Here is a 72,089-nt window from a genome sequence, read left to right as displayed (position 1 = left end):
TTTGGGTGTGTGTGTGTCTCTGAGGGGATTGTGGGAGCCTGGGCCCTTCTTTTTCTCTATTTTTGCTTCTTGGCTATGAGGTGAGTTGTTTGCTCCGCCATGTGCTGTGTTCATGAAATGCTGCCCCACCGCAGCTCTGAAAACGTGGGGCCACTGAGTTGTGAACTGAATCCTTTGAAACCATGAATTAAAATGACCCTTCCCTCTCTGTTAGTTTTTTCAGGGATGGGGGTCAAAACTAGGGCCTCATGAATACTACCACTGAGTTACATCCCCATCCCGTAAACCTTTTGTCTTTATAAGTTGACTTTGGTATTTGTTACAGTAATGGAAAGCTGACTAATGGAAATGGAGTAAAACAGGTCCTTGAAGTCATTCCTGGGATTGCTTTCAACAATGCTACACTACATTCTCAAACAACAATATTTTCGCAGGTCTCCTCTTGGGTAATAATCAATTTTTAAAATTTTACTCAAATATCTACTATGTGCAGAGCTCTGTGAGGAAGAGAAAATAGGTAAAGTAAAATCCTGGTAGCCATTGGGTTCCACCTACAGAGTCCATGGTTGCTCTATGAAGATCAAACACTTAGTAAAGTATTTGGTGTTTATGAAAGAAACCATTAATGTCTTCAAATATCTGCTTCAGGTAGAGGTATAGGAAGGGTTCTTTTTGGATCAATTTTCATTTGGTCACATCTTCTTTCCCTTTTTCTTTCAGGTTCATCTTTATTATTATTTTTAATCATCTGAATACTCTCAGGTGTACACACACTATGGAGAGGGAAACATTTTTGGCCAATCATCTGAGTACTAAAATTATTCTCTATCATAACCAACAGTGCTCTAAAATTAGGAAGAAAAAGGGGACACTGTCTAATGGCCCAGTGAGGGAACTGTAGCTGGCAAATCTATACATTGCCTTTTAGCCTAGCTCTTGTTCTAATATCTCTTTCTTCACGAGGATGCTGAAAACATCGAAACATTTGTTTGCAAGAGGAGCTCTTGCTGGGCACTATAATCCTGGTGATTCTGGAGGCTGAGGCAGGAGGATTCCAAGTTCAAAGCCAGCCTCAGCAACTCAGTGAGGCCCTAAGCAACTTAGGGAGACCATGTCGCTCAATAAAATATGAGAAGAGCTAGGGATGGGGTCAGTGGTTAAGTGCCCCTGGGTTTAATCTCTGCTACCAAAAAGAAGAAGAAGAGGAGGAGGAGGAGGAGGAGGAAGAGGAGGAAGAGGAGGAGGAGGAGGAGGATAAGGGGTTCCTTATGGAAATCCACTCTTCCGGGTAATAATGTTTTACTTAAGACTGTTGAAGAGCTAAAGGAGCTTCATGCTGAGCTCTTCCTTCTCTTGCACGCTTAGGCAAGAGGAGTTAGGAGGAGCACCCGGATGAACCCAGCACCCAGCACTGACGCCCTCTCTTCTTCTGCAGTAGGCCATGTATCCTCATGTCAGGGATGAATAAATGCACAGAAAAAAATGATACGTTAATAAGCAAGTACCCGTTGCATTCCTCAAACAAATTTGAAATAAACCCTGGACCTCTTGTGACTAGCACTTATGCCAGAGCAATGATGCTTCGTCAGATCCTAGATGTTCTTACACATGTTACCTTCTGTGTTCTCACAAGAATCCTCTGAGTTACTCAAGTCACATTTTGTTGGTCCCATTCTCCAGGTGAGTAGACAGAGTCTTAATATGTTTGTCACCTGTAGGTGAGTGACAACCAATTAATGGAAGAAAGCCTGCATTTTTTTCCCTTATTTTTCAATTTTCACTGTGCCTCCGAAGTCTAGGAAAACTTAAATCTGGTGAGAATGTGAACTCCCTTAATATAAAGATTTTTGTGGTGATTGGACACCTGGACTTATAGGTATAAGTGGTGAAGTTGTAACTGCGTGACTGGATAGCGGTTGAATTAATTGTTAAAACTACCAGGAATTTGGAAACCTCTGAATATTCTATTCCCAGAAATACGTTATCCTGGGTTAACAAAGATGACCATAAAGAGTTAAAGTGAGAAAGAATTATCTGAAATATTCAACCAAGGATATACAAACAATGTCAGTAGAAGTGGAATTTTTAAATTCCAGAGGGCCCTTGACAACTGACTCATGCAATTGTTTTACACTAATGAAGCATTTTCTTTTTTAATAGTCTCCTTCTGAGGCAAAATTCAGTGGCTGTTGGATTTGACGCCAGTCCACACCAATCAATATCAATCTGCTGCCAAATGTTATTAAATATCTCTTTGATACCTATTTACAACTAAGAAAATAATTTCACTGTCAAGGGATTGTAAATGTGCGAGAGGGACCTCTGACAGCTCACCTCACTCACTGTCTCCGTCCCCGCGTCTGGGTGCTCCAGTCAGGAGACTAAGATGAAGGACATCATTAAGGAACCATATGAAGGCTAGCACAGGGCCTGAGATTAATTAGCTGTGCGTCAATAATCTCATCAATATCCGATTAACAAATGACACATGGCCCAATGAAACATATTGATTCATGCACACTCCTCACTGTTAATAAATTGAAGCTGCTTTGCTAAATGAGAAACCTGACAAAATAATAGGCTGCTAATACTGCCCGGCTATTGTGATCAAAAACATAAAATTAGCCTGAAGTCTACAGTGCTTAATTTAGGAGGACTGTCACTCCACTCATGAAGCTTGTTAATGAATGACAGCAAAAGGCAGAAGAATTTTAGGGAGAACTTATTCGAAAGGGGCCTGGAGAGTTTCCCAAGGGCCAGCATTTGAAAAGTAGAATATGCATGTGCCTGGCCCGAGGTCCCCAAGCTCTCTCTTTATCATGGATGTCTATGCAGAAAGTTTTGTTATGTTTTGTAAGTATATTATCCCAACCATGAGAGTTGTTTTAAATTTTGCCAATCATTACCTAATATCCGTAGGAGATGATGCTGATCGGATCAAAGAATGGTGTCTTTGGTTTTGATTTTGGTTTGGGGTAAGGTCAAAGGTCACGGAGAAGAGAGCAACTGGTTTTAAACAAATCCACAAATCCATGGGTAAGAGCTTGCAGTGGTGTCTGTGTGTGTCTTCATTTAAAAAAAAATTTTTTTTTTTTTTTCAGTTCTGGGGACTGAAAACCCTGGACCTCACTCAGGTTAGAGTAGCTCTCTACCACACAGCTACATCCCCAGCCTGTGTCTGCGCTTCTTGTGTAAATGGTTAGGCCAATAATGACTTTGCCCGCCACCTTGCATCCTCCTCCTGGATGCTCTCCATCTCAGTCACATTCCCAGATTGTCCTTATTTTCTTATTAAATATCTCTTTACCTCTGGACCCTGGCGCTTCTCTCTGGCCCCATTTTCTGAAACAGGCTGTTTCCAAAGCAGGCAGGACCCTGGTGCTGTGCGAAGGTGAAGACCAGGGCAATTATACTTTAGTTTTCTCTTTAGCCCACGACGGAGGTGGTAATAGGGTTGGGCAGGAGGGGGATGAAGTGATAATGGCGAAGATGGGGGCTCGGTACCTGTTGAGGGCCCGCCGAGACCGGTGGTCAGGGAAAGCTAAGAAGCCCGCAGACGGGTGAGGAGACAGGGCTCTGCTTCCTACCGCAGCCCCGGAAACCACCACCCTCCCCAGGGGAGGCTCCTGGACAGCTCTCCAGGAGCCTGGGTGTGGGAGGATCCTCCAGGAGGTGGGCCTGGTTGACAGTACAGCATCACGTATTGCAGGGAATGTTTTCATGGCATATAATCCCGAGGAAAGGCAACAGGGGAAAGGAATTGGGAGCACACTGACTCTTCTGGGTCAGTAGGGCATTGCCACAGAATGCAGCCTGAATTCACGGAAAGCTTATTCCCTGACTCTTCCCATCACGGGATGGAAGAAGAAACAAGAGAGAAAATAAGGGATCACCGGAGAACCAGCCCTTAGGGAATCCGCTGAGCCTTTCAGCTGGAGTCTAGCCTCTCCTGTCATGTCCACCCTCATTTCCTGGAGGCTCACCACCCAGATCCCTAATTGGGAACCTCAGGTGTTTCAACATGAGGAGTCTTTACAGGAAAATCAAAACTGGAGCATGATCCAGGGGCTGGGAGAAAACTTCAGCTGTTGCTCATCTTCACTTTGCTGTTAAATGGCTGGGAGCCAGAAAGACCAGGCGACTGATCCCAGTCCCTTCCACTTCTGTCCCTTGAAGAGTGACACTGGCGAGATGTTCTTTGGAGTTCCTTATGGTGCTGAGATTTATCGAGCGTCCTAAAGCTCTCTGGGCATACCAGTGGGTATCATCAGGTAGAAATGATTTTCAGTATAACAGTTATGGAGACTAAAATCCAATAGGCTTTCCCACATCAAACTGAGCAGAATTCCCTGCCTCCCAGTGACGCTGGTTTTCGGAGCAAGACTCTTTGGTCTCTTCCCCAGGATCCTCTCTTGCCGTGGTGTCCAAAGGGAGTACATGCAGAGTCTTAAGGTGTCTTGATCTTGGTAAGTAGTTTTGACAGATGCTGGGTCATTAAGTTGCATTAACTATAATTAGTGATCAGGGAGGGGGATATCCATCAGTAGTTTCCATTCATATTGTGAGATCTGTTGAAGTCCATTTCCTCAGAGTAGGCCTGTTTGGGAAAAGAATTTCTTTCTTTTCTTTTTTAGGTTTCTAGAATCGAAATTCACCAATTTCTTTATCTGAGATCCACAGAAGAGGGATTACATTGTGTGAAGAAATTCTTAAGGCTTGAAATGCTTCCAGAACACTAAAAATGGGCAGTGCTCATTATGGAATTTCATGACTCAGGGGAGATTTTTCTTGGTGTTGGAGATCCTCTTATTTTTACTCCATCATATTCACCAAACCAATCTTTATTTTGTGACAAGTTTAGTGAAAAAATGTGCCATCGACTATGAATGGGTTATATTATTGAGTCTTTCTACATGCACATGTACTACATGTACTACGCTGATTTTCATAGCAGTTCCCTGTGCTAAAAATGATATGCGACCTTAGATAAAGTTAGGTTCAGAAAGGTTAAGTAAGTTGCCTGATATCACCCAGCCATAACATTGTTGGATCTGAGTTTATCTGGACTGTCCGATGCCAAAGCCTGCTATTTTAACCTACATGGCATTGGTATTCTGCCTTTAATAAATAATGTTCACCTAGAGCCTGGCTGGAACTCACCAATAATTGACATTATCCACAGGTGAGCTGCCAATCTTCCAATCGGCAAGGGATCACATTCTGTCAAGGCCCAACTCTTCACTAGGATCCTACTCTCTGATCTCTAAAGGGACGAGTTAGTGCATAAAAAGAACAACTCGTGGTGCCAATGTTATGTCATCAAATCTACTATCAGGATAAAAATATCTGGGCTCTTGTGCCATTTCTGGCCTTTTAGAAGCCGGGAGGACAAACAAACCAGGACAATCCTTCGCAATGTGTGCTGATCTTTGCAGTGTCCTTGTAGCATCTGCGAGGTGAGCACGGCCCTGTGACTTACCCCACATCCATTCCATCCCTGGATGTGGCTTGTGCAGGGGGTAGCCTAAGCAGCTGCTCTGTTGGCCGGCTCCCCTGTCCCTTGTGCTGGTGAGTCAGATTTCATGCCCAATTAGGATACAGGGGGAAAGCTTCCCTTGTGGAAAGGACACAGCTGCTCTGGAGCAGCAGTTTCAAGACGCTCGGAACCGTCTCATAAATCTGCTTCCTCATCCCCTGTGCAGGCCCCGAGACAGAAGTGAGGAAATCTTTCATGAGTTGCCCTGAGTCTTTGCAATTACTAACACGTGTACACACACACACCTTGTGCTATGTGTACACACCACATAAATATAAATGTATATAGCATACACATTAGTTTATACGGAATGTGCCCGTGTGACTATGTGCCTACCTATGTGTGTTGTATGCATGTGTGTAGAATTCCTGTAGCCATCTGTACTATATCTTCGTGGTTTTCGTTTCATTGCTACATTCACACATGCAGGGAACTCATACACACATACACATACATCCATATCTTAGTCTGTCTATGTGTACCATATAGAGAGGGTATATGCATATTAGTCTATATGTTGAGTTTGTGTGTTCACATGTACATGCATGCACATGTTGGTGTATTTGTGTGAGGTGTGTATTTATAAATACTTGCTGCTCTTATACAATGACCTTAAATGCCTTCCCAAGGCATAATTAAAGAGAGGCTCAAACTGGGGAATATTGTTTTTTTTTTTTTTTTTGCAAAATGCATTTGAGATGTTCGATCTTCATTTTTACCTTTCTGCGAACTTAGAAGTCAACATGTGAAATTTTTCTGATACGTGACAACCCTTGTCCCCTCTGTCATCCTAGGAATTGTGGACAGAGAAGAGTGCTTGGTGCTAAGTCATCCACATTACTCAACTTGAGCCAATTCACCCAACTACCCTTGCTTCAAGAGGCAGGGTCTCAATGTCTCTCAAGGTTCCAAGACACATTTGCTTTCTTCCTCTGTATAATTGTTTCCTGGTTTTATTCTCATTTCGCTTCTCCTCATTCTAGTGAGCATCAACCGCTCGGTGGGTTTGCACTCACTATTTCATCCAGTGGGTCACGGGGTCCTGTCTCTGGAATCCGAGTCCTTGGTTCCTGCCTTCCTGCTCATCTCGCTGGTTAGTCACTCTCCCCCCTTCTTGCCTGGACTTGTAAAACTCCAGGATGGGGTGACCTTTCTCTCTCCTTCCTTCAAAACCTGCTCTGCACTTGCAGACAGCTCACATTTAAGTATCAACCAGCAGGCACCGACTCCCTTGCAGCAGTGGATCCTCAGAGCAGCGTGGAAATGCTATTTCACGTGTGGGAGGAGCTGGCCTCAGAGGAGACTGCTTCCCTGATTCCTGGAGAATTTTCATTCCTCCATCAGGTGCGTTTCTGAAACACAGATCCAACCCACGTGTGGGTGTCTCTCTTCCAGTAGCTCCAGGATAAGCTCTAATGGCCCAGATGGTCTTCAAGACCCTTGGTGATCTCTGCCACAGTCCCCTCCAGGACCCATCCTCCCTACTCCTGCTCCGAGGTGCTGGCCCCGGACCTCCCTTGACATGGTTAGAACGTCCAGAGCCTTTGTGTACAATGACCCTCCTCCCTTGACTCCCACATGAGAAACTCTCGTCTCTAGGAGTCACCTGACAGGACACCACCCCAGGTAGAAGTTGGTGCTGTGTTCCTACCTGTGTTATTGTAGCTCCGTGGTTACATCTGTTGTCTCAGCACATTACGTTTCCATTAAATAATGAAATAATGGCTAAAAATGCATTTTTACCAAATGCTACTATGTATACACATGAGAAATATATGTTCAAAGAATAGAATAGTGAGAATTTTCAGAAAATGATCACAGAATCAAGTGAACAAAGCAGGGGACAAAATAGAACATACAGAAAGAAGCCAACTAATAATATATGTGCACTAATAGACACTGTATGAGAAGGAATTTATATGTACCCACGCTACCAGAGCAGTGGTTAAGTTCAGATGTTGAGATTAATGAGGTGGTTCTGCTAAACTTTTTGCATTTTCTAATTTTTCTTTTGAATAGCTATTACTGTCATGATCAGGAAGATACTATTATCTTTTTCACATGGGTAGTGGTTTGGATGTGGTTTGACTATGTCCCCATGCTGAAATTTAGTCCCCATGGTGAGATAGTAAGAGGGTACACATAACTTGACTATGATGTTAAGAGGTCGGGCCTTTGAGAGGTAATTAGATGAGGTCATTGAGTGGAGCCCTTCTTCTTTGAATATTGGTAGCTTTATAAGAAGACAGACAGACGGACACACACACAATCTTTGCTCCCTCTTTGCCATGTGGTACCTTGTGCCAGTTTGGGACTGTGTGGGCCCTTGAACCTCTATAACTGTGAGCTAATCAAAATTCTTATATTTCTAAAGTTACCCAACCTTGGGTGTTTCATTATAGTAACACAAAATAAATAATATAGCTAGGTTTTTCCTGCTTTGAGGAATCTAACTCTAAATAATATCTAGTTGCTGAATTGAGGATATAAAAAAAAAACAAAACTAAAGGACTAAATGAGGATGTGTGAATCTACACTAGATTTTAAAAACTAGCCTTTTGGTAGAAAAATAAAATACCTTAAAAAACAGTATAAAAGACAATTCAAATGATCTAGAAGAGTAAAAAGGGAGAGGAAAAAAAAAAGTCCTATCTCTCTTCTTATCCTTTATATCCAGATCCTCACTCCTTGTCTCCAAGGTAATTATTTGTACCAAGAGCGAAGAAATAGTCAGTCCCACACAATTCCTAGGTCGCAGGACCTTGCCATCCCACTAGTTAACTTTTCTCTGTGTGATGTGTCTGTTGCAGGTTCATGGTGGCCCTTCCCCCATCTTCTTTCTGGAGCCCAGGCTGAAGGAGAAGCACAGTCAGAAGTCACCTGGCCCTGGCTCCTCAGAGGACCTGGGTGTGAGCACCCCTGACTTGGTTCGAAGGTAGCGCCACATTTACCTTTTAACAGAAGCGTCTATGTAGTCAATACTAAAAAAGCACTGACCTGGGAACTGGGAACGGACTGATTCCCTTTCCTCTTCTCTAGGAACTGGGTGAAGTCCTTAGTCATTGTGCCCTGAGGGACTGTCTCAGATTTTTTTTTTATTCTTTCAGGTTCCAAGTGCTGCTGACACTTCATGAAGTTTGCTCCAACAAACACTGTGTCTCATTTGTCTGTGTTGAGACGGCCACTTCCTTCTTTCAGGTGCTTTTCAGTTTTTACAGTGAGTTCTTACGCTCTGCGGCTGCAGTGGGTCGAATCTCAGTTTTCGATGAAGACACACCCCCATTGACTTCTAGGGGAAGGAAATGGCAAATCCTCAGAGCAACTGCCGTGAGCGAGTGGCTTCCCAAACCAGTCTTGTGTTCCTCAGCATCTCATCTTACAGGCTGCTAAAAAGATTGGTTCCCCAGCTTCATTTATCTTGGCAGACAGGTCGGAAACTAGATTCAGACTGACCTTCAACATGATTGTCCACAGGGGAGAGCCAACACTTTCCATGTGATGCTATTAAAACAACCGTGGGTCTTGCTGTCTAACAAGGTGAGGTGGTGCGGTGTCATGAATAGAAGCACAAATTCTGAAGTCAGACTGTCTGAGGTTAGTGCTTTTTGGTGAAGTGCTGGTATTTGGAAATTAACTTCAGCTCTCTTCTTGAGTTTACATGAGTAGCAAAATGGGAATGGTAATCCTAGCTACCTGATTGAGAAATGACACACATGTACAATGCTAGGTACTGTGACCAGAATATGCTAAGCATTCCAGTATGTGAATTGTCCTTGTTATTTCATGATCATTGTGTTGGTTACTGTCCTAGGGGGAATCCACTTTTGCTATTCCACTAAAGAAAATTAACGAGTAGAACTTGGTGTAATCAGTGTTAGGAAATATTTTCTTGCAATGAAATAAAATATTTTCTTGCAATGAAAACTAGCAAATGACGGAGTGAGTTACCCTTCAAGATGGTGGGCATGATCATTGGACATGATCAGGCATCATCTGAACAGTGACATTCTAGGACATTAAATCTCAAACCAACCAAAAAAAGGTTCTAATCATTTGTTATATGGTTGTTAGTAATATCAATGAACAGTTATCATGTTTCTCAGTGTTTTCTTTTTATGCCATAATTTAGAAATATTTGCACATAATATTATCCAGTTTTCCTCTTGGTTCACTGCTCATATAGCCTACCTAATTTATCTTCTATATCTACCTGGAATTCAAGTTGCAGCTTGAAGGGAGAAACTATCATTCAAACAATAAGGAAGTTGGAAGTTAGATTTGTATTTGTTCTTGATTGAACTAAGTTACACAGCATTGCTTTCACCTGTCCTTCCTGAATGACGCTCACGTTTTTTTGGAGTTTGCTACAAGTAGCAAGATTTAAAGCAATAAGATTAAAGTGAAGTTTAAGAAAATGAACACACCGTATAGATATCTTGACTCTCTGTTGTAATTCCAGTCTTTTTACTCCTATATTCCATATCCTCAGAGTACAGACACATTTTTACAATATAATGTTGCAAATATTGTTTTACGGTCATTCTTTGAGGTTTGCAAATGGGTAGGGTATTTCTAGAAGTAGACAATGGAGACTTTGGGAATAAAAAATACACTTTCTGCATCTTTCTGCCTGCCTATTCTCCCCTACCTCTCTGATCCCATCCTCAATTAGCATATTGTCAAACACAGTAGGCGATCAATAAGTGTTTATCAAATGATTGAATTAAAAAACTGCTTAGTGAATGGAAACTAAAGAAAACAGGCTGATGGGTTATAAAATTCTTCCAGCCACCTGTCATTTAAACCTGTTTGTTCCCTTGTTCCAAGAAAGACTAAGCTCATACCATTTGGTTAATTGTTAGAGAGATCAAAAGTGAATAATTAATGAAAATCCCATTTTCCTACATCGTTAAATTCAAAATAAATTATTCCCTGAGTCATTTGGTTCCATGAGGTAGTTCAATTTTGATAATTGGTTTGTGAACCTGCCCATTTTCCTGCTTCTACAAAATTACTGGCTAAATTCAGTATTCAAAATCATGTAAACTGGATGCATCGGCTGTATATGAATAATGAAAGATAATTTTAAGGCAACAGTTCAGGGGCTTGTGTGCACATGTAGCTCAGTGGTAGAACACTTGCCTGGGATGCACAAGGTCCTGTGTTTGATCTCCAGCACTACGAAGCAAAACCAAAACTAAAACCAAAGAATAACAGCTTAACCACATGCTTCCTACTGAAAATAAGTCTAGAGGTTTACTATATTCCTTTCAAATGATAGCTTGAAGAAATTTTTTAAGTAGGTAAGCTGATTGAAATATCAACTTGCTTCTTTTATAATATTTATTTTAAATTTATTCTTAATTGATGTATTGAAATTGTAGATGCTTATGGTTTTGCTATAGTTTGGATCCAACTGTTCACAAAGACCCAGGTGTTAAAAGCTTTGGTCATCAGCCAAGTGCTATAGGGGGGTGGGCTCTTTAAGAGGTGGAGCCTAGTGGGAGGTCTTCCAGTCCTCATGGACACACCCTACAAAAGGTAAGAGGGATGCCTCCTATTTCTCTTTTTGCCTCCTGGAGGCCATGAGGCGAACAGCTTAGCTCCCCCACGTGTTCCCACCATGATGAGCTGCCTCGCCATCCCTAAGCAGTGGAGCCAACTGATCCTGGACTGGAATCTCCAAATCTGTGAGCTAATATAAACCTTTTCTCTTTAGAGGCTGATTATTTCAGGTATTTGTTACAGTAATGGGACACTGACTAACAGGTGCACAACGTGGTATTTTAAAATGTGCGTACATCATGGGATGGCTAAGTCAAGTTAATTCACATGTGCATTACCTCACGTATTTATTTGAGATGAGAACACTTAAAAATCTGCTCTGTCAGCAATTTTCAAGCATACAGCACATTATTAATTACAGTCACCATGCTGCACAATAAATCTCTTGGACTTATTACTCCTAACTGAAATTTTATATCCTTTGACCCACATCTGCCCAATTTCCCCGCCTCCTCTCACTCCCTTGCTTTTGACCAACACAAATCTACTGGGTAGTAAATTTCCTGCTAATCACAGGTGAGTGTCCATTACAGACACTGTTTCAAGTTTTTATTTGTGCAGTCCTATTTCAGAGCAATCCTATAATAGAAATTATTAAGCTGTGCATGAGTTTTCTCACAGCCACCATCTGAAGGAGAAATGATTAATGTCCTCTTTTGACAGTGTGGGAACTGAGACACCAGGAAGTTCAGCACTTGCCCTAGTCAAGATATTGGGAGACATGGAACTGGAATTTGAACCAAGGTAACCAGACTTCCAAAACCAGTGATCTGGACATGATATAAACAGTGTTAGGAAAGAAAATGGTTTTTTAAAACTCAAAATTAGCCTCTTAAATATGCCATTCTTCATCGTGTTTCTTGTAGGGTAAGCCCTTTACTTTCAGTACACTAAAAAAAGCAGAGAAGATATTTGTAATATTTTTTTCATAGCTAATACAATAATCTTCATGATTTCCACTCTATGAAGTAGCAGAGAAAATTAAAATCAATTCAATTTGGTAAATTTACCAAAACCTTTGCACAACCTCTTGGGTAGCTCAGTTGCTTTGGGATAGCTCAGGCTTCTAGCTACCCTTTCCTTTCTGCTCCTTTGGGATTGGAGAAGTGATGGGAGTTGGTGGAGATGATCTTTGGGGGTTATGAGAACTGGCTTCCATTGTGGTAGATTTTGTCTGATTCTGTTATGAGTATCTTTGAGTTCTCTGATGACTCATAACTTGTGGTCTCCTCTCCCCTTGGTCATGCCTGGTGTCCTCATCTGATGTGGCCCCAGGTCAACCCTCCAGGGACTGTACTGTCTTACTGAGCCATCTCCTATCACCACCACCTCCATTTATTGCTGATCTTTGCATATGGTAGAAAAGAGGGAATAATCAAAACACGATCCCATGAATCACACCGTTTATTTTCATATAAAGAGGATTAATCTTCCTTAGATTCTGAATGCTAAAGAGGAGGAGAATGATGTGACCAAACCTCACAGAGAATGCACTGAATACAGGATGTGTATTAGCCACATAACGGATGATTTCAAAATTACTAAAATCTGATTGCTCAATTGGGATGCAAGAAGGCTTCTTTGGAAAATGAAGTCATATGAGAGTTAGAAGGTCCCTTTATCCAAGCTGAGCAGTGCTCGGAGAAGCTGGCTTGACCACTGCAGCAGAGATCTGTGGAGATGTGTGAGGTCCTTGGATGCTGGAGGATGGTGCCACGGTTGCAGATGAGACTTTGAAGCTCCAAGGCTAACAGGATGCCCCCCTGTTGCAGCGTGAGCTCTGAGAAGTGGTCATCAGAGTACAGCTTCTGACAGCGTACATTCTGGGTCTTCAGAGAAGCAGCCAATACAGCGCAGCCATGCCATGGCCCAAGCTCTCGAACCACGGGTCAAACTCTTGAGTGCATATGTATTTCAGCTGTATCAACCAGTAGCTGAGGTCAGTAACTCTGATGTAACATGCCTGGGGGAGGGGGAGTTGGGAACAGACAGGAAGTCCCACTCTTAAAGCATTGAAACAACACAAAAATACAAACTATGAAACAAAAACAGTACCACGTAGCCAACTGTGTTTGGAGTCTTTTCAAGCTACAGAACACTGATGATAAACTTCGATCATAGAATCACGTTACTATTACAGTAACCATATCTGAAAAGCTTGCAACTAGACTCAGCAATCATGCCCCCAGAGGGCACATGTAAGAATCTGAGGGTTACCTGGAGATGCAGACCACAGGAGGGCTGAGAGAGATCCAGGAATGCTAGATCAGGCTTTCGCCGTGCCTAACTCTGGCTTCTCTATGTTGTCGAGGTCATTCTGGCTAAGCTGATTAATTGTCCCATGGTTCCAAATGGGAAGTAAGATCAACATCCTCCTGATTTCCTATTTTCTCTCACTCTATATAATATGTGCCTCCTGAAGTTTTGGATCGATTACGGCCCAGGGTTTCTCTGTATTTTCAAACTTCTCTTAGAAATGTTACCAATCAGCTGAGGGTTCTTTTGCACAATTTCAATGGAACTCACAAACAGGTAAAATGCAGATCCCTTCGAGTTAGCAGCTCTGAACTCTGAGGGCCTGTGATCTAGGCTCTTCCAGCAACTGGAGTTAGCAGCTCTCCAGCAGCTTCCCTGCTGCCCATCACTCTCTAGAGCTCCTGCCACTCCTGGGCTGCTGGTTGTGCTAGGAACCCTCAGTCCCAGATGCTGCTACTATGTGCCCAGTGTTACCAGCTTTTAGCAACCAACTACAAGATAGAAATCACAACTAGGCAGAAGAACTGTCTGAAAGAGGCTTCATTAGGATCTATGTTGCAGGATAAAGGGGAAAAGTACATGGCTGTTTCCCTGGGGGAGGGGAGGGAGTGGGGGAGTGGGAAAAGCCAGGTTCACGCATACGCAGTTTTTGCTGGCTAACCACAGACTTTCCACCTTCCCTCTTCGTCTTTGGTAGGGGAGGGGCTCCTTGAGGACCACAGTGGAGACAGTTGATGCGGCTGCAGAGGCGTGGAGTCATCCAGAGAGGCTGCAGGAGCAGAGGGAAGCTGCAGGTGCCAAAGCAGGATGTCTCTGGTTGGCCACAGGGCGTGGGATGTAACTGGGTCTGGCCTAGAGGCGTTCTGGGGCAGTCACAGCTGTCAAAGATGGAAGATTAGAAAGTATCTGTGGGGAGATTGGGGCCTTTCTCTTCTGTCTCAGAAAGGGTGAGCTTTTCCCTTAATGTTTGGATCCTGCTGGTTTTCTAAGTCAGAGCCGGCTTCCTTCTGTGCACCCCTGTCTGTGCTAATAGCTTGTTGGACTCACATTGAATGGTAGCAGGAAAGCATTATTCTAAATGCTTACAAACTTTAGCTCATTTAGTTTAATTCACCAAAGCCGCATAACATAATCAGAAGTATTATTATCCTTCCTCTACAGAAAAGGAAACCGAGGCACAAGGACGTTAAGAAAGTTGCCCAAGGTCATACACCAGGACTCAAGCCCCCAGCAGGCTGGTCCTGAGTCCACTTGTAACTCACTATGCCACACAGACTCGCCCATAGAACAATGGCGGATGCAGCCACTGGATCACTGATAAGGAGGCATAAACTTGGAATGTCAAAAATGTTATATCCATTACATGTTCATAAATTTGAAGTAGGCTTACTTGGAAAAATAGGTCTGAAAGGAAAAGAAATCACTCAGAAAAGTCTTGAGTTAAATAAATACTTTAACTGTCAACCATCATTCTGGGCTTCAATTGAAAGAGGAGTAATCTCCATAGGTGTATGTTTGAATAACTTTATTGTAATGTGCAAGCTTGCTGGCATTTTGTAGCAAAGTAATTTATATGTATAAATTATTAATATTTATTTTTTTTTAGTTTTCAGTGGACACAACATCTTTATTTTATTTTATTTTTTTTTTATGTGGTGCTGAGGATCGAACCCAGCGCCCCGTGCATGCCAGGCGAGCGCACTACTGCTTGAGCCCCATCCCCAGCCCATGTATAAATTATTATATAAAAACATATATTTATGTAAAGCAGAGAGCTTGCCTTGCATGTACAGTTTGATTTAAGTAGTCCTAGACGGCCCATATAACTAAATGCTTCCCTCGTGGTGTAAATTCTCTAACTTTACACTTCCCCTACTTTGAGAATTCACTTGGGGGAATTGAGAGCTGATTTTTGGAGAATGTGAGATTGGATGGCAAACCCGTGTGTGATACGATGCAACTGGGGTTTGGGATTGGGACAGCAGCAAAGCAATTAGCACCTGGGGGCTGGGAGCGTGAGCACCAGCCAGTATGAAGTTCGAATCCCACGAAACTGCTGACATTCATTTCTTTTTGCCTGTAAAAGTGTTAACTTCATGTAGTTTAACTTAAAGAAGGGATATGAACATTTTGAAATTTTGATTATGTTAGGCTCAATCTACACGCGCATTCTATCCAGTCCCTTTTCTACTTTGACCCTTTCGTAAAAGTCATGAATGACTTCGGGAAATACTTACTTTTAGCCTTTTAACTTTACCCGTAAATGCAAAGCCTCGGTGTGCCTGCCAGTCCCTAAAAACGTTTTGTTTTAAACCTGCGTTTTGAATTTAGTAGGATGCTTATAGACTATCGAGTGTTGATGGGCCGCGTTTTAAGAACCTGTTTCTTGTCACGAAGGCCATAATTTACCTATTTTGAGACCTGATGTTAAGGAGAGATATGACTGCAATTTTCTCAACAAAAGATGAGAGAAAGCCTTTGTTTATATCTTACTTTTCTGAGGCTGTTGCAAAAAAGAGATGGAATGTGAATTGACTTTGAGAGTGGGGGGAAGTGGTTGTGGCAATGTTATGGCTCTGAAAGCATTTAATGTGAGACTTAGGCTTTGAGAGGGAACCTCAAAGAGCCATGCCTTCCAAGGTTTCCCGGACATTTTGTTTAAAAATAAGATCCAACTATTAGGACGAGGTCTTCTTTTTATGGATTAAATGTTGAAAGAACTAAACAAGCTAACTTTGCAATGTGTGTATTTGAAGGAAAAAAACAGGCCTTCAAAAATGTTTGGGCTTCCACACTGAAATAAGTTGATTTTTTCTTAAGTTATCTGTGACCGGACACCGTATTTTCAGCAAAGGTAAGATGGTGGCCAATTTTCCTTATGTTCCTTCATATAAATTGTTTCCACTCATGTTGGCTTACCCTCAGAGTATTTTAGATTTCAGATACGTTGACCCCAAATATGGGTTACTTAATTTATTCTGTTTTTTTTTTTTAAATCTCCCAGAGTTTAGGTTTTAATAAAACTTTAATCAAAAACAAGGTCATCAGGAAGGTCTCACATATATTTAGCCAGGAATTTATTTTACACCTTATTTAGACCCCAGTCACTCCTGAGTGCTCCACAGGAAATCAGGCAAGAGTATTCTCATCTCCTTGACCAGAAGCATTCATGCTCATTTTCATTTCCAAAGCAAAGAAGGAATGGATCTTTTGGTAAAGTTTTAAACCCAGCATTAATTATGTAGATTTAAAGACTACTTATACTCACCATTAAAACCTGGCTGACCTTACTGGGAGTTGTTTAGCACGGAGAAGAAAGTGCAAGTATAAACCTGGTTTCAGAATGAACCATACATAATACATAGAAAACCGACGTCGGTGATTTAAACAAAATAGTAATAATCTCTGTTGATTATTAGTAGCTAATCCGTAATTGACAATTAATAATTATTTAATATTTATCTTTGTGTTTCTAAGTCCATTGCATGTGTGAACTCATTTGATCTTCCCTCTAACTCTGTGATGAGTGACTATTGTTATTCTTACTTCACTCGGAGCAAAGCTAAGTTACATACGTGAGCTTCCGTCAAGTTCGGCAGAATCAGGATATGAACTCAAGCAGTTTGGAACCACAGTTTGTGTTTTTGACTGTTAAGTAATTTTGGTCTGTTTGAAACAAATGATATTAAAAAAAAAAATCACAGAAAGGGGAGATTTCCCAGCTGTTTCTTTCAAGTCCATTTCTTATTTCTTAGGAGAAGACTGTTGCACCAGTATCTTCTGAATTTTAAGTAGGACGGGAGATGCAAATAGGTTGAGAGGTTCTCACCTTGTTGGATTATGTGAGAGACTCTCAGTAACATTGGCATTTATCTTTTTATTTTATTTTATCTTTTTGGGTTCTGGGGATTGAATCCTATATTAGGCATTTACATATAGTATGTATTTAGCAATGTGGGAAATGATCATCTAACTTAGGTTGTCATTCCTTAAATACATGCTGTTGACTGGGCATCTGATCCTCATTGTTACTTGGTGATTAGCAAACTGGCCCAGCGAGGCCCACCAGCCTAGCCATAGACAACAGACATCCTAGACTTTTAACGATGACCACCTCCAGTCCAGCACATTCTTTAACATCAAGCCAGTGTTTGCAGATTGTGGACAGATATCTAGCTGGAGCAAAAGGAACAGGAGTGTGATAAAAAATATTTATGGGGTCAGAATTTCTACGGATCCAGTGCTGCTAAACCAGAACTTTGTCCATTCACTGATGTTTATGATGTCCCCTGATTTAAGGACTGTACTAGGTCAGAGCTTTCTCAGACTTTAGCAGACAAGAGAACCAAACACCTGCAGGGAGTGTTAGCACTCAGATTGCCTACTCCAGAGTTTTCCACACAGTAGGTCTCTCGTGGGGCCAAGAATGTGCATTTCTCACAAGGAGTGAGGCGGTGCTGATCTTGCTGGTCTGAGAACCACATTTTGAGAACCACTGTACTAGGCAAGCAGTACTGCATAGACATGAAGAAAATGTCATTGCTCAGGTTAAAATGATTTTGTGCTATCCACTGCATACTTTAGCCTGGCTCATTTCTTTTAAAATTGTGTGTCTGTGAAGATGATTGTAATCGTTTGTTTTCTTTTCAATTACGTTGTTCTGACGTTTTCTGAGGTTATACACCTATTATGCATTTAAGAGTTGTATCACACCCTTTCTCTGAATCCTGAGATGCAGCATTTAACTCTCATTACTGTTTTGCTCAGGTTAAAAAGCAAGGCAAGGGATTGTTGAGGCTTCTGATGATTTACAAAGTAGAGATGCAACACTCTTCAAATTAAAAGGAATGTGATCCAAAATCCCATGCATCTTCCGGCTGTCCCTGCCCCCCACCTAACTCTCCCCCTGTAAACGCATGGTTGCTTGAGCATAAAGCCAGGTACAGTAAAATGCTTTCGACTGGGGTATGTAGCAATTATTCTGTGAGTTGCTGAAGTCCTGCCTTACCAGAGGGAAGCCAAGTGATGCAATTCAGCCTCAGGGCCTCTTCAGTAGAGCATCTGTTTTTTTTCTTTTTTTTTTGATACACTTTGCCTATTAATTTTTATCTCCAATATGTTGGAACTGGGAGGAAAAAAAAATTCCCCTCTTTGATGCCTGTCTCTGCTTATTTCTCATGTAGGTATCATTGATGCTTCTACAGACCATGTTTCCAGGGAGCCAAAATTATTCTTTTCCCTCAGATTGTTCTTTTTTCCCTTTAAACGCTCTCTTTGCTTAATTGCATATTTATTCATAGCAGATTATATAATCTCAAAGGTATCATTCAACCTTGTGATTCTACTACATATTCTTTTATTTTACATTTATATATTTATGTGGGCAGCATCCATGATATATTACAAATACACAATTTTTTTTTTCCTTTGGGGGATGGCATTCTTTAGAGAGATACATGCATTTTGACTCGAAGATATCTCTTCTAGACTTTTCTAAATTGTCACTGTCTTCATTCCCAGGAAGATATCGTTAGACATATTGTTTTCAGAGATCCTCAATTGCTTCACTGTCACAGGACTCTGGGGCCACAGAGAAGGAAGCTACTCCTATTTCTATGGAATATATCAAAGATGAAATGGAGACACAGTTGTCGCTATAGAAACCACAGTAGGGACGGAGATACAGTTTCAAAAGGAAAATGTTGCCCGGAACTGAAAGACAGGTAGGATTTTCTAAAACTCTTCAGTCATAAATTAAACTTTGGTGATAGGGAGGAATTTTTTAAGAATAGTTTTGAACCTGCCTAGGGGTAGAAGAAGTAGAACTTTGACACTTTTCTGAGTTGTTTATATTACTTAATTGCCTCAGGGTTTTCAGAAGGGATTATACTGTTAGGTCTTGTTGAAGATGGCATTTTACAAGCCACCAAGATGAGAAAGTACCACTAACACTGCCTTAAAGTGGAAAGCTATTATTTTTGCATTTTGTGTCGGAAAAAAAAATCAGTCAATCATTGGAGTTGTTTTTTTTTTTTTTTTTTTTTTTTTTTTTGAAGGGGAAAAAGATCTTATTCTGAAAGTATTTCATATTGGACCATGTTAGGTCTACCTGTTTTATGATTATTTTAGTTGCATTTCATCTTCTTTCCAATACCATTTTTTTTTTTTTAAAAAGGCCCTGGTGATAAGATTCCGAACCTTAAGTAATCCGTTACATTCCTTTGTTTATTTAATGTCATGCTTTCGGGTTGTTTCAATCTGGTGTCTAGGAGGGTAAATAAGGTAACAACGGCTACTCCCTTTGTCTCCTTAAACTAAATCATGTATGTTTGAACTACTGAGCAGCTTAAGTAAAGGAAGAAAATGAAACCATGAAAGTCAAACACAGAATCCTGTAGCACTTGGAGGGAGCCGGGCTGCTGCTCAGCCCCTTCTATAGGGACTAGGTGTCACTGTCCCCTGTTTTATCAACACAGCGTTGGAAAAACCTAACGGAGTATGACATTAGATAAACAAAGGCACAGAACACCTCGCCCACCATTCAGTGTTCTTATTCTCCCTTTCTCCTCCTTTTTTTTTTTCTATTTATTCAGTGTTAAAAGAGAGGAGGATATAATTTACATACTGTTGATGTGCCCAGAAGAATTTTGACTTCAAACAATTTCCCATGTCTTGTCCTAGAGTAAATAGTTGATTTATGTATTCATTGAAACTAAATGGGCAAAGGAATTATTAATGATTAGTGAGTTATTGTGGAGTATTGCCCTAGGGGAGAGAGAAAGATCAGAGAGCCCCTGTCCCTTCCTTCTACCAGAGCTTCTGATAAAAAACCTCTTGGCATTGTTGACTATTTATAGCCTTTTTTGGGACTATTCATGCATTTTATTACTGAAAGAAATTGGAAATAGCACAATTTGCAATAAATGGAATTTTAGCCTAGTAGAGCCTTGAGCACTGAATTCTGGGGTTAATTTTATTGGCGCTAGCCACATTTCTCACTGGAACCCACTTCTAAGGAGCGCCACGCCTACAATCCAATCTCACCCTGGACTTACTGGAGCTTGGTGTTGTTTCATTGCTTATTACTAACTCTCAATTACAAACCCCACAACAGTAAAATCTGGCTTCCATAAATGCCTCCTGAAGGAATGGAACCAGAATACTGTTTCTAATTTGGGGTACATGCTTCTTTGAACATTTATGGAATTTAAAATGATTTGGTGGATATTGGAAATGAGAAGAGGTCAGAATTATCAGGAAATATGGAAGAAAGTCTCTTGTTAGGGTTTGCAAAGTTGAGACGTCTGATGAATAAGAATAGATTCTTTTGCTTATTTCATCCTTGTGATGAAAAAGCAGCTCTTAATACACGCTAATATACCCCCTAAGAATTGCAGCTGGGAACAGATTGTCAATTTTTTAATGAATATATGATGTGAAAAAAAATCAAATTTATGTGCTGATATAATTCATCCAGTTGCAACTAAACTCAAGTTCTTGTGTTTCCATAAATGTCTGATATTAAAAAAATCAAATTTATGAATTAACGTAAGTCATCCAATTGATATTATAAAATCAAGAAGCAGGATTTTTAAAAAGTGAATTCCTATAGATATCCTCATGCCAATGAGTCTTGTATGAAAGTTAAAGAGGAAAACATTTTGACTGATAAACCGTCTTCAGGAAAACAAGTGAATGAATGAATGGATTAACAGTAAAAGAGCTAGGCCGTTTGCACTTGTAGCACAAAGGGCTGAATCAAATATTTATTTTGGCATGAAGGACATTCAGAAAAACTTGCAGTATCATGCCCTGGTGAGTGTCCTAGCATTCCCATGTGTAGGCATTCCAATTCAAGGTGAAAAATACTTTTTTTCAGTATAATAATAATCTCGTGTTGGCTATAGTCGACCTCAGTTTATAGGACCTTCCATTTCACCAGAAAACCTGATCTATGGTTTTTGAGAAATGAAAGAACAATGAAAACATAAATGAAGATGAATAAATAAATATAGACTCATCTGGTAGGCTCATGTCTGACTCCAATCCCATGCCCGGGGTGGATGGTCCAGGGCTGCTCTTAGAAACACCAAAGGCATCTCCCAACGGGCTTCCCGCCTCTGACCTGAGCCTTTCCTTACAGTGCAGTTTTCTGCTGTTCTTAGTTGCTTGTGTCTCTCCCTTGGGTATCTCTGCAGCTGGGAGGAGGCAGCATTTATCAGATACCGTGGGCATTATGAAGGGATGTAAAGATGCCGTCCTGAGTAACGAGTCTTTTTTTTTTTTTTTTAAAGAGAGAGAGAGAGAGAATTTTTAATATTTATTTTTTAGTTCTCGGCGGACACAACATCTTTGTTTGTATGTGGGGCTGAGGATCGAACCCGGGCCGCACGCATGCCAGGCAAGCGCGCTACCGCTTGAGCCACATCCCCAGCCCCGAGTAACAAGTCTTTTACAAGATTATGGTAGCCTGGCTTGAAAAGTGTTGGACTATGGGTATCTCCAACACCATTTACTAATTTTAGCCATAGCTCTCACCTCTCATTCTGGTTCATAGATTTAAAAAATGGCCTGATCTTTCTTTGACAGTGATTTGGTTCTACCTTGAACTGGAGAAGAGGAGGCACAAATCTTGGCCCTCTATTTTGTCAAACAACTATGATTACAAGATGCTCGAAAAAAAAGAGGGCAACCTTGGTTCTAATTTTCTGAGTTAAGCTAGCACATTAACTCAGCTGATCTTAAGTTCAGTGCCCACAAAACGCTTAAACCAGAGTTAAGAAAGCAAATTAACTCGGTTGATCTTAGTTTAGTGCCTATGAGGCAATCGTAACACATATTCAAATCAAGCATGCATAAAAAATTAGGGGCTGCGTCAACCATAACAGATTACATAAGGAAATCAAAAGTGATGGAGAATGTGAAGGGAAACGCTGTTCTTTCCTCAACATGCTATTAATTAAATTATTATACAAAGTAATGCTTTTTGCATCTCCCATCTTGGTTTGGTTTTCTCTTCAAACAAATGCTGGCTTTAGTACCTTAAGGTGTCTGGAAATTGTTTTCTTTGGAATTCGATTTCTATCTCTGTTAATAGTAATAGAAGAAGAAACAGACAAACATTCTGGGGACATATATGTCTGGTGACTCTAAACTATTTGGGGACAGGGAGCAATAGGTTTTATTTCATTCGTTCTGGCATTGCAGTTGGAAGCATGGCTGTCGGGTTTATCTCCTGAGTTCCTATTTTTGCTTTTCCTCCCCTCCTTCCTACAGTGTTGGGAATGAAACCCTAGATTTCTCTCATGCTGAGCACGTACTCTGCCACTGACTTGTGACTCCAACTCATCTGATTTGCTTCCTGCGAAACAAATGAGAGCACTTTATAAACACATTCACCTCATATAGGTGTGACCGGAAACTACTTGAATAGTCCTAGGCACACAGTGGGCAATCTTTCCATCTGTTCCTTAATGAAAAACTGGAGTGTTTCCTGGGCAACGTGCCTTGGCCTCCAAGAACCCTGTGCGTAATTTCAAATTCTCTAGTAGTATCGTTCAAAAGTAGAAACAGCTATCATTACTTTTAAATATGTATTTTATTTAACCTAATATATCCAGAACATTTCATTTTAACATGTAACCAATTTTAAAAAAATGTTAACAAGATGTTTTACCTAGGAAGCCTTTGAAATTTGGTATTTGTTTTTCACTCTCAGAACATCTCCATTCAGATCAACCCCATTTAAATTGCCACGTGGGGCTAGCGGCTACTGTATTGGTAAGAATAGTGCAAAGGGGAGGGAGAAAAAGGGAGGGGGCATCGGGGTAGGAAAGATGGTAGAATGAGATGGGTATCACTACCCTAAGTACATGTTTGCAGACACGAATGGTGTGACGCTACTTTGTGTGCAACTAGATACGAAAAATTATGCTCTATATGTGTAATATGAATTGTAATGCATTCTGCTGTCATATATGACGAAATTAAAAAGATGAATTAAAAAAAGAATAATCCTGCAAAGTAGGTCCATGCTTGCTACGGACATAGAAATGGTCACCACTCCAAGTTTTTCCACAGTGACTCTTCAAGAACCCTATAGAGATTTGACCACAAAATTGATGATTTTTTTCCCCCGGTGGTTCTCAACTAGAGCTCTTTTGCCTACCAAGAGGCATTTGGTAATATAGGGACTATTTTTTTTTTTTTTTGACAGAGGAGGATTTGCCTGTCATCTAAGGATGCTGCTAAACGTCACACAATGCAACAAATAGGATAGTTCCTATCCACCTGGCAAGGACATCCCATGTGACAAGAGTGCCAATGTTGGGGAACCCTGGTTTATATGAATTGCCTGTTGGATAGTGCATTGTGTGGGACAGGGGCTTTTATAGAGATGTGTCTTATCTTTATTGAAAATCTTTAATGAGCAGCTGCATTCTGTGTTTAGTTATCTTCAGCCCTTTGAGGATCAGAGACTTGAAAAATTTTTATGTCATCCGTATTCGAGATGCATCAGTATTTGAGATGGCCACTTTTTTTTTTTTTGAATGAGAAGCAGATGGTCCAGTTACCCACTGAACTCAGGTGTCACATGAAGAATCAAAAGTTAGAGAATGTGTCAGAGGACTCCGTATGAGACAGAGGACAGCCCCAGAGTTTGGAGAGCCGTGCTGTGGGTGGACAGTCCGAGAGTTTAAGAGCAGTTTACAGGAAGTGACACATTCATTGTTCTGATTTTTCGGGGCTAATAAAAATTTAGCCCACCACGTTTAATCGTGAATATTTCTAATTTCTGCCCTCACTTCCACCTTTATAATTCAAAAGTTCTTTGTGAAGCATTTTGGAAAAAGCAAAGGCAGTAAAAATCCCAGGATACATGTGGGTTGTGCCAGCTCTGGAGCAAGAGTTTGTGTGTGCTGCCTTTGAGCGTGCCTCCCGGGTCTTAATGACGTCAGTGTCACTGGTCCACATGGTATTCATCTCTGTACTCATCAATTGAAGCAAGAAAAAAAAAATCACTTATGCTGAGAACTCATGGGGTGTAATGTCATTATAAGCTGATTAATAAAAATATCATCAGGAAAAGTAAACAAATCCCTTACATGCTAAAGACAGTGTGTTTAAGTTTCTGCTACTGTGTAACAAATTACAACAGGCTTAATGGCCTGTAGGAGCAGGAACTTACTATCTTGTGGTGGCTGTGGATCAGGGGTCAGTGCATAGGTTGGCTGGGTTCTCTGATGAGCATCCGCAGAGTCTGTTGGGGCTGTGTTCTCATTAAGAGTCTCAGGGTCCTCTGTCCAGCTCACCGGCTGTTGGCAGACTCCAGGTCCTCGTGATTGTTGGACTGAGCCCTCAGTCAGCTGCTGCTTCCTGCCATGTGGCCTGCTCTACGCATTTGATGTTTGCCTCTTGATGTCATCAGAAAGCATCTGCTACTACTTCCCATCTCTGACCTTCTCCCTCTCTTTTAACCCAACCTGACTCAGGATCACGTCTTTCTAAATTTGCATAAAACGGACTGATGAAGGTCTAATCACATCTTCAAGTCCCTCTGCCTCATCACTTAACGTAGGTGTAAGAGAAATAGCACGACATAGTCACCGATGGTCTCACGCAGCCAGGGGGAGGGGGTTACCTGAGGGATGTACCCCAACCACTAGGAATCTTGGAGCCACTGGAGGATCCTGCTTACTAACGCTAGAATCACAGTCTTTCTCTGTGTTAGGTGCTTAAATTTCTATATAACACTGAAATTCAATAGTAAAGATTTCATTACATAAAATCTCTTTATTTTTCTTCATTTGCTACTATTTCTTGTCCAAAATTCTTCCCCCACACTTGTATTTATTTATATTGATAACTGAGCTTAATAATCTCTTTGCTCATGTTGAACTGTCCTTTTCTCATGTGTTTACTAACAGTTTGGTGGGTTCTTAGGAGAAACAAAATTATCACATGCCCAGAGGACAGCACCTTGAACTCAGTGCCCCTGTGTACATCAAGGCTAGTATCAAAACAGCGTGGTCACATTTCTTCCCCCACTAGTGGTATCGATTCAATGCAATGAAAAAACTAGGAGTCACGAGAAGACCATAATCATCCAAGAAACGAGGAGTGAACGTAAACCAAAGTGATTTCTGTGTGCACGAAGGGGACAAGTGTGCACGAAGAGGACAAATTATAAGACTTTGGGTTTGGGGGGGTCGCACAATTTGCCAGGGGTCGGTGGGGTGGTGGGTGGAATTGTTTCTGGCTTGGTGAGCCTGACAAAGTTTTTGCTTCGTGGATCTGATATTCTAAGGGTGCATGATATAAGAAATAAGGTAGAAGTGAATAATAATAAGAAATTAAGCTCTGAGAAAACTGATGAGGTAGAAGGAATTTCAAATAAGTGCTACAAGAAAAAGAAAAGGGATGTGTGTGATAGAGAACCTTGGGGGGAAGCTCAGGTTGGGGAGCGAACAACAACCTTGGTGATGGCTGACAACCTGGGTCCCAGCTTGATGAGGAGGAGTCAAGATCAGGAAAGGTAATCCCTGCAGAGGGATCCGCAGGTGGGGCTCTGAGGGAGGAGGAGCTTGCCAGGGTCAAGGATAGGAAGGTGGGGTCCAGGGAGCCAGGAGAAGTCCAGAGATGGGGGTATTAACAGGCAGGCAAAGTGCTCTCCCTAGCAGGCCACTTATGGGGTGCTCAGCTTCTTGGTGCTGAGAAGGAGAAACAGTAGAAACGGAAGCAAGGTAGAGTTTTATGGTTTGGCCAAGATCCTGGGGCTAGGAAGGTTTATCTGCACTCTGTTTCAGGTGTGCAGTGTGTGGGGGTAAAGAGAGTGCTTTAGAGAGACAGTATGACTACCATGACTTCCATTTATAAAAATCATGAGGATCAGTTCCCCTATACTTGTTCAAATGTTTTAACATTGGTGTATTGAGCCGTGATGGAGTCTGCTTGCACCTGAATTGCTTGCATTTCCTTAATACGTATAATTTTTAAAAATTTGTTCTAATTGGTTATACATGACAGTAGAATGCACTTTGATACATCATGCATAGATGGGGTATAATTTCTCATTCTTCTGGTTGTACGTGATGTAGAATCCTACTAGTTGTATAGTTATACATGCACTTAGGGTCATAATGTCTGAGTCATTCTGCTGTCCTTTCTACCCCCATACCCCTCTCCTCCCTTCACTCCCCTCTTCCTAAAGTACCTCTACTCTTCCCTTGCCACCCCCGACCTTATTGTGAATGAGCATTTGCATATCAGAGAAAACAGGGCCTTTGGTTTTGGGGGGATTGGCTTAAACTTAGATTTGTGTTCCTTGTTTGTTTTTCAAGTTCCTTTTTTTCTTCTCTTGCCTCCTTTGGTTTCCAAAGTGCTCATTCTGGATTGTGATATCATTTGTATTAGGTATTAACTGATCTTGGGCTGAAAAGACAAAAAAAAAAAAAAAAAAAAAAAAAAAAAGAAAGAAAGAAAGAAAGAAAAATAAAGCAAAGTATGTGTGAAAATATTGCTTTCATTTATTCTTACATCAGCCACATGCAGCAATACTCACAAGTTCTGATGAAAAAGGCTGATACTGTGTCAGAGTCAGTTGGCTCGCCCTAATTCCACTCGATGCCCAACTTGGAACATAATATATCATGCACCATTGTTAGGGAGAAACAGAGGGAGGCACAAGATGTGATTATGAGCCACGAAATTGCAAAGATACAATAGATCTCACTTAAGAATTCAAGTCCTATAGTTTGTTTTTTTTTTTAATTTGTTCTTAGGAAAGAAAAAAGATGCTTAAAGTGGCCAAAATAAGAGAAAAATCATTGTTGCTGTTTTGGTTGTTAACATAGTCATTATATTGTGACTCCAATAATGTTACATGTATTTATTGTTTGATTTAGCTCAGGTTAGTGACCTTGGCCCTCATTTCATACATCTGTCGCAAGCCTGACACATTTCCAACACTAGCTTGTGTCACTTTGCATCTGTTTTGGTTTTTTTTTTTGTTTGTAAAATATTAGGAGCGCAGAGTTTACCTCATTAATGCATTTTCAAGATTCCTAAACTTTCATAGTATTTGGTATTGGTTAAAGCATTAACATACACACCATTGACAGTTGGGTTTTGTGCAGAGTGTGGTGTGTGTGTGTGTGTGTGTGTGTGTGTGTGTGTGTTTTGTTTTAAATTCTGGACCAAAAGGCAAGATACTCTAGTTAGACTGGTTCCAAGCACACCTTTGTCCGGAGTTGGATGGTTATGCAACATAAACTTTACCCAAATTGTCTTTGGTTGTTACTTTGAAATAATCATGGCTGTGGACTGAATTATATCTTCGATCACAATTTTCTTTAGGTAGATAATGCTGCTTCTTTTCCTACAACTTGTTCCTTTTTATTTTATTGAGATAAAATATGTATATTTAAAGTTTACGTGCACACATCCTTTGGATTTTTAAAAATTTTTAATTTTATTTATTTATTTATTTTTGGGTGGTGCTGAGGATCAAACCCTGGGCCTTTGATATGCTAGTGAAGTACCACTGAGCTGCATCCACATGATTGGAGTCATCGTCACCATCAAGAGAGCCGCCATTTCTGCCACTGCACTTTGCTTGAGCCTCTTTGAAATCCGTGGCCCTTTCCTCACCAACCCCAGGATTATACTGAACTGCTTCCTGTCAGTACAAACTGGTTTGCACATTCTAGAATTCTATATAAATAGAGTCATACAGTATGCATTCTTTTTTGACTGACTTCTCCCGCTGAGCACAATTATTTTGAAACTCATCTCTATTACTATGTATATTTGTAATTCATTTCTTTTTATTGCTGAGTAATATTCCATGATATGGACATATATGCTATTTTTTTGCCATTTTTTATGACTCTTTCTAAATAGAATGGCTATGAATCTTCTCATATTCAACTATGGTCACATAGGTTAATTTGCCTGTTTGTCATCCATTAATGAATAGTAATAGGATGAATGAATTGGATGGTGTCTAACTTTTTAAGAAGTGGTTGAACTCTATTTCCAAAGCATTGTTTCTTTATTTGTTTGTTTTGTCCTGCCTGATGTGGAGAGTTCTAGTTTCTCTACTTCTTCACCAGTGCTAGTGTTTGACTAACCCCAAGGCATGAGCAGCGTTGTCTCTCTGTGGCTTTGACTTGTATTTTCTGGATGACTGGTGTTGCCCACCATCTTTTCACGTGCTTGTTGGCCATGAGTGCATCTGCTTTTGTGAAGTTCGTCTTCGAATCTTTTGTCCATTTCTAAAATTGGAGTGTTTATCTACTTCCTTGTATATTTGTCCTGGTTTTCATGTTCTGAACCCCAGCCTTTACCTGCTAGATGTATTGCTAATCTTCTTTCCGAGTGGGTGACTTGCCTTTCACTTCACTTCAAAGGGAAGAGGTTTCATGTTTGGATGAGATCCACTTTCTCATTTTTATCTCTTATCTTTCATCCATTTTTAAAAATTATAATTGTCTGTCTTTGTTCACCCCAAAGTCAAAGAATTTTTCTTTGCTGTTCTTCTCTAAGAAGTGTTGTCATTTTAGGTCTGACATGTTGGTCTGTGGTCCATTGTAAGCTAACTAATGTGTGTACGGTGGTAAGACCTTGTAGATATCCGGCTGATCCAGCTGTTGTTGGAAACCTTTCCTACCCCCATTGCATGGCTTTGGAACTTCTGGTGGAAGTCACGTGACTGTATGGGTTCACCAGTGGAACAGCTTGGATCTTGGATGTCCCACAGATGCATATGGTGAGCAGCTTTGCTCTGCTGTGTGCTTCCTGTCATGAGGTGCTGCCTCATTGGAGGCCTCAAAGCAATGGCGCCAACCAATGATGGATTGAAACTCTTGAAACTGTGAGTCTAAATAAACTTTCTCTGTTTTTTTAAAGTTGATTATCTCAACTTTTTTGTTATAGTATTGCAAAGCTCTTTTTTTTTCTTTCTTTGTGGTGGTGGGAATTGAACCCATGGCCTTGTGCATGCAAAGCACGTACTCTACCACTCTACTGAGCTACATTCCCAGCCTGCAAAGTTGGCTAACAACCTTTTTATGTTTTCTATTACCTCTCATTTCTTTGCACACTTGCAAAGTCCTCTAGTTTGAGCACCAAATTTCCTATGACGGTCATATTTTACCTGCCAATGTTTGGGTGACCACATTTCCCCTCGTATTTCATATCTCCTATCTGTGTTACTATTCATAGCATGCTTTTGTGTCATCAAGACACAGTCGCTGATGAATGTCCCAGCAGTGATGGAAAACCTTGAAGGACAGGGAATTCACCGTTAACTGCAAGGTAGTCCCTGCTGGTGGTACGTATTGAGGCAATTTTTTCACACTCAGTGGGGAAAACAGTTTGTTCTTGAATTCCATCTAGGTTTGGAACATTTCTCAGTGAATTTTATAATCAAGAAAAAAAGGAGAAGTCCTTTCAGCTACAGGAAAAAAAAAAAAGCAACCTCAGACTTCCTCTAAGTCTGTGGTTCTCACTGGGATGATTGGAGACAATGTCTGGAGACAGTTACGGTTGTCACCATTGGGATCTACTGAGGACAGTCCAGGGATGCAGCAAAGTATAAAGCATCGGGTTGTCTCTGTTACCTCTGCACACAAGAAATATCTGGCCCCAAATTTTAGTAGCACTGCTGTTCAGAAACCCTGCGTAAGTATCTAATATTTAACTCAAATCTGCCTAGAAGGTATTCGTATTTCTCTACTGCCTCTAACCCTTAAATGGTTAAAATTAGGTAAATTTCTGTGCAACTAAAAAGTACTTGTATGCAAAATGACCTTCTGTGGTCATTTTCACCTGTGACCCTCTAGCAGAACTATTTTTAATTTGACAGCCGTGCTGCTGGGGAAGAGGGCTGGATTTGGGTCAGAAGATGTGGAGGCCGTTTGCACCTCCATTAATTGCAAAATGAGAATATAGGATTTACATCTGGAGTGTTTCTGTCACAAACTGACTTGCATGCCCTTGGGAAAGCCTCTTAAGCTTGTTTAAGATTCAAATGGGAATAACTCAATATTTTAAAAAATGTAAATATTGACAAAATAATTTAAAACAGAGCATTAAAATGGGGATGTTGTGCAGGGAGTGGTGGCACACGTCTGTAATCCCAGTGGCTTGGGAGGCTGAGGCAGGAGGATTGCGAGTTCAAAGCCAGCCTCAGCAACAGCGAGGTGCTAAGCAACTCAGTGAGACCCTGTCTCTAAATAAATACAAAATAGGGCTGGGGATGAGGCTTAGTGGTGGGGTGCCCCTGAGTTCAATACTTGGTACCCCCCCATGGGGATGTGAAGAATAAATGAGATAAAGGATTGCCTTAGTACTTTATATAGGGTTATGCTTATTAATAAGTATATCCAAGTGTAAAACCTGTCTACTACCAAAGTACAATCTTACAAGTTTATAAGTTCTTACTGTAATGATGAAAGATACAAGTTGGAGTCAGTAAATCCTTACCACTCAGATAATATCAGAACTTTCCTATAATAAAATGAGTTTTAAAATTTCTATATTTATGAGAAAAAGACAAGCTTCTTTTTATTTAGGGACTTCCAAGATTACTATGTAAGTTATGATGAAATAATTTTAATGCTTGGTTCCTCTATAGATAGTTTTAATCGATTTATTTCTTCTGGGAAAGTTAACCGCATATGGCAGCAGTCAGATCACCCTAAGAGCACCTTACTCCTGTGACACAGAGAGGTCTTTCCTCTGTGACCTTGCTCACTGTGCACGCCCCAGGTAATTCAAGGACTGTGATAACTAATTGATTTAACTAGCACCTTTCAGGCCACATTTTTAAAATTCCCACCTTGCATTGCATGGGGTGATAAGAACGGGACTAACTAACTAACTAACCAGATAACTGGTGGGATTGGCTACTCTGGGTGCATTCTTGCAGAGACGTGATGTGTGTGTCACCAGCAAATGTTGGAATCTGGGGACATGAGTGCCTGCTGCATCAGCACCATAGTGGGGTGACTCCTTTGTGGTTTAAGGATTACTCCTTAGGGCAGCTATTTGCTGTGGGTGCACAGGCTGGGCATCTGGAGGCTTTGAGACATTGTCGAGATCATCCTTGTCCTGTAAGGTCCCCATGGCTTTCTCAATTTTCTGCTCAGTGTTTGGAACAAGGACACTTCCTTTCATGGTCTTAAACTGTTTCCACAGTAATTACGTGCACAGGATTGAGGAAGAAGTCAGATTTCTCCCAGATGGGCATGGGGAACAGTGTGCCAGGCATCCTCTGATTTCTCTTGACTTTCTTCATGTCTTCATTTTAGGTAGCTTTTGGGTTATTTATTTTGCCATTTTTCTTCAGCTTAATGGGTCATCTTTTCAGTAGGACACAACAAGGCTTTAAGAAGGGAAAAGAAGACTTGTTTGTAAACTCAAAAACACCTTTGAACTTTCATTTCTTTTTCAAAAACTGAAACCAATTCAACTTGTGATTTACCAACCATCTCCTGGGTGCCCAGCACACCGCGAGCTAACAGTAACGTTATTTTTCTCAGTGACATCACTGAGTTGTTAACTCATAAATGAGGTGTGGCATGTCAGCCAGTTTTTGGATCACTGGGAAGTGTTCGGAGTGGCTCCATTTTAATGCAAGAATGAATAACAAAGGTGGATTCTGTGCTTCAGAATTCAAGGTGCAAACACAAATGGAACTCTGTCCTATGTGCTACCTACCGGAAGTCAAAGGAGCTGTGAGTGGGATTTGGTGGAGGAGGGGGAACTGATCTTTGTGCAATGGCTGGATCCTGGATGAGCAGAGACCAGGCTAGAGAGAATAACATCAGAAAGGAATTGGTCCCTCTGATTCTGTTTGGCAAGTGGGATTCATATTCTCTGGAAACCAGATGGCTTATTGATTCTCTGGGGACTGCTGCTGTAACACAAGCAGTGATTTTATTATGGTTTAAGTTTTTCATTTTCTTCCGTAGGTTGGTCGTCCATTTTTTCCTTCAGTAATATCATGGTCTTTGTGGCAGATGCTTCATTTAGTCATGAAGTGGGGGCTTGGGCTCCCTGAACATTGCCTGGATTTGTGTCAGCCTTTGATTGGTTCTAAAACCACTTCCGAGGCCTGTCATGCATCCATGCCACTTGTCTGCAGAGAGCTGAAAAGTAGTAAAGTTGATCTAAACATTTTGGTGAACAACTAAGCAGGGAGTCCAGTTTCAAAGCTGGTCCAGCTGCGTGTGCCTTAGCCTTACAATCCGATGTCTTAACTAGACTCCTTCATGTCAGAACATAATTGACTTAGAAAGTTTCCATTTATGTCACAAATAATAAAATTGATGGCTCTTTACAACAACCAAACCATCTTATTAAACTGCCTCTTTGGAGATGGGCCTTCTCTCCCCATGAAGGAATTATAAAGCAATCCCTGGAGGTTTCTTATAAAACATTCATTCTTCGGCACGACTGTTCAAAGTGTAGTTGGGAAGCTGTGTCTCCACCGTGTTCTCAGCGTAGAGTACAAATAAATATCAAAGATGATACTAAGGAGTATCATTTATCTCAGATTTACGTTATGTATTCTATGTGTCAAAAAGAGATTATAAGACATACCCCCAACACACAATCTGGGATTACAGAGAGTTTTCTGGGAAAGCCCATGCCTAGATGTTTTAAGTTTAATGGCTCCATTACACACTTCCTGGCACCCAGACTCAGGACTGAGTCAACTGAGAGGTAATATTCCCATCTTATTTTTTTTCTTCTTCCTCCTCCTAATTTCTTTTCTGGGTCAACTCTACATTTTCATTTTTAAGCACCCATTTGTATCTGTCCAGACCTCACCAAAGATCAGATCCCCTTTCTTTTAAGCACCAGCTGGATTTTTAAGCAATCTGATTCTGTTGCCTGTTGAATAGTGAAAGCAAGAACAAAAGAACCACAGGTTATGCTAACACTGTGCAAAAGTTACCCCTTCACAACCCCACTTACTGATACAGTATGAGACAAGAGACCTACCACCATCAGGACATGATTGATGTATTCTTCCTCCCTGGGTGAATCGAGGACAAATAGGATAGTCAGGTGACCCCATTTCTCAGCAACCCAGGCCCCAGAAGTTTTCCTTTGGTACCAGGGTCAACTGCTCAACTTGGAGCAATAGCCACATACCTCTTTAACTTTCTAGTTAAAAATTTAAATGATATTAAAAATTAAAACCATAATTAAAAAAAATTAAAACTATATTTGCTATAGTAAAATGACATGAATAATGTAGCAGTAATTTGACACAGACAAAGGGAGAATCAGTAAGTAGGAAGATAAATGTGGAGAAATAAACCAGAATATAGCCCAAAGACAAGGAGACTGACAACAGAAAATTGAGCATAAGAGACATAGAGGATATAATAAGATGTAGCATTTAAAATTTGATTTCCAGAGGATAACAGAGAATGTGGAGAGGTAATAGTCACATAGATAGTGACTGAGGTGTTTTTTTTTATATGAATCAGAGATGAGATACATAATTTATTCTAACCAAGAAAAATGAATGATATCTGCCCTTATACCCCTTACAGTGACACTGAGCAATATCAAACACAAAGAGATTTTTTTTAATTTTAAAAATTTGTTCTAATGAGTTATACATGATAGTAGAATGCATTTTGACACATTGTACACAAATGGAGCACAACTTCTCCTTCCTTTGGCAATACATGGCGCAGAGTAACACCTGTAGTGTAATCATATGTGTATATAGGGTAATAATTCCACTGTTCTTCCTACTCCACAACCCCTCCCCTCCCTTCACTCCCCTCTGCACAATCCAAAGTCCAAAGAGGGGGCTCTCTTATGGATCAGTATCCACTTATCAGATAAAACATTCGGCCTTTGAGTTTTTGGGTTTGGCATATTTTGTTCAGCATGATATTGTCCAGCTCCATCCTTTTACCTTCAAATGCCATAATTTCATTCTTCTTTAAAGCTGAGTAATATTTCCTTGTGTATATGTACCACAATTTTTTATCCATTCGTCTGTTGAAGGTCATCTATGTTGATTTCATAGTTTAGCCATTGCGAATTGAGCTGCTATAAACATTGGTGTGGCCGCATCCCTGTAGTATGCTGATTTTAAGTCCTTTGGATATAAACTGAGGAGTGGGAAAACTGGCTCAAAAGGTGGGTCCATCCCAAGTTTTCTGAGGAATCTCCGTTCTGCTTTCCACAGTGGTTGCACCAATTTGCAGGCCCACCATCAATGTACGAGTGTACCTTTCCCCCCACATCCTCACCAACACTTCGTGTTGCTTACATTCTTCGTAATTTACATTCTGACTGGAGTGAGATGGAATCTTAAGAGTAGTTTTCATTTGCATTTCTCTAATCACTAGAGATGATGAGCATTTTTTCATAAGTTTGTTGATCAGTGGTATTTATTAATTGTGAAGTGTCTGTTCAGTTCCTTAGCCCGTTTATTGATTGGGTTATTTGGTTTTTTTGGTGTTAAGGTTTTTGAGTTCTTTATATATCTCTATCTGATGTACGTGTGGTGAAGATCTTTTCCCATTCTGTAGGCTCTCTCTCCATGTTATTGATTGTTTCCTTTGCTGAGAAGAAGTTTTTTAGTTTGAATCCATCCCATTTATTGATTATTGATTTTACTTCTTGCTTTAAGAGTCTTGTTAAGGAAGCTGACATAATAAAGATTTGGGCCTATTTTTTTCTTCTATTAGGCACAGGGTCTCTGTTCTAGTGCCCAAGTCTGTGATCCACTTTTAGTTGAGTTTTGTACAGGGTGAAAGATAGAAGTTCAATTTCATTTTGCTACATATGGATTTCCAGTGTTCCCAGCACCGTTTGTTGAATAGGCATTTTTTTTTCCTCCAATGTATGTTTTTGGTGCTTTTGTCTAGTATGAGATAACTGTATTTATGTAGGTTTGTCTCTGTGTCTTCTATTCTGTACCATTGGTCTGTGTATCTGTTTTTGTACCAATACTATGCCATTTTTGTTATGATGACTCTGTAGCGTAGTTGTGACGCTTCACTCTTCTTGCTAAGGATTGCTTTGGCTATTCTGGGTCTCTTATTTTTCCAAATGAATTTCATGATTGCCTTTTCTATTTCTATGAAGAATGTCATTGGGATTTTAATAAGAATTGCATTAAATCTCTATAATGCTTTTGGTGGTATGGCCATTTTGACAATATTAATTCTGCCTATCCAAGAGCCTGGAAGATCTCGCCATATTCTAAGGTCTTCTTTTAGTTTCTTTCTTTAGTGTTTTGTAGTTTTCCTTGTAGAGGTCTTTTACCAAAATTATTCAAGGAGAGGAGAGGAACAACCATTCAACTAATAGCAATATGTTGAGCTATAGTAGCTGTCAATCCTAAATTGTTTAGCAAGAAAAAACTGGATTTCAAGAACCAATACAAAATATATTTATAGATAAATGAAAACTGTGTGCCTACTGCTTTAAAAACTGATTAAGTAAGCTTCTGAAATCTATACTTCTGGAGATATATAAGTGGCTCTAGATGCAGTGTCTAAACCACAAGAAGAAATATGAACAAAGAAATGAATAAGTAATCACTGAGAATATCAAGTAATAGCAACAGTGTCTATGCTGTAGAGCAAAACAATAAGCAAGATCCAAAATATTGAAGGACAACAGCTTATAAGTTTGGAGGAGGGTGGCAAGAGCTAGAACAGTCTATCTTCTTCCTTGTTTGGTTGGGAGAGATTAAGATAATTAACCTGAGACTTTGGTCTGAGGGGCAGAATGGAAAAAAAAATGAAAGTAGCAGATAAAAGTTGCAATAAAAATCAACCTAACTTAGGATAGAGAGAGTGAGAGAGAGAGGGAGAGAGAGAGGGAGAGGAGAGAGGGAGGGAGGGAGGGATGGAGGAAGGGGGAGAAAAGTAACATAGACAAAGAAAGATAGAACACAGGACAAAAGATTAGAAATGAATCCAAATTGGTGTTCACAGTAAATATAAGTGGACCAATTTCAGAAGTAATAAGACAGACTGTCAAGGCAGTAACAAAACCAAATGCAGTTCTATGTTGTTGATAAAAACCACACTGAGCATTCTGAGCATGTGTACTAGATGTGCAAAAATGTCTTTAGAATTGTTATCTCTTATAGAAACAAACCAGGAAATTGTACACACTGTGTACGTTCTTCAATTGGGAAATATTCATTAATGCATTGTGATGCATTAATAATTGGTATGAGCAATGAAAGTAAATGAATGACAACCTCACAGATCAACACAAATAAACGTATCTCAGAAACATGACACTAGATTTATAGCATGTTCATAAATTTCAAACATGCTGTATTTAATTACAATATGCGCAGTAAAGCCAACCAGAAGTATGGAATTTATGTCTAGAAAGTTTAGTGTAGCAATTTCTATCTGGGTGGTCACAAAGGGGATTCCTAGGTCTCATTTCATGGGTCTGTGACCTGTTTCACAAGGCCTTGCATATAGAAGGACCCTGGGATGGTTTCATGTTCTGCTGATGTCATCTTGAAATACTTAGTAATTCTGAAAAAGGAATTCAGCGTTTTGCACTGGACCTCTAAAATTATTTAGCTACTTGCAGGGGCTACAAATGAGGAGGGGTGGGCAGGACTTGGATTGTACTGATGATGTTCTTTCTTAATCTGAATGATGCTATTTGGCATTTGTTTTATCTGCTCTACATATAGTGTTAAACATCATTTGTATGCATTAAACATTTCATTTTACAAATTGATTTTAAAATGTTACCTCCACAGCCCATGGTTTATAGTATTCATCAGGACTACCCAGGCAAAAGAGTCACATAGTCACCACCTAGGTGGAACTGAATATCCTATTTATTTGGTTGTGATGTGGAAATGGGTCTGAGTTGTTGAGTAATTATACTTAAGCATATGCTTTCGACTCTATAAAACCCGGGTGAGTAATATCCATTGGAGGAAAAGAAGAGCCCTCTGTATTTCTTTACACAGTTGGATATCCAGCTGCTCGTTTTCATATTGCAAGAGCATTTCCTCTGCAAACATGTTAGCTCCTGCATTATTTGGAGGCTGTGCCTTTTAAAAGCAGGCAACATTTAAGAACTACAGGGCAGAACCTATCTGATTCTGGAGCAGCCACCAGCAGCTGGTGCACCCAGCATCCTAGGAGGAAGTTAGCTGCCCTCTAGCCACCGTGAATACTGTGCAAACACAGCACATCTGGGTAGTCAGAGGCTCACTGCGCCTGTGCGTCTGCAGAGGCCAAGGCCATTCCTGTGCAGTTTGGCAGCTTCAGGATGCACACATGGAGACAGCTGGTGGAAGAGTTTGCTGAGCCGTGCACCCTTTTCCACCCAGACACCTGGATGATTCTGAGAGGCACAGCGTGGCCATCTCTCTTTGGTACATTGCTTGGTCTCCAGCATTGGCCAAAACTTCTTGGGAGTTTTCAAAGGCAGCGCAACACAATGTTCAGTTTTTCTGCACGGCTCCCACACAACACTTGGTTGCTTCAGCTTAATTGTATCCCTTAAGTGCCTCTTAACTCTGACCTTCAGTCCCCTTTTACTATCCTGTCATTATGCGTCTGCTCTCTCAAGTGCACTGAAGTGCAGGGGCCCTGATTTTATGCATTCATTCCTTCAGTCACTCAATAAATGTTTATAGATCATCTTAAATCTTAACTTACACATCTTAAAGTCTTGTTCCATTCCACTCATCCTTCCTCTTGTTTTGGCCTGTTTTATTTTAATTTTTCCTAGTGGCTCTGATTTATTCCTTGTTTCTTTTTTTTTTTTTTTTTTTGGTGATGCTAGCGATGGAACCAGGGCATTGCACATGCCAGGCAAATGCTCTACCATTGAGTTAAGTGCCCACCCTTATTTATTCTTTATGGTAAAGTTTCCACTGTTCTTTCTCCACTGATCCTGTCATAGTCTTTCCCAGATTGCAGTGGATCACATAATGTGCTGTGCTGCTTAGAGGGTCCTGGGTGAATTTTTGCATGGTACAAACTAAAATGAAATACAACAACTAAGAAATGTACTTCATATAGAATTCATATTCACTTGCACCTGTTGCTTGCAAATACAATGAGCTTCCTTTAAAGAACAAAGGGATGGGGTCTGTTTACAAAGTGTTGGCTCCTTCCTGCTGAAAATACAAGTTGCATTGCAAAAAGACTTGAAGGTTGCAGAGGTAATAATAAACATTATGCTACCCTTTAGTCAGACTTGGTGAGTCCAAATCTCAGTGGCCAAAGTCTTCCCCTGAATTTAACCAAGTTAGTTGAACACTTATTATGTGCAAAGCATATGGGACTTACAAAGAGGTACAAAGGAGGTAAGGATATAAAGAGGAATTAATGATACAATGTTAAGTATCATTCAGATACTAAGTGCAGATGGAAAGCAAGATGCATGATCACAAGCAGCCAGGATCATCAAGGAAATACAGGAGCAAAGAGCATTTCTCCATATTTAATTAGACCCTCTTTAGAGCATGTAGACTTCTGACTTCTGCAGACAATTCACTCCAAAGAAAGAAAACACTCAGATCACTCTACCCATTACTTCTTCATTGTTTAAGAGATTTATTTTGAATTATTCTTGGATGTTTTCCTCTTTTCTGTCTCTTTTAAATTAAGTGCACATTTGCCCAATTTAATTTGCTTATTTGTTTCCTTGGTATATTATGTCATTGAAATTTCTTCTGGGAATTGAATCCTTATTTTGGGGATATGTTTTTCTTTTTATTGTTAATAATGAGTTTGATTCATGGCGAGCTAATTATACCTACTGTTGGAGAAATACTACATGTCATGACATTATAGTGAAAAGAAAAATGTCCCAGAATCAGAGGAGTCTGAGTTTGAATCTTGCTACTTGACTTAATTCAATTTATTCAGTATCCTAGGCTTGCTTTATATGATAAATGTGAACATATTTCACTTAATATTTATATTTTAGGGCTGATGATGGGATTGCATTAGGTAGTACTATAACACTTTTATTTCGTGCATAGAAAGTGCCCTGCAAATATTAGCAACTAGTACTATTAATAGCTTTTTCTAATTCTCCCAGTTCATTTCATGTATGTTATGTATGAAAGGGGACCTCCATTAAGTACACAAAAGGGTCTGCAGATTCAGGAGATATTTTAAGGTCACTGGATTAAGCTAAGGGCTTTTTAAAGTTAATACTTTCAGGAATTGAACTGGCTGGAGAACATTGTCTCTTTATCATGTTGTTTAGATTTTAATGGAGTCTCGTGGGTGGTCTGCCAGAGGAGTGCTTGCCTTAAGAGGAGTATCTATAATTCTTAAAATGGGTATTTTGCCAATTTTCACATGCTTTGTTTTCTCTTCCCAAATCAACATGTCTATGTATTTACACAATTCATGTTCAAACAACATTCATTACACTGCTGTCACTGTGCATAAAGACAATCAAAACTTGTTATGCCCAAGTCTAAAACAAGATCCAACTCAGGGAACAGATGTGTTGCATGAACAAAACCTCTCCACGTTGTTCCTGTTTCTCATCTGCCTTGTTGGGAGGGTGTGCCCCAGCATTGTGAGGTGGTGGATTAAGGGTCTTGCCAATTGCACTTATTGAATGAATCATTTTATGCACATTTTGTTCCCCTGTTGTGTTGCATGCTCTTTGGGTGACAGAAGAGTTTGAAGAAGTTTGGTTAAACTTGTCAAGCCTTTGAAATGGCTTTAAAGCTGTTTTATAGTTTAAGAATTAGTTGTATTTATTTCAGACAATAAAACATGCTTTCTTAATTTTGGAGCAAAGATAATGACCTTGCAGCATGCAAGCTACATGAGAAGATTCCATCCAGCTTTCTACATTTGTGTTGAGCTTTTCTAAGTTAGTTGAGGTTATCTTTTACCCCGCTTTTACACCTTTATTATTAAAAAAATGAGAAAATATAAGAATGAGGAAGCACAGGCATTTACTGAGGGAAAATATATTTCAGATCTTCTCTCAGACAGAAGTCTAAATACTAAAAGTGGAACTACCATATGATCCAACTATCCCATTACTAGGTATATATATCAATATATCAAAGAGATACCTGAATTGTTACAATGGTTGCAGTACTCTTCACAGTAGCAGAGATATGAAATCAACTGAGGTATCAGCAGATGAATGGATAAAGAAAACATGGTGTATATATACCAAACAATATTACTTAGCCACAAAAGGAATGAAATCCTGTCGTTTGTGGTAACATGGATGGAGCTGGGGGATGTTGAGCGAAATAGGTCAGGCACAGGAAGACAGGTTCTGCACATGGAAGGTAGAAATGCTAATTTCATAGAAGTAGAGAGTAGAAGAAGGGTTAGTGGAGGCTGCAAGGAATACAGGGAAGAAGAATGAAGGGAGAGTGAATAACAGGTACAAAAATCAGGAGGAATGAATCCTAATGTTCCATAGCACAAAAGGGTGACCGTACTTCATGATGAAGAACATGAAAGGATTTGGAAAGTTCCCGGTGAAATATTAAATGTGTAAGGTGAGGGAAATGATAATTGCCTTGATTTGATCCCTACACATTGTATACATATATCGAATGATCACACCATACCTTAGAAGTGCATGCATTTTTATATGTCGATTAAGAAAACATGAAAATGAAATTCAAAACATAGTAGTAGTGATTTCTTTTTTTAAAATTTTTTAAATTTGTTTTAATTAGTTACACATGACAGTACAATAATCTTGACATATCATACATTTGAATAAAATGGGGTATAATTTCTCATTTTTCTGAGTGTACAGGTTGCAGAATCACATTGGTCATACAGTCATATACTGTATGACCAATGCAGCAATACTAGTGTCTAATTTATTTTGCTGTACTTCCTATCCCCACTGGACTGGGGATATAGCTCAGCTGGTAGAGTGCTTGCCTCCCATGCACAAGGCCCTGGGTTCAATCCCCAGCACCACCAAAAAAAAAAAAAAAAGAAAAGAAAAAGAAGAAAAGAAAAAAAAATAACTCATAGTAGTAGTGATTTCACCTTAGGTCATTTTCTTCATGAGGACTTCCAGTTAGGGTTAGGAAAGTGGGCTCCTAATCAGCATTAAATCCAAAGGGCTTATTGTTTAATTGTGTTCAGCCCATTTCTAGAAAGTTAGTTAGTATCTGTAGCATGTGCAGTAGGATCTTGAAGGGAAACGTCAATTTGGTCTACCTGGTTCAGGTATAAGAATAGATTTTTATTAATAAAGAATATAGTAATAATGAAAATAATAATAAAACAGTAATAATAATAATGATGATAAAAGATTAGCTGGAAATTCTGAAGTTTCAGGAAGGAATGAAATACCCGTTCTGCATTCCTCCACATGGTTCTGGTAGTAAGGAACATTCCTTTCCTAATTGACCGTCAGCTATTTAACTAGGAATTGCTGCCTGAGTCCTGTGTTTCACTGTCTGATCTTCCGTTGGCTTGTGGCTTCTGGACTCGCTATGGAGCACCAGTCATCCATATCTGACCGATCCCACCTACATGCCAGGGTGGGGAAATGCAAAGAGCACATACATGTGTTAAAAGAAAACTTCAAATCATTTTAATAGAGTTTAATTAAGCAAACCATTCACAAATGGGGCAGGTCTGAGAACCAGAACAAGTTTGAAGCACTTGCCTTGTTGGAACACAGTTTCAACACAGGGCTGCCTGTGACTGACAAGCTAAGCTTCTGCGATTGGTTGAGACTTAGCCATTGTTACAAAAGTACACGCTCTGTGTGGCAAGTTAGGTTGCATTTACTTAAGGACCCGGTACAGAGGCCTCCCCAGGCCAAATTTGGTTTAATTTACACGCGAGACTAAATTACCTGGGTTCAACTCCTGCCTATTGAAGAAGTCAGCCTCAACTAATTTGTGTGTCCTCACCTGTGAAGTGGGGTTATGATTCAGTACCTTCCTCCAAGGCTGTATTTTAGAACAATAGCAAAATTACCAGCTGCCTCTTCTCCATGTGCTCGGTCTTGCCTAACTTTTTTTTTTTTTTAATATGATGCAATAGAAGAAGTTCCAGGAGACGATGAGACACAACAGCCAAAGGGGTTTGGGTGTTTCTTTTGAGGTTCCTAAAATACAGTATTACTCACTGTCTTCAGTTCTCTGCCAAAGGTGTGAATCTTCCTTTCTCAGGCAAGGAAAGACTGGACTCCTCTCTGGCTCACCTGAGGGTGAGGGTGGCCTCTGTGTTTTCCCACAGCCCACAGTCAAGCTCTGCAGTAGGAACTTGAACTTGGACTGTTGCAGACTTATTGCAAATAAAGTCTGAACTATGTGGGGCCCACGGGTAATATCTGAACATAACTCTTACATCCTATCGGAACTTGTTTTCCCAGTGCAGAAAACTGCAGAGTAGATTTTAATTTTTTTTCCTTTTATCTTAATATCATAACTGAAACATTAAAAGGAAAGCGAGCATAATTTAATAATTTCTAGACCAACAGGCTTTAAGCAAGAGATTCTATAGGTATTACTTGTTCTCTTCTTTCAGTGTAATTTATCCTTTGGAAATGAGACTCTTCCCTATCTAGAGCTTCAGTTGCTTAATATTTCCCATTTAGTAACCCTGTATGTTCTGCAAAAATAATAATATTTTTGTGACGATTTTAGAGAGTTGACCTTTGATGCTATTTTTATTGTTAAATGAGATAGCATGTTCCCTGCACTCAGCATGGGGCTTGACCCCTGTTAGGATCTCAAACGTAGATAAGGACCCCTACCCTCATTCCCTCTTGCCACTACATCAGAACTAGCTTTCTATTTGCTGTTCCTCCAAGTTTAGTCTTTCATGAGTACAGACTGTTCAACTGTGATTTTATTACAACACTGTTTTTCTGTTTGCTATCTTACATATTGCTGACCAGGCTGTCACTACCAGAATGTCAATATTTTCTGTATGATACCTGCTGCAAACCACCTTGCCTGTGATGCTGTGGAGATAAATCTTTTAAAACCTCTTTGGTTTTAGGCAAGAAACAGAAGTTGGCTTCAGAATGACAGACAATGTACCCCCTGCTTCTCAGACTCCGTTACCCATTAATTCCCACCCTCTGCCCCCACCCCACCCTGTGTGCCGCCTGGTTAAAGGCTTCCTGTTTAATGGTTTTGTGTTTACTTCTGTGCGAGCTCATATTAATTATGTGGATCACCAGCCTCGTCACTCGGAAGGATGAAGAGACATTTGATTTTGTCAGGGATCCCCAAGATAGCCTCATTCCTGGGACTTCTCACACCCCCCAAACAAATGCTAGCTTGTAAGGAGACTTCCTTTGCATACCAGACGTTTTTCCCTTAAAGTAATTAAAACCTGAAGGTTTTCGCTACAAAGCTGGTTGGTATGATTTAGCAGGGCACTTTGAATTTAGAGAAAGCTAGGCTTGAAATGAAAGAACTTGATTGGCTCTTAGCTACTTATTCGGATAAGCTGTGTGTGTGTGTGTGTGTGTGTGTGTGTGTATTCTGGTTCTTGAGTGCCTGGCTGCTGTCGGTGTGGGTTAGAGCTATCTTTACCTGCTTCATAAAGGTGTGTACTGATACCTCTGTGCTTACCGAGGCTCACTGATGCCTCCTTTGGCTGCACAAGATAGAGCCATTGCACCAGGAACCTGTGGGTGCCATTGGGAGTCAAGCCAGACAGTGACCTCAGGGCTGGTCTGTTTCATTCATGAGTCACTAGGATGTGCAAAGACCAAGTCACTTAAAGAAATAAAATGGATTCTAGCTTTATCCCTGCAATGAGAAGGGAGCCCTTAATCTGACCAATGGCATACTTGTAAAAAAGTCATATTTTGAAAGCAAGTGATGAATTAACTTACAATAGGCATCCACTTGTGGAATTCTTCCCATCAAATAGAATTTCGTTAAAACACAGAGAAGACTGTCCTAATTTTCCAGATCTAATAATCTTACTGGTAAGCATGGATCCTAGTTACTGCAAAACGCTTAATGGGCTCTCGGGGAAGGGAAAAGAAAAGATGGTCATTCTATGATGTCACTTTATTTTTTGAAAAGGAGTTAAAGGATCATCTCTGCCTGTGGGTTGAATATTCAGTGAGAGAGACCCAGGAGGAAATTACCCAAGTCTACACAGCAGGAAGGGGCTGATCCCATCCCTATGCATTGCAAAGCCTGACCCAGTGATTACAATTGGCAAGCGACAAGGCATTGTTTGGATACTTGCAGGACCTCACATCAGACATAGTAAACAGAGGGAGTCAACACTCACCACTCACAAGTTGGGGCAGTGGAAACCAGAGTCTAGACAAACCACTGGAGACCCTTCGCGACAGTACCTCAGAGAGCAGCGAAGACTTATGCACCACAGGACACCCACAGAAAACCCACAACCAGAATTCCTGCTCTCACGGACCGCCAACAGGATCTTCACCACTGCGTAAAGGGTCCTGCAGAGGGGAGCAGGTACACATTGACCATGGCAATCACCCGGGAGCCTGCATCCTGAACTACTGCACACAATAGAAACAGCCAACCCACAACACTGCACCCTCTCAGCAGTCAGCTGCAGGCCCCTGAGCTGACAAACCAGAAGCTGCTAGTAGGAGGTTCATAGCAAACAGGGAATTGGCTCCTATGCCCCTGCAACTCAGGAGAGAGCCACAGCCGAAGACCCATGAACAGCTGCTAAATGTCGAACCCATAACAAAATCCAAACCAAGATTCGACAAGAATTTTCTTCACCTAGACATGGCATACTATAAACAACTGATCATATAAATAACTCCTTAACTTGAATGACCTAATAGCCAACATTGTACCTTTTACCCATTTGAATGTATTTCATCTAATGGTTTAAAGCATTAATTAGAATCAACCTTCCTCTCTTTGTTTACCTAGCTCTAGGTTATACCTGCTCCTTATCCTTTTGCATTATCTGATGCTGATCTCGTTTCTTTCTTTCTTTATTTCTCCTTTCTACCTTGATATAAATTGTTCTTTTATATCTTCTTTTTTCCTCTCCTTTTTTTTGCCAAAGCTTTCTTCCTTTTCCCTTTTAGACCTCAGTAAGGTTACATAGTAAGTTTATTAAATTTAAATAAATATATACACACACACACAGACACACACACACACAGACACACACACATATACACACACATACATTTTTTTTTTCTTTTACCTAGTCCAGAACTTTATTATAGGTTTATACCTGAATTTGAGGAAACTTAGAGAACAATTGCAACAACTTTTTTTTTTTCTTATAAGGTTGAATAGAATGAGGCTTGGCTCTGAAGTGATCATAGTAAATAGGGCTCAATGGCATCTCTTAAAGTGTTGCTAATAATGGGATCAGCAGAGGTCACACATTGACTTAAAATATCATTATCTTGATATTCACCCAAAGTACTTTATGAGCTTCATTTTCTTAAGAGCTTTGGGTTAATAGAAGAAATCAGAATTATACTGATAGATGGGCAGACATACAAACAATATGAAAAAGCAAGGGAATGAACCATCCCAAGCAGCTGATGATGCTTCAGCAACAGACTTCATTGGTACCACAGTGGTGGAAATGTCAGAGAAGGAATTTCAAAAGTTCATAGTTGAACTTTCCTATGGGCTAAAAGAAGATGTAAAGAGTGAAATAAGAGAGAAAATACAGGAAGTGAACAATCACTTTAATAAAGAGAGATTTTGAAAAGGAACCAAATGGAAATCCTTGAAATGAAATAATCAATAAACCAAACAAAAAACAATGGAAAGCATCACCAGTAGATTAGACCACTTTGAAGATATTTTCAGACCTTGAGGACAAAGTATATTCTTGAAAATAAAGTTGAGCATAAAGAGATGCTGTTAAGAGACCAGGAACAGATTATTTGGGAAATCTGGGATAACATTAAAAGGCCAATTTAAGATTCATTGGGATAGATGAAGGTTCTTAAATACAAATAAAGGAATTCACAATCTTTTTAATGAAATAATATCAGAAAATTTTCTAAACATTCAGAATGAAATGAAAACTCAAATACAAGAGGCATAGAGGACTCCAAATATACAAAATTACCATAGATTCATTCCAAGACACATTAGTATGAAAATGTCTAACAAACAAAATAAGGATAGAATTTTAAAAGCTGCAAGAGAAAAAAATGATTACATTTAGAGGTAAACCAATCCAATTTCAATTGAATTCTCAACCCAGACTTTAAAAGCCAGGAGGGAATAACATACCAATCTCTGAAAGAAAATGGATGCTAGTGAAGAATATTTTACCAAGAAAAATTAAGCTTCAAAATTGAAGATGAAATAAAAATTTTCCATGATAAACAAAAGCTAAAGGAATTCACAGTAAGAAAGACTTCACTACAAGACATAGTCAATAAAATATTTTATGAAGAAGAAATGAAAACCAGCATACAGAGAAATTATACTACAATAGTCAATTATGGTAGAATCAAATCCAACTTAAACATTAGAAATAAATAAAATTGGCAAGAAATAATAAATCACCTCCCAATAATAACACTGAATGTAAACAGCCTATAATCTTCAATCAAAAGACATAGGTTGGCAGATTGGATTAAAAAACAGTACCCAACAATGTGCTGTCTGCAAGAGACTCATCTCACAGGCAAAGACATCCATAGACTGAAGGTGAAAGGATGGGAAAATAATATGCCAGTCTTATGTGTCTCGTAAATAAGGAAAGATTCTTATTTTCATATCACATAAAGTGTATTTCAATCCTAGATTAATCAGAAGACACAAAGAAAGTCATTTCATACTGCTTAGGGGAATCATACATCAAAAAAGATATAATGATCATAAATATTTATGCCCCAAACAACAGAGAATCTATGTACATCAAACAAACCCCTCTCAATATTAAGAATAAAATAGACCACAATAAAATAATACTGGGTAACTTTAACAAACTTCTAGATAGATCATCCAAACAAAAACTAAATAAAACTTCTTTAAAACTAAAACACACAATAATGTGGACCTACCAGACATCTATAGAATATTTCATCCATGAACAACTGAATTAACTTTTTTCTCACCAGCATATGCAGCATTTTCTAAAATAGACCAGATTTCAGGTCACAAAGCAAATCTTAGCAAATAAAAAAAAAAACCCAAAAAACAAAAAACAGTGCTAATACCTCACATTTTATCAGACAATAATGGAATAAAAATAGAGATAGAAACAGAAACAACTCTAACACCTGGAGATTAAATAATGACCTTTTGAACATGAATGGATAGCAGAAGAAATCAAGGGAGAAATAAATTCTTAGAAATAAATGAGAATAGTGATACAACATATCAAAACCTCTGGGACAGTATGAAGGCAGTTCTGGGAGGAAAGTTCATAGCATTGATCTCATACATTTAGAAGAATAGAAAGATAGCAAATAAAAAATCTAGCATTACATCCCAAGGCCACATAAAAAGAACAAACCAACACCCAAATCAGTAAAAGACAGGAAATAATTAAAATCAGAGCCCAAACCAACAAAATTGAGATTAAAAAAAAAAAAGATACAAAAGATCAGCAAGACAAAGAGTGGATTTTTTGAAAAGATAAAAAATTGATGAAACTTTAGCCAAACTACCAAAAAAAAGAGGGAAAAAATTTATCAAAATCCAAGATGAAAAAGGAAATATTTCGATGGATACTACTAAAATCCAGAGGATCAGCTGAAACTATTTCCAAAATTTGTACTTCCATAAGCTAGAAAATCTTGAAGATACTGATAAATTCCTACAGACATATGACTCAACCAAATTGAACCAGGAGGATATAGAAAACTTAAAAAGATCAATTTTAAGTAATGAGATTGAAGCAGCCACCAAAAGCCTTCCAACAAAGAGAAGCTCAGGATGGATGGGTTTCCAGCTGAGTTCTATCAGAACTTTAAAGAAGAACTAATACCAACCCTCCTCAAATTATTCCACGAAATAGAAAAGGAGGGGGCACTGCCACAATCATTCTATAAAGTCAGTATCACCTTGATACTAAAACCCAACAAAGACACATCAAGGCAGGAAAACTTCAGACCAATATCCCTGATGAACACAAATACAAAAGTTCTTAATAAAATACAGGCAAACTTCACATGAAAACACATTAAAAAACAGTGTATTGTGATCGAATGGGTTTTGTCCCAGGGATGCAAGGTTGGTTTAACATACAGAAAGGTTATTCACCTTGTAAATAGACTTAGGGACAAAGATCACATGATTATCTCAATAGATGGAGAAAAAGGATTTGACAAAGTACAGTACCCCACTCATTTTTAAAACACTAGACAAACTAGGGGTAGAAGTTCCTTACATCAACATTTTAAAGGGTGTATATGACAAACCCAAGGCCAACACTATTCTGAATGGAGAAAAATAGGAGACAGGGATGCCCACTTTTACTGCTCCTATTCAAAAGTCCTTGAAATTCTAGGCAGAACAATTAGCCAGAAGAAGGAAACTAAATGGATTTGAATAGGAAAAGAGAGCTCAAACTATCTCTGTTTGCTGATGACATAATCCTATATTTAGGAGACCCCCAAAAACTCAACCATAAAATGTTGAACTCATAAATGAATGCAGCACATGAGCCAGATACAAAACCAAACATATTCGTGGACTCCAATGATGAATCCATTGAAAAAGAAATTAGGAAAACTATCCCATTCACAATAGCCTCAAAAAAGGAAAAAAAAAATTGGGAATCAATCTAACGAAAGGGGAAGGACCTCTACAGTGAAAAGCATAGAACTCTAAAGCATGAAATTCAAGAAGACCTTAGGAGGTGGCAAGACCTCCCATGTTCTTGGATAGGCAGATTTCATATTGTCAAAATGGCTCTACTACCCAGAGTGCTATACAGATTCAATGTAATTCCCATCAACATTCTAATGACATTCTTCACAGAACTAGAAAAAGCAGTTATAAAATTCATTTGCAAAAGCAAGAGTCCTAGAATAACCAAAGCAATGCTTAGCAAGAAAAACAAAGCAGACACCATCACAATACTGGACCTCAAATTATACTACAGAGCTATAGTAACAAAAACGGCGTGGTGTTGGCGCCAACACAGGCATGAAGATCAATGAAATAGAAGAGAAAACCCAGAGACAAACCCACATAAATACAGATATCTCATAGTAGACAAAGATGCCATAAACATACATTGAAGAAAAAACAGCCTTTTTAATATATGGTGCTGGGAAAACTGGAAATCCATATGTAGAAGAATGAAATTTAACCCCCATTTCCCACTTTTCACAAAACCAAACTCAAATTGGATCAAACACCTAGGTATTGCACCAGAACCCCTGCACCTGCTAGAATAAAATGCAGGCCCAACACTGCAGCATGTTGGCACAGGAAACTGGCTTTCTTAACAAGACTCCTAAAGTGATGCACACAAAATTTAAAAAATCAATAAATGGGAAAGAATCAAATCCAAAAGCTTCTTCAGGCAAAGGAAACAAGGGCATGAAGAGAGAGCCCACAGAATGGGAGAAAATCTTTGCCACTTCAGATAGGGCATTCGTATCCAGGATATACAAAAATCGAAAAATTCTTAACACCAAAAACCCAAATAACCCAATCAACACATGGGCGAAGGAACTAAATAGAAACTTCTTAAAAGAAGAAATACAAGTGGTCAAGACATTTATGAAAAAAATGTTCAACATCTCTAGCAATTAGATAAATGCAAATTAAAACTACACTGAGATTTCATCTCACTCCAGTCAGAATGGCAATTATCAAGAACACAAGCAACAATAAATATTGGTGAGGATGGAGGAAAAGGTACACTCATACAATGCTGGTGGTACTGCAACCACTCTTGCCATATGACCCAGCTATCTCACTTCTTGGTTTATACCCTAAGGGATTTAAAATCAGCATACTACAGTGATGCACTCATATGTTTATAGAAAAATAGGAGCCAAACTAGGAGCCCACTTAGGTGCCTTTCCACAGATGAATTGATACTGTGGTACATATACACAATGGAGTATTACTCAGCCACAAAGAAGAATGACTTTATGGCATATGCTGGTAATTGCATGGAACTGGAGACTACCAGGCTAAATGAAATAAGTCAATTCCCAAAGTTTAAGGTCAGATGTTTTCTCTGATATGCAGAAGATAATTCAAAATAAGGGGGTGGGGTGGATTAAGAAATGAATAGAAAAAAGATTAGTGGACTGGTCAAATGAATGAAGGGAAGTGGGTTGGAGTAGGAAAAGACAGTGAAATGAATCTGATCGGACTTTCCTAGGTTCATATATGAGTATACCACAGTAAATCTCACCATCATGTTCATCCGTAAGACACTAATTATAAAACACCCTGTAAGTAAATAGAAAGATCAGCAGAGTAGAGGGGAGGGAAACGCTCGGGACTGAATTAGAATAAATTATGTTCCAAGCTTTTAGAATTTTGTCAAAATGAATCATATTGTCATATGGAAAAGGAGCCTAACTGATAAATGTACATAGAGAATTGGTCTCTTCTTCTGGGTACCTATTCTTAACCCAACTGGGGTAAGAGAAGATAAAGATGTTTTGAGTCCTTAGGAAGTGCTCCACAAAAGAGGTGGGGCCACAGCTAATCTTTCACTCTGGATCAGGAGATCAGCTGGGCAAATTTACTGGCTAAGAGAACCCAAGAAGAGCAGTGAAAAACCCAGACATAGTCTAAAGGCTAGCATTCTGATGAACAATATGTGGAGAGTCAGCACTGACATGTTGATCCTCTGTTCCACAAACTTTTAAAAAATACTCAAGATGATCTAGGTATCGTGTAAGACTAAGTCTAAGAAAGACATTTATCTTCTCTCAAATAGTTTACAGCCTAAAAGAAGGTCTTTAGTCTATTTTATGTTGCTATAACAAAGTGCCTGAGACCAGATAATTTACAAAGGATAGAGGTTTACTTGTAGTTCTAGAGGCTGGGAAGTTCAAGAGCATAGTACTGGCATCTCATCAGCATCTGGTGAGGGCCTTCTTGCTGCATTATAACATGGTGGGGGGCATCACAAGGAAAAACAGAGCAAGTGTGGCAGAGAGAGAGCTTGCTTTTTTAAAAAGCCATTCCCATAATAACCCAAGAATCCGTGACTCCATGAATGGGTTAACCCATTCACAAAGGCAGAACCCTCAGGACTCAATCAACTCCTGAAGGTCCCATCTCAACTGCACTGCTGTAGGGCTAAGTTTCCAACTCATGAAGTTTGAAGAAAATTCCTCCCCTAGCCAAGGGGAGGAAAAACACTGAAACAAATGCAGAGTGATGACAGATGTAGGAAGATGGCCCCGTGGGTCAGTGGAAAGCAGTAAGATTGGAGGCAGCAGTCAAGGATTCATAGAGAATGCAGAGGGAGGCAGCCCTCCGGAAGTACACCAAGAGTCGGCCACAAAAACTCTACTTTCTGGGAGGTACCAACCTTAGGTGAAGCAAAGAAGGTGGATAGGATTCTGAGCCTTCCTGAGTCATGTTCCTATACTATTCACCAAGAAAAACTGAGTCGGGGAGTCCAGAAGTCAATCAACAACAAAGCATGAGGGAGGTATTGGATCATCTGGGAAATGGGTTCATGGGTGGATTCCAGGAATTGAGATTGGCCAAAGGGAAAGAGTCTACATCAAGAGATTAGCTGGGGAATGTTCCCCCCAAAAAATGATTTCAAGCCCCAGATGTATCCTAGGAAGCTTTACCAACAATATTGTCACAATTGGGCCCCACTCCCAGAGATTCAGGAAGGGACATCCTCATGTTGCAAAGGTTTGCTAAGTGGTTCTAATGTGGAATCACATTAGATTCCCTGATTTAGAGTAATAGTTGGTCAGAAGCATAGAAAGGGGAGCAAGGAAGTGCCCCACATTTGGAGGAGGTCCCTGGATTCAAATCTGAGCGTTCATAGGCCTCTCGTGGGTATTAAATGCAGCGTGCTGTGCCCTTCCTCCAGAATTTCTGAGTTTCTTTGATCAGTTGTGCCTGCACAATGGGACCTCCACAAAAATGCTGAAGGCCAAGGTTGGGAGGGCTTGGGGGCTGGTATTTGCACCTGTGTGCAGGGAGATTTGTGCCTCCCAGCTCCTTGGGGACAGAAGCTCCTGTGTTTGGGACCCTTCTGGACCTTTCTCTGTGTATCTTTTCATCTGACGGTTCATTTGCATCCCTTACAATAAGGTGGTCATAGTAAGTAAAGTTCCCCGAGTTCTCTGAGCCTTAGAGCAAGTTAGTGAACTCAAGGAGCAGTCGCGGGAACCTCCAACTTGCAGCCATGCTGGACGGAAGCTGTGGGAACCAGGGGACCTGCTACTTGCCATTGGTGTCGGAAGTGTGTGTGGGGGTGTCTTGTGGGAATGAGCCTTCCTCCAATTGTGGAATCCAATTGTGTTACCTCTGGGTAGTAGCGTCACATTTGAATTAAATTTTGGGACATCCAGTTGATGTGCACAAATAATTGGAGAATTAATTGGTGTAAAAACACTACTTATGCACTTTCCAAAGTATTATGAGTTGAGAAACAGTTTTTCTTTTAGTTTTGAAGTTTGGAGTGATTTGGCATGGCAGACTCACCAGTGAAGCCCTACGTCTGTCTGACGCGTGACCACACCAGCAATAGTAGTGTGATCGGTACTGTGGTCCTGAATCCTGCTGCTCAAATTGGGATCCTCAGACAAGAAGCATGCATATTACCTGGCTGCTTGTTATAAATGTAGGCTCCCAGGCCCCACGTGGAGCCAGATTCCCCACCTGACCTATACATGCGTTCTAAACGTGTTGAATCACATCAGTGGTTCTTGGTCCTGGCTTCATGTTAAAATTCGATGGGGAGTTCCCCATCATACCAATTAAATCAGAATCTCCAGGAGTGGGACCTACACTACTGTTAGTGTTTTTGAAGTTCGCAAGGGGAGTCCAGTTCTGATCTGGGATTTCAAATGATATAGTCAAGTTTGTTGCTACACCGGTCTTGCCTTGACTTGCCATGACTCACAAATAGGAAAGTCTTGAAGCTACACATAGAGGTCTTTAGTATGTGCATCTGAGAGGTGGAAGAGACTGCAGAAACCGAGAAAGAAAAAACAAAAATAAAATCATTTGCTTCCATACACAGTGTGCATTGCCAGGCTGAATCTGCAAGCCGATTGCTGACATCCCATTGAATTTCTTTGTGTCTCTTTCCTGATGTTGCCTCCCCACTTCTCCCCAATTAAAGTAAACACTTCCTTATATCCTCACGTCCCAGGTATCCACTACATAAATCTGTCCTAGTACCTACTAACATGTTAAGCTTTATCTCACTTTTCATGGGGTTTTTCTTCACTCAGTGACTCATAGGCCCTTTAAGAACAGAAGAAAAAATTTGTTTGCACATCAGCACATGGAACTGAATAGGTACAAGTATTTACTGAAAGGTTATACAGAAGAAATTAGGAAAATATTGCTTAGGGGAAACTACATAAGGCTAAAAGATATGATGAAAATTTCCTATATAAAAATAAATATACATACACAATGGAAATATATACATATTGTTAGCTTTCCATTGCTGTGACAAAACACCTGAGAAAATCAGCTTAAAGGAGGAAAGATTTATTTTGGCACATGGTATTGGAAGTTTCAGTCCATGGTTGCCTGAGGCCATTGCTGTGGGTCTGTGGTGAGGTACAGCAGTATGGTGGAGAGGACCTGGCAGAACGCAGATGCTTTCCTCAAGGTAGCAGGAAGGGAAGGGGAGTTCTGGGGACAAAATATACTCCCAAGGTCACACTCCCGGGGACTTGCTATCTCCAACTAGATCCTGCATCCCACAGTTTCCATCACCTGTTTGCAGTCCATTCAGCTATGATGTATCAATGGATCAATCCATCGATGAGGTTAGAGCCCTAATGATCCAATAACTGCCCCAAAGCCTCACCTGTACCATTGCTGCACTGGGGACTGAGACTTCAACCTATGAGCCTTTGGAGGACTTTCCAGACCCAAATCATGACATGAAGCTAAAGCAAATATGGTAAAACAGCAAGTGTTGCTGATTCTAGGTGAGAGGGGATATGGTTATTACTCAATCACATCCCTATTCTCTAGCTTTAATTGTGGAACAGGTTTTGAAATATATATTTTTTTAAATCCCATTTTTTCCCTTACTTTTATTTTATTTGCTTCCTTTTATGTGATGCCAGGGAGCGAACCCAGTGCCTCACACATGCTAGGCAAGCACTCTGTCACTAAAGCCATGATCCCGGCCCCCAAGTTTTGAAGTATTCCTTGACTTATTCCTCTAAAGTAGGAGCTATCATTTGACACATTTCAGAACAAGGAAATAACATTTCTTGTAGCCTTTATAAATTCTGTAAAATTTTCTTTTCTTAATAACACTTTCATTTCTGAAGGGACTTGGGATTGCTTTTATACTGGCCTGTACTATTTGAAACCCAAAGAAATAATGTACATATTATTGGTCAAAAACTCTTTTATGATAAGGGAAGTACTGTTTGCTTAGTAGATTTATTCGGATTTCCGGTTTATGCTTATTTACTTGTTTAAATCTGAACTTTCACATTAACCTCACTTGAATAAGAAAGCTCTATATAATTTTGAAAATTCATTTTGTTTTCCTTAAATTTTCATTTGGTTACTTATCATGGCTAAGTCTCAAATGGCAATTTAGATTATAATTGATGGTGTTAATGTATCTTTCTGTCCTGTGAAGTCTATTCATCACCAAACTGAGAAGAGCTTATAGAAGATCTTTCCTTTAACCCATAAACTCCTAAAATGAAGGTATTTTTTGTTGATGTCAGTTTTGTTCTTTGTAAATAGCTAGAATAGATGCATGTAGAATATTTGTACCTATCTTCAGAATCTTTATTAGGGGGTTTCCCTAATTCTTTTGACAGTAGAATAATTTTTTTTTCTTTGTAATAAGAAATGTGATTCCCCAAAAGGCAAATAATCAGTGCATTTGAACTCTTTATTTGGTTTATTGGGAAAGGCTGTCTTTACTCTATTGCTTAAGATGCAATACTATATAGACAATGTGGTGGAACAGAACCAGTGGAATCCTTTAAATGGTAAATTGTGATCCAGTGTCTGATATCATTTTGGAGAGGAAGAGAAGGTGAATAGCATGGATTTAAGACTGCTAAAGATTGCCTAATGGTGGCATTCATGCTAACTCTGGACCTAGGGACTCTGAGGTCCACCTCCGCACATTTGCCCTTATAACTTTCTGTCGAATTTCAGAAAACCCTCCTCCAACACCTCACAATACCTCACTAGCCGCCGTCCTCCCCAGCCCACATGGGTAGCAAACTTTAATCTTTCTCAAAGGAAAGTACTATATTTATTATATATGTGTTTCTTAACCATCTAATATGCATGAAACTATGCTGCTTTTAATGAGGTTTCTATTTTCTTTGAGTCCCTGATGCAGCTTCTGAGTATTGTGCCCTCAGCTTTCCCACGGCCACGTGATTTTTATTGCGCTATTTTGCATAGCATGATGGTTTTGCAGGAACATACACATGGCATTATGGAGGACCGACAATATGGAGCAAAAACATTTTTTTCCTTCTACAAACATGATGAATATATTAGCTATCAATCACGGATTCCTCAAATTGTTTGGTTTGCATGGTAGAGCAGACTGTCTTCTGGATCCATTGTAGAATTATGGGACAATATGGGATTGTTTTATAAGTTACTTAATTAAACATGCCTTTTAGTGAGGCAGCAAAATCTCAGAGTAGTTAAATGACTTGCCCAAGGTCAAATAGCAATACAATGACAGATCTAGGATCAGGGTCAAGATTCTTTATTCAGTCCAATATTCCTTCTTATCCAGGTTGGTTTAATATAGTGGATCTCACAGGCCAGTCCTTGAACCAGCAGCTTCACCCGCAGTCTTATTATCTATGCAGACTCAGTGTGGTGGGTCTGGATACCCCGAAGTGCTTTGAAGTTTGAAGTTTAGCTTAGACTGCAAACCACCTGTATCTCTGTGACCTAAGAGACACACGTGATTGCAAATGGATCCACAATATTAAATGCAGCTTTGAGAAGGAGCATTATTCTCGTTATCTTCATAGTTCCAAAAGGGGATAATTTAAAAATGTATAGATAAGTCTAAGATCACTATTTTATCCATGGATATGAGTTTATGCAGAAAAAAAGGCAAATGTTAGATGATATCTTCCGGTTAGCACCCCAAGTGTAGAAAGTGTGAATTATCCTTTTCATTAATATGCTTCTTAATAGCAATGCTCTGAAGACTACATATGTCGGTGAAAATCTATTTGTGTATGTGTCACTGTTGATGGTCACCGTCTTGGGAATGATGAAAGTGGTAGCCAAAGAAATAGTTCAGTCAGACTAAATATTTTATAGTTCCCTGAGAACTACAAAGCCAAAGCAGAACTCAAATAGCTATGAACTGCCTCTCTCAGTTTCCCAGCTGACCACTGGCATCCAGAGTTACGTGAGTCAGGAAAGCAAGGACATTGCCTTAAATTCTTTATGGCCCATGGAAGTTTAGGTGACTCCTTTGAGTTTATATATACGGGTTGGCAACTTTTAGTGGAGCGCTTAGACACATATGTCAGTCAAAATTCACTTAAGGATCCACATAAGAGGTTTTACACCTGCTTCAGTTATACAAAGGGATAAAAATGATTTTTTTTTTGTGCTAAGGTCACAATCTATGCATAACCTGCTTTCCTGCCTTCTAAAACTTGGCCCTGGGCTTAAGAAGTGGCTGGGGGATGTGCTGCTGACCTCCGAGTGCTCTAGTTTCCTCATCTATAAAATGGGGATAATATAACCTCCTTCCTGTGTTGTGGTGAGGATCAGATGAAATCATATGAGAAAATTCTAGTCCCTAAGCAATTACCATAATATTAACATATATGCTTCCAATGCATATGATTTCTTTTTCTTTTTTTTAAAAAATTTTCCTGCAGACTTAATTTTTTGAGGACTTTAAGTCTTTGCTCAATTTGTAAATGGTCTTTTTTTTGTGTGTGTGTATGACCATTGTGTTACTTTGATCTCACTCTTGTGCCTTTCTGTTTGATATTGCAGTTATTTATATGCTTCTCATTTTCCTCCTAGCTTGTATTATCCTTAGGGACGGGCACTATTGTCATTTATTGCATTTAAAATAGCATTTTTCATATAGTAGGTGCTCAATAAATGTGTGCTGAGAGATTGAAAGGACAGACAAGTAAATATGAGCCTTGGAAATAATATGGACTATTTCAGCCATGAACTTGCTGATGAAAACAAAAAACACTTAGAGGAAAAGTTCAGACAGTGAGCACGCTGAATAAATACTATATGTATTTTTCTGGTTATAAAAATATCCCTATAATTTTCCTTCACTTGTGAATCAACCAATGTGTTGTTCCCAAATACCTGATCAAAAAAAAAACAACACAATGTAAACCCACACTGATGTGTGTATTGATATGTATAGCTAGTGTCAAGTTGAATATGAAGTGAAATAAAGGGTAGAAATGTGACCATATAAACAAATAGCCCCTGTTGTTTCTTGTGAACCCATATGTGACACTAATCCAGAAATCATGCCAGGGGCAGTTGAAATATGCTTTGAATTACTAGCAGTGAGACTTCCGGGACTGCTCATATGGTATGATTTATATCCCAATGTTTTCAATCAGATTCTAGGGATCGATTAATCACACTATCAATAGCAAAGAAACAGGTGTGTTTTCGAGAGCCATGTGCTTGCCAAAGGCGATCTGCTTTCCCCTATTGGTACCACCTCCTAAATGCAGTTTGGGGTTTTTTTCCTTCTGTCTGCTGCGAGGGAAAACTGCAAGCTGCATTCTTGTTTGGATAAACAGGTATGGAGTTTTATTCACAGACACTTAGACTGCACCTCAATCACAGCCCAGGTCATTCCAAAAATGCTTTTTAGGTTCTGTTGACCAATGCTCATTTTAATGGTGAGATGGCCAGGCCGGGTGCACGAAGGAGAAGCTGGTCTGTCCAGAAACAGGCCTGCCGGGACCTTTGGTGCCCGGGATGGAGCATAGTCCAGGGCTCTGATTAGCTTGTCGATACAATAGCGGTTTATTAAGATTTTTCTGAGTTTTGCCCAAGATACACAATTATGTTTTTATCTTCCTTTTGAACTTTCATGAAAAGGCTGGTAAGGAATGAGTAAAAGCTTGCAAAATGGGAGGCCGAGAGGCCAACTCGAAGATCATTAAAGATGATTTTTGAGGGCACTTTGAATTGTAACAAAACTCTTTGCATTCCCATAGAAAAATAGCTGGAATATGTTGGCAATATTTCTGCATTGACAACTGATGTTGCAAAAAAGTCCCGCCCAAGGCTGGTGACACTCACATGCTTTGGTCTAAATGATGCTCCCTGGAGTTGTGCAGTGCACAACATTCAGAACTAAACGCAGAGGTGGCCCTCTACCATTCTTTTTAGTTAGACACTCTTTTTTACAATAAAATTTTCCCTTTTTTGTTTGATAATTACTTATCAATATTTAATATATGCCTTATTTTTATGATTGCTCAGTTGCGAACTTATTTTAACTCGCTTGAGAAGAAAAAAAGTCGTAGTGTATTCCAGACATACAGAATGTAGAAAAAAGCATAGTTTTAATTTTTATACAAATCTTTGTTGCACATGTAATATGGGGTGTTCAACTAAATATCTTTAAGTATTTTTAAGCACAAATATGTAACACATTAAAAAGTAATAACATCCTATAAAAGAAGTGAATAGAAATTGGACTTCACATCTGAAATAGGAATGTCGTGAAATTATCAACAATAAAGGAAAGCTAGCTCGTGTGTTTTGAAAATGGAAAATAGAAGATATAAAATACTATTGTATTAATATTTGACCGGATCCATTTATGGGCGCTATCGGAATGATGTGATAGGGTTATTTAAAAGTTTCATTTTCTGCAGCACATACCAGAAACTACATTTTTAGCAATTTTGTTATGAAGGAAAATTTTCATATGTTTTCAAAAGTTCTTTTTGAGGCATGAAACCCCTCAAAAATAAATAATTAAAGTAATTAAAAACCAGATGATAATTAAATACCAGATGATATATTATTGCATCATGAATGACATTGTATAATCTTATAAGGTGGCTGACAGGCATCTCCCTCTAGCCAAAACCTGCAAAGGTTCTTCTTTCAAAGTTGTGAAGGGATTCTCTGGGATACACATGCACAAGTACGAGAGATCCTAGCACTGTGTGCTCACAGAGAGCTGATGGCTCAGTGGCCTCCTGTGTTCCCTGCCTTACAGCGATGCCCTCCTGCCGTGTAAGAGGACTCAGTGTGTCCTCTTTCACTTACATATAAACGTCCGACCAAGAAGCAAAAGAGATCAGAGGAAGCACAGCAGCATCAAACTGAGGGACCGTGATAAACAACCCGAAAAACTCGTCCTGGGCAAAAAGAGGGTAATTGAAAGAGGAGAAAAATCAAAACAAAATAGAAAAACTCTTCTGGAGGAAACAAGGTAGGATATTGCATCCATAAAACGATCAGAGGGTATCAGGAAGGCAGCATCAAACAGTAAGAAAGAGCTCTTGGAAATTGAGAATAATTGCAACAGTTAAAAAAACGAGTCAACAAAGAAGTTAAAAGACAAAGTGGAGGGGATATCCCAAAATGTAGGGGAAAAAAAATGTCAACGATTCAGAAGGATGGGGAAACAGAGTTCAGTAATGCAGAAATTCAACCCAAGGACTCCAACAGCGAATGAGTTAAATTTTCAGAGAGGAAGAAAGAAAATTGATGGAGAAAGAAGCAGGCAGACTCCAGATAAAAGTGCCCTACACCACAAACCGGCCTAGATGACAGTTCTAGAGACTAGAAGTTGTGACGCCAGGTGGACCCGTCCTTCTTGGAGCCTCGCTGCAATGATATGAACCCAGGGAACTTTGTGGTCTTGCAGGAAGTAGCACTAGACCATAACGATAGAACCGTTATCAGGTTCTGGACTCCAGGACCCATTTAGGGGAAATCACAGAATGCTACTATTATTTATTATGGTTGCAAGAGAATATATATGTTCAACCTTAAAAATTAAAAATGAAGACAGATGGTTGGAGATGAACGACGGGAAGAGAGGGAGAAGAAGAGTAGGGACCCTAAAGTGCTTATCTTAAAAAGTAGGGAGGGGATTCTCTCCCTAGGCTATGAAATCATAGACATGCATTGGATGTTATTTCATGTAACCATTATAAGATATGAAAATAATGATGTTAGTTAACTTATATAATTGAAAGTGATGAGGAAAAAGGAGAGTCATAAATGAGAGAAATGTTGATCATGTGTATTGAATTCGTTTGCTGGGACTGTCATAACAGAACACCACAAACTGGCATAAATAACAGTTCTAGAGACTAGAAGTCTAAAATCGAAGTGCCATCAGAGCTGGCTCCTTTTGAGGGGTTGGGGACACCATCTGTTCAGGCCTCTCCTGAGCTTCCCAAATTTACAAGCATCTTTGACATTCCTTGGCTTGTAGATACATTGTCCTGATGGCCTCCTTCATGTCCAAGCGTGTTTTCTCTCTCTCTCTCTCTCTCTCTCTCTCTGTGTGTGTGTTTGAAGTTCTACTTTTTATAGAGAAACAGTTGTATTGTATTGAATGGGTCTAACTCAATGGCTTCATCTTGGTTTTTTTTTTTTTTTTGGTACTGGGGATTGAAATGAGGGACACTCAACCACTGAGCCACATCTTCATCCCTATTTTGTATTTTATTTAGAGGCAGGGTCTCACTGAGTTGCTTAGAGCCTCACTAAGTTGCTGCAGCTGGCTTTGAACTCTCGATCCTCCTGCCTCAGCTTCCCAAGCCGCTGGGATGACAGGCTTTACCTTGCCCGGCTTCAATGGCTCCGTCTTAAGTTGATCATGTACATAAACTGTATTTCTGAATAAGGTCGTGTTCACAGACATCCGGAGTTAGAATTTCAACATCTTTGGGATGAAACCGTTCAATCCACAGTGCACGCCAAGATTAGTAAATCACATGAGAAATGTGGAACATAAGAAATTATAATTTAGGTACTTTATTAGTCTATCATAAAAGCATGATGACAATTCTAAGATATATATCATTGCTTTAATTATATTAATTGAAGTTACAGAATTAATCATCCCATCAAACAAAGACTGAACTAGGTTAAAAACCTTCACCTTTGTGAGTTATGAATTAGGGTGGGTAAAAGTTGGGTGGCAGACTTGTATCAACCTTTTGTTGTATTTTATTTATTGCCATCTATTTAGTTCTTTGTTAAGCATTAGGGAAAAAATTAGAGTTTTTTCTTTTCTGAGTAATCAATTTATATACATTAGAGTTTTAAAAATAAGGTATTATTAATACACAGTACAATTTAATCATTCTGTTGTACAGTTTTGTGGGTTTCGTCAAATGCATAGACTTGTGTAACCACAGCTGCAATAAAAATACAGAAAATCCAATCACTGTCCCCTCTCTTTCCAATTCGGTTGCATTTCTTTGTAGACAACTTCTCTCTGTATCCTCGTCGCTGGAAACCGCTGATATATTTCCTGCCACTATAGTTCTGCCTTTTACAGAGTTTCCTATTATGCATTTTATAAGCTGTGAGTCTGTATTCTTTTACTTAGCAAGCACCTTTGAGATTATTTTATTTATGTATTTGCATGGATGCACCCTAGTTTGTTTATCCATTTGCCAGAGGTTTTTCTAGTTTTTAACAATTAAGATAAAGACACAATAAACATTCATAGGTGGATTTTTGCGTGCATATGACTTTATATTTCATTGGAGGAGATATCTGGAAGGGGCATTGACTAATGATATTGAACATCTTTCCATGTACTCATTAGCCATTCATATATCTTCCTCTGTACAATGTCTATTCATAATCTTTTGTCCATTTTGTAACTGGGTTGCTTGCCATCCTTGTGTTGAATTATAAGTATTATTTATACAGCAGACATGAGTTATTAGATGTATGATTTGAAAATAGCTTCTCCAAATCTGTGGCTTGTCTTTTCTCTTAATTTCATTTTGGTAGGCAGAAATTAAAGATATCCCCCTAACTTTAACTCTTCAAAGTTCCTGTTCCCTAAATATTCAGTCAAACACTAACCTAGGTACAGCTGTGAAGGGATTTTGTAGTAGTCAAAATCTCAACTCAGTTGACCTTGAGAAACAGAGATTATCCAGGTAGGGCCAATCTTGTGACAGTCTCTCTTTCAAAGCTCAAGATAAAAGAGGAAACAGGACTGATTCAAAATATAGGAGGAATTTGGCATACATACCATGGCTGGCTTGAAGAAGCAGGGGGTCAGAGGATGAGAACTGTGGTTATCTCGGGTGATCACCCAAGAGCAAGTGAGGAATTTAGGATTTCAGACCTACTGACGGAAGGAACTGAACTCTGTCAATAACATGGAAGAGCTTGAAGAAGGGTCTCAAGCTCCTGCCTTTTAATGAAAGTGTTTAATTCTAAATGTCCATTTTTCCATTTTGATTTTTTTAAAAATTGTTCTTTTGATGTCATATCTAATTGTTATGGCTTGGCTCTGGACTGTTCTCCAAAGGCTCACGGGTCCCCGTGCAGCAGTGTTCAGAGGTGGGCTCATGGGAAGTGGTGGATCCTGAGGGCTCTGACCTCATCCGTAGATTAATCCATTGATGGATTAAAACTTTGATGACATTAGTAGTAGGTGGTGGAAACCTTAGGAGTTACGGCCTAGCTGGAGGAAGTAGCTAACTGGGGTGTACCCAGAAAACAGTACTCCCCCCGCCCCAACCCCTTTCTCTATTACTCTCTCTCCTTCATGGCTGCCTCAAGGTGAGCAGCTTCCCTCCACCATGTTTGTCCTCCATGATGTCTCTGCCTTGGAGTCACCTGCCCACGGACAAAAACACCTAAAACCAGGAGCCAAAATAAATCTTTTCCTCTCTTCAATTGTTTTCAAGTTACTAAACAACAACTAGCCAATAACACAAAGTCATAAAAATTATCATCTAGAATTTTAATAGTTTTAGCTCTTATATTTAATTAATTTTTGAGCTAATTTTTTGTGTACAATGTTAGAAAAGGATTTTTTTGGAGACTTTTCTTATTTTCAAAATTAATTTTCCTTTATCATTATACTTTTTAATTCTATTTTTATATTTTCTGTTACTTCTTTAAACACGATTTCTTTTAGTTCTTTGAACATAGTTGTAACAAATGCTTTGAAGTCTTTGTCTGCTAAATACAACCTCCTTACCCACTCAGAGTTAATTGCTATTGACAGCTTAGTTTCCCGAAAATAGGTCATACTTCTTTTTGTTTTATTGTTGTCTTATAAATTTTTGTTGAAAACAGGATGTCTTAGATAATATACTATAGCAAATATGGTTCTGAATGTGTTCTTTGACAGTGATTATTGTTGAGGGCCACAGCAGAGTCGGGATGACGAATGGCATTTTTGCTAGAAGTAGTGGTTGAGAGGTGATGCCAGAGAGCCATTAAGATGATGACTTTTGAGTTCTCGCGGAGTTCCCGTTGAGTTCAGGTTGAGCTCTCTCGGGGATTCCTGAAGAGTTCTCATTGGTTGGGGAAGTGCCGGAGAAGGGATTTCCGGTTGGTGTGGTGTGCGGCGAACGTGGCATTCGCGGGAGTGCGGAGTATAAAGGAGTTCCTGTTTTGAACCTACAAGGCTGTGTGGCGGCTCGGTTATTTTGTGCCCAGCCAGAGTTTGGCAGATTATTATAATTTTGGGTGTGTGTGTGTGTGTGTTACAGTCTTGTTTTCTTAATTTTTTTTTTCATTTTAGTAACTTGCCTGGACCTAATCCATTGAATCTCTCCTTGCCATGATGTGTGCCTGCTAACGTATTTAAAAATGAATTCAGTTTTTAAAAATAATTTTTAATGTGTAGCCTGGCTTTGTAGTGCCTCCTCTGTGTCTGCATAGCTTAGTGGTCAAACGGTGATTGCTCTCCAACACCTGGACCAGTAAGGCTCCCATCCTCTGCTCATGGATCTGAGAGGATTTGGGAGCCTATTCAACAATCCGACACGATTCAGAAGTTCTGCATTCACTCTCCGCCAGGCCCTCCTGGATCTTTCCTGCAGATGTACGTAGCATCCTAGTCAACTGGGATAGCTTGAGTAGTCTTGAATCTTCCCTGCTCATGTGCAGAACCTGTTTGTTAAGCAGGATCTGGGGGTCCTCCAGCCAGTCCTCTTTCATTTCCAGGTTCTCTTTGTCAAATTTCTGATTAGTCCGATGGTGTACTGTTCAGCCCAAGTGGGACTTTAGAGTAGTAGAGCCAGGGGCCTTCCCCACTGCATTAGCTATTATTTCTAATCACAGTACAACTGGATGTGGGGTTTCTACCTCAGCTCCTAATTATGTCATCCCTCTCCAGCAGTGAACTTGCTGGGTTTTGTGACCAGCCCTTCCCCAGCAGCACTGTAACACTGGCCCTGATTAGAAGGAGGCAAAGGGGATTACTGCAGATATCGGAGCAATTTGGGGCAAAAATACCACAATTTTTATCTTAATTTTAGTGGTTCTCCATAAACGAATGTTTTTCTCCATTTGACTTGCTGCTCGTGTTCATTTATGAGGGCACTGAAATCATTGTTTTGGACGTTGGTTTTCTTCCAATTTTAGATCTGTCTTTTTGAGGTACAGGATTTGACTATCTCTTCATTCCCCCATGTCCGGATCATCATTTTTGGTTAGGTATTTTTGTGCCTATTCTTGTGTTTCTTCCTCTACTTTAGAGAGGTTCCTTCACTAGGCCCTGACTTGCGTTGTTTCTGATGGAGAGTCTGCCGTGATTCCCACCTATTCTTCTGTATAAGATATGCCACTTTTCTCTGGCTACATGCAAGTTGACATGGGGTATTGATTTTCAGTAGTTTGTATATGATGCAAATTGGTGTATTTTATCCTCATTGGTATTCTCTGAATTTTTTCCATTTGTACTTTGCTGTCTTTCATTAATTAGGGGGGACCTAGTCGCTATCATGCCCTGCTTCTTCAATATTCAAATTACAGCTATATTAGACTATTTAAAATTGCTCCACTCCCTTACATCCTCAGCCCTAATTTTTTTCATTCTATTTTCAGCTTTGTTTTTTCTTTCTAGTGATAGTTTGAGTTCAACCCATTCTACATTTAGTTGTGTTGAGACTAACAATGAGGTTGATGATGGCATTTCTACATACTGTCTTGTTCTTTCAAGGATTTCCATTTGAGATCTTTCTATAGTTGTCATATTTCTCCTGAAATTCCTCACCTATTCATGTATATTGTCCATCTTTCCTATTAGAGCTCTTAACATATTAATCCCCTATTTTAAATTCTCTCCCTGATAGTTCCAATACCTGGGTAATATCTGATTCTATTCTCTTGACTGCTTTATGCTCTTAACAAGGTGTGTCTCTCACCTTGCTACTTTGTGTGTCACCTGACTTTGCTGGAAAGCTTTCCAACATCTTGGCAGGATGGTAGACACTGAGGTAAGTATTATGGATTCCCAGTGATGGAATGTCTTTTATTTTGCTGGTGTTCTAATGTGGAGGGGTATAGTTAGTCTAGACAGGACTTGAGCAGGGTTTGACTTTTGCTGGGCTGAAATTTATCATCAGGCTTAACACATTAACAGATTTAAAACTCCTCCAGGCATAACCTGTGGTCAGAGTGAGTGGTAGCTGTTTGTTGGAGAAGTGTCCTCAATATCTGCTCAAGAATCAGGTTCATCTCTCTTTCTAGCATCATGTCAAGGTGACTCTTTCTGTTCTCTCTCCTCCCCTACAAGGACATTGAAGTTTCCTTGCTACTCAGTGCTGTGCTGGGTAGCCTGATGGTAGGGTGGGTAGGTATTGCTGTCAGGATTAGGCAAGAGCCGTGTCTCTGGATCACATGGGCAAGGCCATCTCTATTTATCTGTGCTTCTGTCTTAGGTAGGGGGCCTCTAATAATTTGGGTCAGTTTGCTTGCTTGTCCCTGCTCCATGGCTAGTGTTTATTTTTGTGTCCTGTTCTCCCCACTGTGATGAGTCTTAATCTGAGTTTGGAGGCAACGGAGATTCCTGCTCTTTGATCAGAAAATTAAGACTTTTGTTCTTTACCTCAATCCACTGCATATTAGTAATATCCACCAGTTATGACAATCAAAAAAGTCTCCAGACATTATTAGAGTTGGAGGCAAAGTTGCTCCTTGTTTACTCCCTGACTCTCTTTTTTTTCTGGGTACTTTGGAGGTCCACGGATAAGAGCCTGTGCACACAGTTGGGCACATTCCCCTTATGTTGGAAGAGGCCATAAGGTCTCCACTCAGATCACTGTGTTTTGTATCACTGTGACAAAACACCTGGGAGAATTCACTTAAAAGGAGAAATGGTTTTAGAAGTTTCCATCCATGGCTGACTGGCCCTATGGCTTTGGGCCTGCAACAAGAGAATTTGTTGTGGCAGGAGTGTATGGTGGAGGAAACTTCCCAACTCACAGAAGCTGGGGCTTGGAGGCAAACAGACAGAGGATGGGGCTGGAGTCCAATATCCCCATTCAAGGGCATTTCTTCAATGACCTAACTTCCTTCCACAAGGTCCCACATTCTAAAGGTTCCTCCCTTTTCCAGTGGTGCCACAGGCTGTCCACCAAACCTTTAGGGGACATTTATCTAAACCATAGAAGTCATATTCAGTCTTTAGAAATATGTTAACAGTTTTGAGCTGAATTCTGCCTGGCTTATCAGGGGTCTGGTATCTATTTGCTCCAATAAGCAGGAGCTGGCATTCTGTCAATCCTAGGAGGCATGTAAATTTCTCCAGGTTTTTGGGTAATTGTTCTCCCCATGACATCAGCTCTCTGACCAGAGTTTAACAGCAGTTGTGAATGTACAGACTATTTAGGATATTTTTTTGGTCTTTGAAAACCAATGCAGTTTCCAGCATTCTATACCCTAAGTGGGAGCTAGAAGTCTGACATAGACAACTTAACAAATTTTTTCCAACTATCCTCTAGAGCAATTGGAGACTATCAGAACTTCCCCACAGGTAGATTTCATCCAACACCTTCTATCCACATATTCAAGTTCATTCCTTACTCTGTTCTATGTACAGTGAGGCCATGTTAGTGATCACTTTCTGTTTATCTTATTCCTCTTTTAATTCGTTCCCTCCAAAAGGATTTAGATGTCAGTACAAAGAAACTACCAGGCAGAATGGGGGAGAAGTATGTTGGAGAGCTGTGTTATGGTGGGTACCAGGACTCCCCTCACCTCTTTCACCAAAGTTTCAAATTCAGATGCCTGGAGACGCCAGGAAAGAAATAGAAATAAAGTGTGCTGGATCTGTTTGCTCTTATTTTCACTTGTAGTCTGCTTTTGACGGTAGCAGGAATGGAGAGAAATCTTTCTTTATAAGAAATACAGGACTGCATGCAGAATGATCTGTGAGTATTCTCTCTCTCTCTCTCTCTCTCTCTCTCTCTCTCTCTCTCTGCCTAAGGACTAGGCATATCTATATCTATATCTCTACATATCTTTATCTATCTATCTATAGAATATAAATGGGGTTATGCATTATGACTATTATATACTACTGTCTTAAAGTTGCCTATTAAAGTTCTCCGTCTGTCCCAAGATCATGGCATTCAACATTAAATACTCATCACGCATGCACTACTTTCCAGGTTCTTTTCTAGGCTCCTAGGATGCAGGAAAGAATAGGATAAGCCCTGTCATTTTGGTTTGTGATCTGCAATAGGGAGGGTGGGAACTGTTGGCCTGGAGAATATTGCTTACAAAGCATGCTGCTGCCACTTACCCTCAGCCGATCATTGTCAACCACAGAAGGGGTGACTCCCTGTTGGCAAAGTTCTCCATTTTCCGAGAGAAGCCAGTGGTCCATTTTTTTACTTTAAATTTCAATTTTCTTATTTTTAAATACTGGTTCAACTTTTAAAAAGAGTCACTGTGGAGGTTAAAGGAAACATGTTGGCAAACAGACTGTGGCTTGCGACTTCTGTCTCACACCACCTTTGCCCTTGCTGGTCTGCCTGAGAAGAGAAATGCAGGGGAGTGACAGCTGTAGCCATGCTAATTCCCTTCTTTGGAGGCAGTGAACCAGTCATCAGATGTGGCCATCCCAACGCTTGATCTGCAATACAGGTTAACAATTTTGGGGAAAAAAAAATCAGCCTTCAATCCGAATCAGCAGCTTATCACTAACCTGGAATCATCAGGCTGTGGCAAGTTATATTACAATTATCCACCTGCTAGCAAGTTTGAGACTGGTTTTTGAAAAAAAAAAATGATCCCTATTGTCATCCAGTCACATTCCAAAGGACATGGTACCCTGTGGTCCAAATTTGTGGTTACAATAAATTTTGTATTGGTGCTCATTAGTTTATTAAGTTCAGTGTTCCTGAAAAGACCCTAACTTTTAATATTTTTAAAAATTTATACTGTTTATAACTTATTTCCCACACCCCGCTCTCCACTCCTCCCCAAAAATAGAGAGCTAGTTTGGGCTTTCTTGACACTGCAGTTTGCATAGTTTAGCAAATGCATGTTTTCTTACCTGCTCCGTATTTTAATCATCCTTTTTCACTTTTGGGTTCAGTTGTGCAGTGATAGATTTGTTGGGAGCTGTTGGTGGCTGTTGAAATGGTTACTTGTTGACAATACATTGTCCCTTGAACTGGTCATTTCTCCTTGCCACTCTTTACCCTTAACGTTTCTTCCATCTGTCTTTTCCCATTTCACTCCTGATTCGATTCACCCTTTCCTCAAAGTTCACTGAAGACCTATGCACCCATTCCCCAGGGCCTCTGATCCGGCTCCTCTGGCCTCCGGAACTAAGCCTCACTTTGACTTTTTCCATTCAATTTGCCAGAGCTCTTAGCTTAGAGGTGGTTTTCTATCTTTTAATCATCCCTTTTCACTTTTGGGGTCTTCAAATTAAGCTCCCAGGCATTGCATTGAGGGTACACTTAACATGCCAGTCTTTTCATTAGAGCCAACGCCTGCCCAAATCTTTCTGCCCTCAAGCCTGACCATGTATTTACAGGGTTCCCTCTGGCTCAAAGTGGGCCATTTGTTCCTCATTACCCCTGTTCTGATGGATGCCCCTGAATTGTTGGGGATCTTACTACAACCCCCAAATTCTACTCACAGAAACTTGAAGACTGAGAGTCTTTATTGTAGACATTGCCTGATCTAAGCTTCCTGAGTGAGATTCCCAAGCAGGGAGGCACCCTGGGCCACACCCACTGTTCCTGAGACAGGGGAAGACCCAGCTTCACACCTTCTCCAGTAACAGCTGCTTTTGAGTGTGCGCTGCTGGTTTCTGTCAGGCCACTTCTAGATTCAGCTACAAATTTTGTATGAGAAAACAAGAGATTTTGATTTTGAATTTTTTTTTTTTTTTTTTTTTTTACAATTATACTGAGTCTTACTGGACTGAAACCACATTCAGAATATTTCTGCAGAAAGATGTTTCAAGGAAGGGAAGTGACCTGCCTTATTTGAAAGTCTTCTGAGCATGCTCTTGATGTTAATCGGGGTAACCTGTGTGGGCTTTTTGAGTCACATGCTTTGGATCCTGTGTTTGCAAAATGAATTTATGATAACAATGACATGAATAACTTTAAAAATGGAAAATCTTCCAAAAGTCAGATATTAACTGTCATGTTCAGACCAAATCAAGGAAGTAAAACTGATTTCTGTTCCATGCCTTTTCCAAAATATATACTTTTGAATTACTCCTCAGTCACCATACTATGAAAACAACAACAACAACAACAACAACAAAAAAAAAAAATCAAGCAAGTAAAATTTCAGTAGACCAGCTAGAATTTTCTCTTTTTGATGTCAATTTGTTTTTGGCTAAATAATTTTACATGTTATTTTCCTTATTTTGGAATTAATCACTTACCAGAGTCTTTGACTCACATGTTTCTCTTACATAAAAATAAGTCTTTAAAAAATTAGCACTAGAAGGACTCTTTCACTTTTTAATACTGATAGCTATGTAAGAGGTCACATACCTTGTGAAGTGACTTTTTAAAACTATAATTAATAGTTCTGAGTTAAAAGAAGTGTCACATGTACCATTCATACATGATGTGTTTTGTTTTACTGCCACATACTAATAATCATTTCAAAAGGGGAGATTCCAAATTTACAAGACTCCTTTGGTGAATGTTTATAATAATTTAATAAACATTAAGACCATCATGCATTTAAAAATTTTCCTGTCTATTCTAACCATCCAGCTCCTGACTGTAGTTTAGTGCAATATTTCCATCTGTTGAAATAATATCAAATGGAATAGCTTGCAGATTGAGCTTGATAATTTATTGCATGACTCTAAGCAGTTTTAAGAGTGTTTAAAAACCCATTTCTTGCCATTAAGATTTTTAGATTCCATATCTTTGCTGCAAAATGTTTGCAGGGTTTAATCTCCTTGGCCCCTAAGTACACATATTTATCACTGACGTGATCAGATATCATGTATTTATGACAGTTTCAAAACTGGAACATAATTTTTAAAAGATCAACACGGGACAGTGGCCGGCAGTAACAACTTGTCATCCTAACTTCGATGCAGTCTGAATTTGTCACCTTTGAGGCCTAAGAAAGGAAGTTTTGTTTATGTAAATTGTCTGCATATTTCCTAGACGTTGTGTTTGTGAAAGGTTTTGAAACTTTATTGATTCCATTTTTTTTAAGGGTCTGGCTGAACAAAAACAGCAACACGGGTAAAAGGAAGACACCACATTAAATCGCACTGACTTGGTATTTAGACTTTTCGAGACCTTACGCAGCATTGTAGTTCTCCAACCCCAAATTGCTCCATAGATCTTACGATGGGGCAAATTTATTCTGGTGTACTATTTTTCTTTTTCAGGGGACCTCGATTTAAATCTGCACATTGCCAAGGGCAAGGAGCCAAGAACATGGATAGAGAGGTAAGATCGATGTCACCGTAGCCCCCTCTTTGATATTTCCCTTTGAAAACAGCCCTTTAAGCTTTATTTTTCATAATATTATCCATGGATGGAAAGAGTAAGAAGTGGGTAGAAATTTAGCCTCCTTGGTAGCACTCACGAGTAAAGAGGATGATTAATGAGTGTGGCCAAGGACGCAGTAGCACAAGAGAGTCTGTGGAAGTTAAACAAAAGTGCCTTCAGAATTTCCAAGGATTCCCATGATCCATAGTAGGACCTCACTGTGCCTGTCCACTCTTTCTATTTCTGATTAGATTTATAAACACAGCACCACATATTTTCATGCGGCTTATCGCCCAGGGGCAGAATTAGATTGACTGCACTGAAACTGTGAGGCTTGTGAGTTTTGGGCAAGGGCTAGAGCGAAATAAGTAGTGTAATTGTTTTTGCGGAGTGAACGTGGGACCTCCTCTGTTCTGAATTACACATGGCTCAACCCTCTGACCTAACCAGCCTCCGCAGTGGCTGGCAGAAGTCCTAAAGCTGCATGGAAAGGGTCATCGCTGCGCGAGCTGGAACGTTATCTGTCAGGCAAGATGTGGGCCAGCAACTCTATTCAATTACTCTCATTACTGGTGAAGCACAGTTGCGACCACCTCCACTCCATTTAACCCGTCATCCTCTCAGTTATTATTTTACCAGAAGGTGCCAAGCAGGGGGAGTTTTGGAA

The 72,089-nt window shown here is 39.8% G+C and overlaps 1 protein-coding gene and 1 non-coding gene across 2 annotated transcripts in view; both read left to right on the top strand.

Annotated features, from left to right (window-relative positions):
• Positions 1-41,255: 41,255 nt before the first annotated feature.
• On the top strand, positions 41,256-41,328 carry Trnag-ccc (transfer RNA glycine (anticodon CCC)). The gene has a single exon. It is a non-coding gene; the product is annotated as a tRNA-Gly (tRNA).
• A 29,930-nt stretch (positions 41,329-71,258) lies between these two features.
• The window catches only part of LOC101968337 (uncharacterized), a 312,858-nt gene continuing 312,027 nt past the window's right edge, over positions 71,259-72,089 (top strand). Inside the window, exon 1 of the mRNA XM_005327522.2 lies at positions 71,259-71,380. Within this exon, the coding sequence (XP_005327579.2) occupies positions 71,279-71,380 (102 nt within the window). The 5' untranslated portion in view covers positions 71,259-71,278. The remainder of the gene's footprint in view (positions 71,381-72,089) is intronic.

The sequence above is a fragment of the Ictidomys tridecemlineatus genome, chromosome 8, assembly GCF_052094955.1.
Source record: "Ictidomys tridecemlineatus isolate mIctTri1 chromosome 8, mIctTri1.hap1, whole genome shotgun sequence".
In the NCBI taxonomy this organism is placed as follows: domain Eukaryota; kingdom Metazoa; phylum Chordata; class Mammalia; order Rodentia; family Sciuridae; genus Ictidomys; species Ictidomys tridecemlineatus.
The sequence above is the reverse complement of the archived record's forward strand: the minus strand, read 5'-3'. Positions and strand labels throughout refer to the sequence as shown.